The sequence below is a fragment of the Marmota flaviventris genome, chromosome 9 (assembly GCF_047511675.1).
Source record: "Marmota flaviventris isolate mMarFla1 chromosome 9, mMarFla1.hap1, whole genome shotgun sequence".
Lineage (NCBI taxonomy): Eukaryota > Metazoa > Chordata > Mammalia > Rodentia > Sciuridae > Marmota > Marmota flaviventris.
This window is the reverse complement of record NC_092506.1, coordinates 108,190,353-108,262,441: the sequence shown is the minus strand read 5'-3', so window position 1 is coordinate 108,262,441 and position 72,089 is coordinate 108,190,353. Positions and strand designations below refer to the sequence as shown.

The 72,089-nt window shown below is 39.0% G+C and overlaps 2 protein-coding genes and 3 pseudogenes across 4 annotated transcripts; 4 read left to right on the top strand and 1 right to left on the bottom strand.

The window, feature by feature from the left end:
• Positions 1 to 2,533: 2,533 nt before the first annotated feature.
• Positions 2,534 to 3,905, top strand: LOC114088991 (von Willebrand factor A domain-containing protein 5A-like; annotated as a pseudogene).
• Positions 3,906 to 22,228: 18,323 nt separating this feature from the next.
• On the bottom strand, positions 22,229 to 23,161 carry LOC114084118 (putative olfactory receptor 10D4). The gene has a single exon (XM_027925425.2). It carries the CDS (start codon positions 23,159 to 23,161, stop codon positions 22,229 to 22,231), a length of 933 nt encoding a protein of 310 aa, XP_027781226.2.
• Positions 23,162 to 39,830: 16,669 nt separating this feature from the next.
• LOC114088931 (von Willebrand factor A domain-containing protein 5A-like) lies at positions 39,831 to 51,599 on the top strand (annotated as a pseudogene).
• On the top strand, positions 51,594 to 71,336 carry LOC114088932 (olfactory receptor 8G50-like). Of its 3 annotated transcripts, XM_071616802.1 has the most exons (6): positions 51,594 to 51,708; positions 52,219 to 52,934; positions 53,891 to 53,982; positions 55,319 to 55,419; positions 55,694 to 55,946; positions 70,065 to 71,336. In XM_071616802.1, the coding sequence occupies exons 5-6, from the start codon at positions 55,911 to 55,913 to the stop codon at positions 71,040 to 71,042; spliced, it is 1,014 nt and encodes a 337-aa protein (XP_071472903.1). In that variant the 5' UTR covers positions 51,594 to 51,708; positions 52,219 to 52,934; positions 53,891 to 53,982; positions 55,319 to 55,419; positions 55,694 to 55,910; the 3' UTR covers positions 71,043 to 71,336. The 3 variants fall into 3 exon arrangements, with proteins under 3 accessions (XP_071472903.1, XP_027786488.2, XP_027786489.1); XM_027930687.2 differs by lacking the exons at positions 51,594 to 51,708; positions 52,219 to 52,934 and adding an exon at positions 52,974 to 53,722; XM_027930688.2 differs by lacking the exons at positions 51,594 to 51,708; positions 52,219 to 52,934; positions 53,891 to 53,982; positions 55,319 to 55,419; positions 55,694 to 55,946 and adding an exon at positions 62,555 to 62,622.
• LOC114088933 (olfactory receptor 10D1B-like) lies at positions 60,399 to 61,306 on the top strand (annotated as a pseudogene).
• Positions 71,337 to 72,089: the final 753 nt, after the last annotated feature.

Genomic DNA, 72,089 nt, shown 5'->3' with positions numbered 1-72,089 from the left:
GGTGTCAAAAAACACCATATGAGACCTGTCCTTTTAATTATGTAAATCAGGCATTGAAATTATGTATTTCTAATTGGTTTATTAAGCTTAGAGCTTGAAGAGTTTGACTGGTCCCTGCCAGCAACACTTATCCCACCAATCACCTTCACTGGGCCATCAAATATGCCTTTAAAAGCCCCTAGACAACAGTCACCCATTAACATTCCTCTCTTGGGGCCCCTCCCCTTCAGGAACTCTGCTTTCTTTCTATTACTCTGACAAATTCTATTACTTTGCTCTCATCCTTGTGTTCGTGGATTTCATTCCTCAAATTCATGAGAACCCAACTTCCTAACTCCGTATTACATTAGCAGGGCCAGCACACACCAAGCCTTTGGTAAAGTCTGTTACAGATGTATATATATATATATAGTTACATGTTATATATATAAATATATATAGCTATATATATTTTTACACTATATATATTTTATATGTTATTACTGATGTTACTGTTGCACCATTTTCACCTAAAAAACAAGCCCCTTCCCTGTGCCTGTCCTCTTAACAGTTCCTTTGGAGAGATCAGGCAGAGGTAAGTCAACATTCTCAATTCTCAGACTTTTCTCTGGATCCAGAGGAAAGAAGTTCAAACCTTTAAGAATTTCCCACTGATCCCTTAGTGATATGGTCCCCACTTGATAACTGGTCCCTAGAAGGGGGCAGGGCTCCAGGGAAATTTAGCCACAGTTGCTTTCACTTTGCATCAGCTCAGAGCCCTGGGAACCTCAGGAGGAGGTAGCTGACCCTGCTGCCTGCCCTGGGGGACTCCCAGCCCTGCACCTCAGGCCTGAGGGCCTCCCATTCTGCCTTCCTTTCCCCTGCCCCTGATCTGTTGGTGCCTACCGTAGTCGCAAGTGCCAGAGGTGTGGGACTTAGCCCTGGTGTGTGTCCCCAGGGATTTCTGCAGGTTTGGCTGTTTAGGGGAACCTTGGGGGGATGCCTGGAGGGGGCATGTAGCTACTTTCTGATAATCCCCATGGCTCTCTTTCCCTCTCCTTTACTTCCTCTCTGTTTCTCTCCATCACTTTTTATTTCCCTCCCTCTCTCTTTCTCTGAGATAAGTGATGTTTTCTCAATTTTATGTAAGTTTGTGTTTTGGAAATGTCTCCATGCAACTGAATCATTGCAGCCTATAAGCCCATCTATGTAGAAATTGAAGAGACTGCTGCTGCCCATTTTGTTAATATCTGAGAACTAAAAATCTAAGACTAAAAATGTAAAGATAAATCACTCTCTGTTTCTGTGCAGGCCCCACTCTGCAGCCCACATCTCCTGGCTGCAGCTCAGGCTCTCTACTTCTGCCTGCAACAGGTGGTCCACTGGGCTCACTTGCTCCTCCCCTTCCCTGCCTGCTTTTGACTTGTTTTATGCCAGAGTCTTGCATATCCAGTGTCCAACACAGACAAAGCTACCTGGCACAGAGCGAAGCCCTCTGTCCTCCCAGCTGCCTAACACTCAAGGCTTTGGCCTTGGTCAGCCGTTGTGGCCAGTCTTTACCCTAGGTATTGCTAACCACATTTCTGAAGTACATTAGTATAGGAAGTTCACACATAATTCATATGTGATATGCAGGTTTTATTGTTCTTATTTTAGAAAAAGAGTACTAAGGTTCAGGAGGGTTAAGGTTATGACACCTATGCTATCTTCTAAGGAGTATTGTGGGAGCCTCCCCTGAGCTATTTAAGGTTCTTCACTGGGCCTTGGAGCCAAGGAGATTTTGGTTTGGCATTGCAAGCTATTTTGTCACTCCTCCTACTTCATGGGTTGCACAATGCTCATGACCTCTGTCTTCACTTGGCTAAGAAGACTGATCTTTAGCTCTGGAGTTGGGCGTAACCCACTGGGAACTGGACATTCCACCTCCTACCTTAATTGGCTAAGAACAGTCTTTAAAATGCTTTTGAATTTCCGCCATATAAATGTGTGGAAGCCCGACCCCCTAGCCCTCGCTCTTTAAAACTATTTTCTGTGTTGTGTGATTTTTCACCATATTTCTCAGCCAGCCCACTCCATGTAGGGGAACCCAGCTTCTGTCACCTGCGGGGGCTGCGGGTGAGAGAGTATTGAACACACTTCTGAATACATGGCACTGCTGTTTAAAGCAGCCACAAGGTGTTGTAAAGATTTCCTCTTTAGTGGGCACTTGGTGAATCTTACCGCCTGCCCACCTGTGGTTGGCATTCAGAAGGAGGCTAAGTATCCATATCTTCTTGCCTTTCTCTCTACCTACCTACTTTCTAGCTCCAACATTAACCCTCTGAATGTATTTTTTTTTTATTTTTTGCCAGAGAAAAGCATGCCATACCCCTGTGACCAGCTGTTCTCCACAGCCAAGTTGTATCAGCATCTTGTGACCTAATCAGTCTCCAAAAGGAGCCAGGTAAACCCAAATAGTGATTCTTACTAACCAGTATATCCTTGGAACATAGCCCAATTCCTGGCCTGCAGGAAGCCTTCTACCACAGCTTCTTGAACTCTTTAATACTGAACAATGAAGAGCATCTCTGTGACCTTGTCCCTCCTCAAGTTTGTGGCTCGTGTGTCTGCAACCTAAAACTATGAGAATGAGGAGAAAGTCCCTTTGAATCCCCCCTTTGTGTTCCCCATGAATGAGGACTCTGCTGTCTACAGCTTTAAGACCATGGAGGATGGGAAAAAAATTGTGGCAGATTTGCAAGACAAATTGGAGGTACAATGATGAATACTGTATTTTCTCTTTTTTTCATTCTGCAGTCTTTATAATTGCTACAAAAAAACACCTTCACAGAAAATGCTGGTTTTGAATGCTGTTTCTTGCACTTTTTTCTAACTGCTAATGTTTGAAAATCATTTTGGGGGAAATCAATTTGAGGCATTCAAACTGTAGCTGGGAACATGTCAAAATCCATAGACTGCCATTCCAACAGTCTTTGTTTTCTGTGCCCCTAGTCTCTTCATATTATGTTTCTTTTTTTCATCCCTCATTACATTATTTTTAGGCCCAAAAGACCTGTGAAGAAGCAATGTCCTGGATCTCCATGCCTACATATTGGATGAAGACAGGTACTCTGGGGATGACTTCTGTTGGAATGTGGGGAATATCCAACCTGGGTTGAAAGTGGAGCTCACCCTGAAGTATGCACAGGAGTTGCCCCAAGAAGCACATGGAGCCATGTGCTACCTGTACCTAGCCATTCTGAATCCTAGATACTATCTTTCTGGTAAGTATTTGTCCTCTTTAAAGAATAGTGGTGGCATAACTGGGAAATTTCCCTTACATTTATAGGGATGCTAAAAGTAATCGCAAGGGAAACAGTACTAAGATAATTATTTGTAGGATAGCTTGGGGACATGACTTGATATGAAAACACCTGTAGATGCCTTGAAGGAACTGCCCTACACACTCAGCATGGTTGCAACCATCAGCTCCCAGCATGGCATCCAGAGAGTCCACTCCAACTATCCCTTAAATCCTGTTGAGTTCCTTGCAGATGATAAGACTTCTACTCAGGTAATCAATAAGAGAGGACTGGTGTTTCCAGGACCCTATTCCTTGGGTCTTGACTTTGTCCAACCCTTCCCAGGTGGTCCATTCTTTTCCCTGTTAACCCAGATGGAGCTGCACTGTGCTTCCTCCTCACCCAAGTTTAATGTGCTGAGTCTTCTCTTAATTCCCTCTCTGTTCCTGGTCGTGCTCACTGGTGGAGGAAACCTGTCTCTGACCTCAATTCCAGGTAGCAAAGAGTGCCTAACCTAGCTCCCTTGCCGGTCCTCAACTCAGATTTCCATGGGTTGAAGGACACAAGTTTGACAGGGATGTAGAACTTCTGATTTATTACAATAAGGTGCACAGCCCTCCCTCGCCCCAGCAGCTGTGGAGATAGGGATGCCTAAGAAGCCAGTTATTTTCTTTCTTCCTTTTTGGTCACCTCCTGGGAGGTAACTCTCTATCTTGGAATCATCTTCAAATATTCTCACTTCCATTCCCTCTGTGTAGCAGCAGGAGAACATATCAACGTGAAATACTGAAAGAGCTTCACTTCAGCATGCAAAGTGTCCAGGCCTGGGATTATCCTGTGCTATTGTCTTCATGCAGATTTATAGAAAGTAGTAAGTAATTGGGTACAGGATGTGAATAATTCACAACAGAAAACACAGTATTTATATGCATGTGACAATGATGAGTCATGTCAGAAATGCAAATAAAAATAATATAATAATAATGCCTAATGCTTCAATAATGCCTAATGCTTTATACAAAATAATTTGATAAGAAACTTTTCAGAATTTTGTCTATATATGTCAAAATAAATGCTTATTTTGGTAATTCTAATTTGGGGCTTTTACCTAAGGGAAAAAATCATAATATAAGTACAAATATACACTGCATGTTTCCTGTCATCTCAATTATTAGTAAACAATGAAAATGACACTGCCTAACTATATGTACTATGCCATGTGCAACCTATGAGTTATTATGCAGTACTTAATGTAAATAGATAGATGGGAATGATTTGGACAAAAGGCCCCTAAAGGATAAGAAATAAGAGAAAAGGAAGTTATAAAGACAAATTCTCACTACAAAATAACTTTACAGCCAAGCACAGTGGTGCAAGCCTGTAATTCCAGTAAGTTGGGAGGCTGAGGCAGGAGGATCATGAGTTCAAAACCAGTCTCAGTAACTTAGGCCCTTAAGCAACTAAGCAAGACCCTCTCTGAAATGAAAAAAGAAAAAGGGGCTGGGGGTGTGGCTCAGCAGTTAGGTGCCCCTGGGTTCAATTCCTGGTACCAAAAATAATAACAATGACAACAGATTTACGTAAGGAAAAAAAAATTGGAAAAAAACGTACTTTACAAATAGTAATTCTGATTAGATGAGCGCTGAATTTAGTTTCTTAATTTCCTTTTTAACTTAATAAGTGTTTTTGAAAGATTCATCAGATCAGCATGTATGCCAAAACATATTTACATGTTAGTCACGTTTTTGCACACACATCAGTGGCCTAAGTACCTTCATCTTGTTATATCACCTCACCATCATTCCTCTCAGAACTCTTTCTTCTTGCCTTAGATTCTTGATTTTTAAGGCTCAGCTTAACTTCTAAATTTGTTTGGACTCAGATTTTTTTTCTTTTTAATGTCTCTTATTTCCTAAGTCTTCCTCAATACATATGGAGTTTTCCTTAGAATTAAAGTAGAATAACCCCTGTCAGTGTGTTGCTCTCCTGGGCTTTCCTGCCTGCACCAGGTGGTAGGACCATAAAACCGGACAGGATAAGCACTGCCACTCAGCAGCATTTTCCACATGGATGGAATGGAGGCATCCTTGGGGACAGTCATGTTCACAGTGACATTACCAGGATGAGCTTCTTTCTCCATCCTAAGCTATATCCTCATAAAACAGCTATAAGGACAGTTCCCTGGAGTTGGTTCCACAGGCCATTCCAGGCTCATTACTGATGTGTGGCCAAGGTGGCTTCATGTATGATCTCTCAATTTAGTACTCTTTGGGTGGCCTCATGTATTCAAAGATTAATCCTTAGGGCCAACTGCCTATGCTAAGGTCATTGAGGGTCTCCAGGGTCAAGCACATTTGCTGTAACCAGCTCCCCTCCTATGAAACTCTATGCTTGTCTGGTATTTTGGTCACACAAGTGCAAAAAACTAACTAAAACAATGTTGAATCTCAAAAGTTATGCATTGAGATCTGAGTGCTGCCTTCTAAAATGTTCACTTTCGCCCATTCAGATGCTCTCATCTTCCTTGTGACCAGTTCTGCAAGTCACAGTGGGGCATCAAGGGCAGCACTTCCTCATCTTGCAAATCCCTTTCAGCAGGGACACTCAGTGGTTGTTCCCTAGTGGTTCCTAGTGGTTAATCTAGTTGACTTGCTGTTCCCCTACAAACAAAGAAACAAATGACAACCTTGAGTGGCAGCTTGGTTCAGTAAAAAAAATTTAATGTTGTGCCCTATGTAGCATGCCAGTACAGGGGAAAGCAAAATACATTATATATATTAATTTAGAATAAATTTGCTTACTGTATATTCAGAACATGATGCCTTTTTAACTTTAAATTTATGTTTTAATAAAATAATGTATAAAAAATTAGAAATATTTTTTTAAATTATAGCTAACAATATAACCTGAGTCCTAGACTGAATTTCCTAAGTTTATTGTATCACTTTAGTCCTAAAATGATATTGAGGTAGGTATTACTGTCTTGATTTCTCAGATAAGGAAATGAGACTAGCAAGTGAAGGAGCAAAAGTTTAAAATGCTTAGTTAAAAAAAAAAGTTAAGATTTGTGCCATGCACAAGTGCTGCAAACTTGTAATCCCAGCATTTTGGTTGGCTGATGCAGTAAACTCACAAGTTCAAAGCCAGCTTCAGCAACTTAGTGAAGACCAAAGCAGCATAGCAAGACCCCACCTCAAATTAAAAAACAAAAAAGTCTGGGGATGGGGCTCAGTGGTTAAGTGCCTCTGGGTTCAATCCTAGAATTCACCCCCACCAGCACCAAAATAGAGAGAGACTTGAGAGACTTTGTGGAGAGAAGGGAAATATTATTTGAATCAGACTTAAAGAGTCATAGTACACAACACACATATGATGCTCACTATGTATCTGGTGATGTTCTAAACAGTTTAGATCCATTAACTCCTTTCATTCTTATTGCAACCTTCCCGACTGCTGTCTTTCAGCATGGAAAGGATTCTATCCCTTAAAAAACAAACAAGCAAACAAACACTAGTCTTACATTATATATCCAGAGATGTGGATTGTGTAAACATTACTCATCAACGAGTATTCTGTCAAATATGTTTGGGAAACACACCCTTTACACTTTTTTGAATAGCCTGCTTGGTTATTGAAGTATCCAATGGATAAAAGATTAAACTGAGCCTGGTTATGTTCTCATGCTGAATGCCAGGGTGATTGAGAATTTAAATAAGTAATCTTGAAGCCATTTCTTTGTGAAAACAAGACACTGAGATTTAACTTTGTATCCTCTCTGAGCTATAAAATTAGAGCTGATATAACCCTGCCATAGTCATTTCATTTACATCTAAAAACTAGTGTTTTATTTCTTGCATCAATTTTGCTTGCTCCTCTAGTAAAATCACATCCATGACTGTAACAACTTATCCACTCATGGTGGTCTCCCCTGGTCTCGCTCACATCATTGCTTGAGTGAGGCTATTAAGGTTCAGCATGAATTCAGGGCTTCCCTTTCTTCTGCAAATCATGGGTGAGTGCTTCATGCCCTACTATATGGAATTAAACTAGTGTGTATATTGCTTATCAATGCTCTTGTAATTTGTCAGCTTAAGAATTATGCACATGAGTATCATTCTTTCAAGCTGCAACTAAAGATGAAACTATAACCCATGTGATAAAATTTCTATTCATTTGAATTAAAGAGAAAGTTTATGTCTGCAGATGACCTTGTGTGATTCTCTTGGAAAAGGATGGAAAATGTTAGCCTCGTGTGTCTTACTTATTTGCTGAGCTGCCAGAAAATTAGCCTCCAGTGACACTTGTAACTATTGCTTTTGCCTTCCACATTCTTCTTTTCTGTATCTGTTCTACTTCTGACTCTTTTATATATTTATAAATCAATTCAAGCCTTTTGCAAGAAGAGTGCCTAAGGACCAAATACAGGAATTTAGATTTGAGATTTCTAGCTCTCTATTGAGTTCACTACACTTGATTCTGTACTTAAGTTCTCTTTTTTCTTACAGTGTCTTCATGTATTCTGTATAGAAAATTTGATGGGTGGTTCATGTGTAATGGTGAATTTCTCTCTGAATATCCCAGAAGTTGAGGCATTAATGCCTCATGGAGAATTTATGTTTCTCGTTGACTGTTCACAGAAAATATGGTTTCCAATGAATGGGGAGGACGGATCTCAGCCACACATGAGAAAGCTAAGGTAAAATAAGTTTTTTTTTTTTTTTTTCTGAGTCACATGTTCAAGTGAGGATGAAAACAAAGAGCTAAATTAGGGTTCATTTGGAGCTATTGGTCTGCTTGAGAAACAGCTGGCACAAACACTCTGAGGATACGGAATGTAAAGTGGCATAAATCAGGGTGATGATCTAGACTCTCAAGAGTTAGCTTGGCAGGGTCTGTGTGCCTCCACATCCTGGCACTCAGTCTCCCCATCCTCTCTCACCTTCAGAAAGCACTGCTGCTGAAGAGTTTGCCTAAAATAGGCTGCTATTTTAACATCTATGGATTTGGATCTTCCTATCAGACATACTTTCGGTAATTTTCTGGAAAGGCCATAGAGTCCAAAAAAACAAAAATTATTAGGAAGAAAGAAGACTGGGAAAGAAGATAATGTGTAATTGACTTGGACATTGGGACTGTCAGTAGGATTTTTATCGGATGGGGTTTCTCAGCTTCAGCTGGCATCATGCCACCAAGTACTGATGTACAATCAGTTGACCATGGAAAAGGCAATAGAAAGAGTTAGTTTATTAAGAGTTAGTTTATGGAAATCCTGAAACCAATCAACATTCACAGGAGACCTTCCATCCCAGATCACCCCTGCCACCACAGGTAGGAATTGGAGCAGAAGTCATGGAAGGGCAGAGACTGAAAACTGTTCAAGAATCTCTGCCCCTGACCTTCACTACAGTATTGTTGAAATATGGTGCATAATGCAGTTGTCTATCACATAGTAAAGAGGTAAAATATCCAGAGGCATTTTTCTCCTTCATTAGCCTCATGCGGTGGATCTGCTTTTGTGGAGTGACCCACAGGTCTTCCATTAAACTTTAACCGGAGGAATTACAAATTCCCAGTGTTCTGAACAGACCCTGTGAGGACACCTTGAGAGTGACAGTGGAACACTAGGTAGCTTGGGCCTGTTCAAGAAGGCATCACAGCCTCTGGAATGAAACAGTGTGGGTAGAGAATTCTGGCATGTTAAAATGAGTTTGACCGAGGCTTGATGGAAGTTTTCTTTCTCTTTACACCTTTTTGTCTTTACACATGGAGAAGTTACTGATATCTTGAGGGTAATTAAAGAAGCTCAGGGTAACAGCAAGGAACACAGGTATGAAAGGAATGTGATTTGTGTTGTGGTTACAGGACCCACGCAGTGCCATGTGAATTGCAGTGCCCCCTGAGACCACTGCTGAGACTGTGTGCAGAGAAAAGCCGGACTCAAGAATTTTACTTACCAACGCACAATTTTTTTCCTCTACAAAATTGGAAAGCAATTTTCTATAAAACATCAATAAAAAGCAAACCTAGTATCCATCTTTCGAAAGCATTGTGAAAAGAAAAATTAAATAGTAAATTATTAATTTATAAATATTTTAAACAGAATTCACATCTAGAGAATGACACAAAACTTAGAGAGCTATAGTCATTGTGATGGCCAGTCTATTTCTAATATTCCTCTACCTCTCAGGTGTAATCCTTTAGGGTTCTTTTCAAAAACCTGAGGTTAGGATGCTTCTGCTTTGAAAGTCTCAGTCCCTGATGTTTCTCTCACCTCTGTGAAACAGCTCAGGTTTCAGCCATCCATTTGTCACTTGCCACTTGCCTCAAAGTGTAGACAGACACCAAAGGCCAGGCTCATTGCACTGGGTTTCCCTCTCTTCCAAGTCTTGTTAGTTTCTCATTGTATTTGGAGACAGTTGATTCAATTGTCTCAATGTATTTGATATTTTCAAACAAATTATTAAATACGTTGGTTATGGCTTCCCTGTTTATCTACTGGATTGAAATATCACACTCTAGCATCACTGAGACCAAAAGTCACACAGGACGATTTATTTTGGTCATATTTGACTGCTATAAAATCATAATGTGTTAAGAAACCATATATGTAATTTGTACTTTTTCTACTTGCTGTAACTTTGGAAAAAATCTACTAACCTCTATAAGATGTTTCTTTTCCTGAAAATGGTGATACTAATATTACTTATATGTTTATTATGAGAGTTAAATGAATAAAACTATGCAAAGCATTAGGAAATATCCTTCACACAAATATTTTAGTGTTTAAATTTTTCTGTTACTCTGTTATTTTTATTATCATCCACATGAAAAACTTTTGTGAATTATAGTAAGACAGCTATCAATAAAAACTCTTCAATTTTGGTTTATATATTAAAAAAAACCATTTAAAACTATACACAGAAGCATTCAATAAGCCAAGCTTCAGTTCAAAGATCATGTTGTTAATGTGAAAGTGACATGATCAAGGTTCTGGCAAGCTTTAAACTTTCATGAGAAGGACCCCAGTTACATCACTACAATTAGAAGCCTGGTCCTGACAAGTTAAGAGCATTATTCCTAAGTGTAAGCTCACTCAATTTGGGGATGATGACTCATCAACCCAAAACAAGAGATATTGATACAGAAGCCATATTTAGAGCATATTAATATACAGTGAAAAATATTTCTTTCATGTGTTCTAAAAATACTTGTATTAGTATTACCATTGTATCTCTGTTTATAGACAATTCTGTGACGGAAACAAAATTGTGGTCTAGGACAGGATGAGAATTTTCTAGTAAGAGGAACAGGAGGCAAACTTCCACATCTCAGGAAAGGCCATGTCAGGCAGATACAGTGCCTTAGGCTAGAAATGGTGATGATTTCTATCTATTTCTTAATCTGCCATGGGAATCTTGTGGTCAGTCCAGAACTCCCGTGCCACCACCCTTCTATTTAATAAGGATGTGGTCTTGGACAGATTTATTAAATACGCTGGGACCCATTGCCTTATCCATGAAAAGAAACAGAAGCTAGCCTATAAGAAGAATAATGTTGATTAAATTGTATCATTAATTTAAAACATTTAATATGGTCTCCAAATTATAGAATATGCTCAACCAATGGTAACTATTATAATTTTGGTAAAAAAAAAAAATAGACTGTCTCATTGTGTGTTTTTGAGCATCTGTGCTAATTTTATAAGTGGATTCTTGAGTGCCTGTGTCTAACCTCCATTTGTTTACAATTGCAGATGTTTCTCATTTGGCACTGGAGAAGGTGCCTCCACCAGCTTAATAAAAAGCATTGCCTTAGCCAGGTGTGATGGTGCATTACTGTAATTCCAGAAGCTCAGGAGGCTGAGGCAGGAGGATCATGAGTTCAAAGTCAGCCTCAGCAAAAGCAAGGCACTAAGCAACTCAGTGAGACCCTGTCTCTAAATAAAATATAAAATAGGGCTGGGGATGTGGCTCAGTGGTCAAGTGCCTCTGAGTTCAATCCCTGGTAACAAAAAATAGCATTGCTAGGGTGACAGAGGGCACTTCTGAGTTCATCACAGGCAAGAAAAGGATACAGTTCAAGGTGAGGGATAAGCCATGTGTCCAGAGGTGGGCATTCCAGATCAAGTATGCAAAATGGTAGGGGACACTGGTATCAGGACAGGAGCCCAGCTTGCCTCCAGCATGCATTTTTCCAAATTCCCAAAGCTTAGGCTATGTCCTTAGTGTGGCTGCTTTGGGCCTTTTAGTAAATTTGTCCACTATGGTTTCTGGAGGATGTCACTTAGCCCTATTAACTGGAAGCCCAGAGATGAGAGCCTGAAAGAGGGTGAAGCTTTTTTCTTTTAATATTTATTTTTTAGTTGTAGTTGGACCCAATACCTTTACTTTATTTATTTGTTTTTTAATGTGGTACTGAGGATCGAACCCAGGGCCTTGCAAGTGCTAGGTGAGCACTCTACCACTGAGCCACAACCCCACCCCTGAGTTTGAAGCTTTTGTATTGACAGCAGACAGAAAAAAACAAAGAGTTTTGGCTCTTATATTTGAGACCCCACGTCTGTGTTCCAGGACCTCTTTTAGTACTATAGCCTATCTTTCACACAAAGGATACAGACCAGAGGAGAAAGAACAAATGTAATATGTGTAATGGATAGTGGAACAGTGACAAATTGATATTCTGTTATCAGCATGCAAAAGGAGATGATGTCTCTTGCTCTATTTCTAAGTCCCTATATCCCAGTTGGTGCCATCCCTTTTCTAATTCCATTCTTCAAGGGTCTCATTTCTCTAAAATTTCCTTCATTCACATTTATATTGTGAAACCTCTTAGTCTTAGATTCCTCATGTGTAAAGAAAGAGAAATAATTTCCATATTCTAGAACAGGATTAACGTTTAGGCATCACATGTGCTATGTCACATACCACCTGATGCATAATTAACATTCAATTAATTGTAGCTATCCTTTTCATCCTTATTCTCTTTCCTTTTTTCCATCAGGTTCTTAAGTCCCTGAAGCACTTGCTACAGTCTGCAGTAGAGAAGGCCTTTAAGAATTGCAATTTGCATCCTGGTGTGTCTGCTAACATGCTTTCTCAAGAATTTACTGTCATCTCTAAGGGTCAGCAGTTCAATGTTTATGCCCAACCGTTTGGGATGATATGGGTGAGTCCCTGATCTTTGTTGTTCCTCTGGTCAGAGTAGCTACTACCCTGACAGTTTCACTGACGCTGGTTGATATATATTAGGGTTTCAGCAAGAGATTGCACTTGCCAGATAGAGCCTGCCCACCATCTTCCCAATATATGTGATGTTTGCTATGAGATGGACTTTGTGTTAGATGATTTTTTTTTCAGTATTCAGAAAATACAGTAATTCCAACAAGGGACATTTGACATAATGAATTCTTTTTTTTTTTTTAATTTTTTATTGTTGGCTGTTCAAAACATTACATAGTTCTTGATATATCATATTTCACAATTTGATTCAAGTGGGTTATGAGCTCCCATTTTTACCCCATATACAGATTGCAGAATCACATCAGTTACACATCCATTGATTTACATATTGCCATACTAGTGTCTGTTGTATTCTGCTGCCTTTCCTATCCTCTACTATCCCCCCTCCCCTCCCCTCCCCTCCCCTCTTCTCTCTCTGCCCCCTCTACTGACATTCGTTTGTCCCCCTTGTATTATTTTTCCCCTTCCCCTCACTTCCTCTTGTATGTACTTTTGTATAACTCTGAGGGTCTCCTTCCATTTCCATGCATTTTCCCTTCTCTCTCCCTTTCCCTCCCACCTCTCATCCCTGTTTAATGTTAATCTTCTTCTCATGCTCTTCGACCCTACTCTGTTCTTAGTTACTCTCCTTATATCAAAGAAGACATTTATGTAGGCTACTGTGAGTGTTCTGAGCACATTTGTGGCAAGTGAGGCAAAGCTATGATGTTCAATGAGGTAGGTATGTTAAGTGTCATTAGTCAGCTTTGTGTTTCTGTGATCAAAGAGGAAAAGCTTATTTTGACTTACAGTCTCAGAGGTTTCCATCCATGCTTATCTGGCTCTATTGTTCTGGGCCTGACATAAGGCAGCACATCATGAGAGAAGAGGGTGGCAAAGGTAAGCTGCTGTGCGGAGTCACAATGAATGACCACACTCTTCCTGTCCTGGTGCCTCAGATTCTGATCAACTACTGCTTTCGCTCTGGTTAGGGTGGGGTCTATCACGGATAGGAAGAAGGTCTTCTTTGTGATGTGCCCCCAGGATTGAGTTACACTCACCTGTCTCTTGTAACCCTGCCCCTCCTGGCCTTTTTTGGATAGAACTTTTTAAAGAACAAGTGTCCCTGAACGTGAGTGCACTCGTGCTAGCGCTCCCGCTCTTGCGCTCTCTCTCTCTCTCTCTCTCTCATCAGCCTCTAGTGACTTTCTCTTGCTCTCCCTCTTGGGGAGCCTGAGGCCAAGAGTGGAAAAGCCATAAGCGGAAAAGCTTAAGTAAAAATAAATTGTGTCTGTGTATTATTTGGTGTCCCTACAAATTCACATGAGCGATCTTAAGTTCAGCAACTGGCACAGGTCTGGTCAGCAGCTGCTCAGTTCATGGCAGCTAGAAATGAAAGAGAAAGAGACAGAGACAAAGAGAGAGGGAGAGAGATAAGAAGGACCTGAAGGAAGATAAACCCTTTCAGGGCACACCAGTGTTCAGTTTCCTACAACTGAGTTCCACCTCCCATTCAGCCATCAATGAATTAATCCACTGATGTGGTCAGAGGCCTCATGATGTAATTATTGCCTAAAAGCCCCACCTCTATACACATGAGACTTTGGGGGACACTCTACAAAGAAACCAAAACAAGTGCATTTTTTAATTTTAAATATTTTCAACTTAACCTGGGTCTGTTGGGACAGATCCCCATTATAAATTGAGGAGCATGTATCATTGATTCAGGCAAAACTCACACATGAATGATAAAACTAACAGGCAAGATTTTTGAGTGGTGACTGGATCCCTACATAACTGAAAAATATTCCTACTTTCTGGAAAACATATGCTCTTAAATGAAAATAACCCGAAGAGAAATGACTTTACACAATATGTGATCCTGGCCTTTGTTGTTTGTTTGTTTTGACTTAAAAGACATTATTGAAATAAGTAAAATCGAAAGCATGTCTATAGATTAGACAGACATATATTAGAAAAGGAGCACATGTCTATAAATCATCTCTACAATTTACCTTGGTTCAGAAACAAATACCTATACAAACATGTTCACATATACAAAAGAAAGAAAACAAGAAGGAAATAAAGCTAATTTAATTCAAGATGGCATGTAATGAATCTGAGGAAAGGGTGCACATGGATTCTTTGTATTACTTTTACCATTTTTCCATAAGTCTGAAATTGTCTAAATTTTTGCAAGTCAATCTAATTAAGTTTCTATAGGTATTTCATCAGAATAGAAATGCTAAAAATTTATTATTTTGTATTAAACTTTTTATGTTTGGAAAGGTTTAATTTGCTTGAGGTTAGAAAAAATATCTAAATCAGCAGAGATGCTCCCTTACAACAAAATGAAGAATAATTTCTTATTTAGTATTTTTATGGTTGTGATAGCTTGTCCTGAGGTTAATCAAAATCATGTAGCACTAAGATAATCCATAAATCTTTCTGTTGGCATTATAAACTTGTGAAGCAAGAGAACTGGATTATACATTGGAAGATCTGGATTCTAGAGTTTGTTATGTTATTACCTAAAATTTCAAAATGTAGGCTTTTTACTGGTACTTATTATTTCTAATATTGCCGTCTGTTACTTTATAGTGATAAGTGGTAAACAGTTTTTAAAAATTATTTGTGTGTGTGTTTCTGTATTTAAAAAACAGAAAAGGGGAGCTTGTAAAAAACAATGTCTACTTCAACATTCTTTGTGGGGACAAGTGCATGGAGTACCACATATATGGCATATGTTAAGGGCATCTGAGTGGTAAACCACTCGCCTTGTGCTAGGCTTATGAACGGCAGACCGCTTACCCTGCAGGCACAGCCCTCGGTGTGAGGCCATGTGTTGCAGTCCCTGCGCTTACTCCATGGCCCCGCTCCTCAATTGGCCCCTGCAAAGATAGTTAGCAAGACATTGTCTTGGTGGCTGCCTATAATCTGTTTAGCTACTGCCTGAGTATATATATGTGGTAACTGTGCAATAAAAGCAGACCTGGTTCCTGCTTGGTCTCTGGAGGTCTTGATTAGTGACTTGGCAGCCACACTCTCCTCTACCCTGTTCTGTGGACCTTCTCACTGGACACAAGAGAGCCCACACAGCTCGGGCCCAAACAGGGACCTGAGATAAGCCTATAGGACAGGGTATGGCCCTCACAGAGCCATGAGGAAGGGGAAATGGGGAACCTACCAAGTTCCACCAAATACTTGCAGCTGCAAATGCTGCACACTCTCTTAGATACTAGAGGTTTAACCATGAATAAGAGAGAAGCCCAGAAGTTCTGGGATGTAGTAATAAACACTAGCCTGTGGATCAATGCTGCTAATGTTTTTGATTCTACAAAATGGGAGAAGATAATGGCAAATGCACGGCAAGCTGAAGTGAGGCAAGGGCATACTTTACCACTATATATATATATTTTCCTATTGTGACAGCCATTGGGCAAAGTTTAGGGTGCTCTGCAGCAGACCCTTGTCATATAATGATGGCCCTGGGGGAAGATGAGGCTTTGAGAGACAGACAAGTGGAAAAAGCAGGGGCAAAAATATACCTCAAAGCAAGGAACTGCAGCAGTTAGAGGAAAGCAGGGGCGAGAATCTACTTCAAACCAGTAACCACAACAAGTGCAGAAGTGCGAGAGGCGGGAAATGGTACTGCTAGCCTTCGTGGTGCAGGAAGAGGTGACCATAAATGTTGCAAGTGCACCTTCTACTTACAGGCAAAGATTATATCCTTTCCTAAGTCAATGGCAACTGCCTCCTTATGAGGCAATGCCAAAGCCAACAAGGGACTATGAGAGCTTAGAAATGACCAGGCCACCAGACAGGCCCAAGGCATGGGGTCTTCCAGAATCCCATTCCAAGAGGCCAGAGATCCTTTTGAAGATCTATGTAAGATAGAAAATGAAAAGTGGGGTAAGGGAATACAAGCCTTCCCAGTCAACAAGGCCCTCACACCACAGTGCCCTGCCACTTGGTATCCACACACATTGGGTATCCGGAAGGAGTTAAAGAAGTCAGTAAAAGAGGGTGGGTCCTGGGTGCTATTTGCAGAGCAAATGCTCAAATCACTCAGTTTTGAACTTAATTCCCCTCAAGACTGGAAAGACCTAGCCAGAACCTCTCTTGAGCTGGCATCATTTTTGAAGTGGAAGGCATTTTTCTATGATAACTGTGAACAGCAGGGGGATCATAATCACACCACAAATGTTAACCTCCCAGCTGAATGTTTGCAGGGAGAAAGAATCTACAGTTCCCCTGCAGTAGAAGCCACAGGCCCACCAAATTATTTTGATCAGGTGGGGCTCTGTGCTCTGAGAGCTTGGAGGAAGTTACCAGCTGGGGGAGGGACAGTTTCTAAACAGGGCTTAAGGCAGAAAGTCACTGAAGACTTGCCACAATTTATTGACAGAGTAAACAAGGTGGTAGAAGGAAAGGTGTCTCATGAAGAAGCTAGGGCAGCCTTAGCCAAGGAGTTGATATGGGGGTTATTAAATAAGGAACATAGTACAGCAGTGGTGCCAGTACACAATGGCACACTGGATGACTGGATTTTTGCCATTCAAGATATAGGGTCACAAGCAGCTCAAGCCTCTCTGCTGCCCTCAGCCATGGCAGTTGCATAAAGTCAAGATTAAGGGGGTTTGCAAACAGCTAGTCAGAGACAGCAAAAAAAAGTCCACTCATTTTTCCAATTGGTCCTTTACAACCTGCTGGAGTGAATCCCCGAGAGTTAAAAATCTAATGCTTTATGGCAAATGGATATCACTCATTATGCTCCTTTTGGAAATTTAAAATATATTAATATAGTTATTGATATCTATTCAGGCTGTGTAATGGCCACAGCCTCCACTGGAGAAACCACAAAAATGGTCATCTCCCATCTCTTAAATGTTTTGGTTATGAATGTTCCCATGTCTATTAAAACTGACAATGGGCCAGCCTATACTAGCAAGACATTTCAAGCAATTTGTAATGATTGGCATATACAGCACTTAACTGGGATCCCCTATAACCCTTAGACTCAAGGCATTATAAACACACACACACACACACACACACACACACACGCACGGAATTAAAGACCATGCTACAAAACAGAGGGGGGAAACTATACCAATTGTCCCCTTGCAATGCCTTGAACAAAGCCTTACTTGCTTTAAATTTTCTTTCAATTTCAAAATTTTCTACAGAAACAGCAGCCCATAAGCATTGGGCCCCCCTCATGGGGACCTCTCATCTACTATGGTCTCATGAAAGGCTCCCATAACAAATGCATGGGATGGTCTGGGGCCCCTCCTAACCATGGGTTGAGGGTTTACATATGTTAACAGGAGCCTCACCCAAACTGGGTGCCTGCCAGAAAAGTCAAGCCCTGGACTCCCAAAATACCAACCAAGAAGATAAAGGAACTAACTCTGGAGGATAAACCTCACAAACAAAGGACTCAAGGATGCAAACAAACCTCATGTAAAGTAACCTGGGGTGATATTAAAGGTGCTGTTGACCAAGCCACCAGATTGTCTCCTTTGCCTGGTGGCAACTTCATTCCTGGGCCTATGATGATGGTTCTATTGTGTGCAATGCTCACTGCTAATAGTGAAGCCTCCCATCAGGTAAATTGGGCTTTGGTCACTAGGCAACCATCTTTAGCTGTTGTTAATTGGAAAGGGGCTTTATCTAAGTTCTTCTGTAATAATTCCAACCTTATTGATCCTCAGTTATCCATCCAGAAGGTGATAGTACCCTGAAATACCAGCATTTCTATGCCTACTCTGCTTATTTATTTCTCTAGAGTAGATAATGAAACCTATAATCCAGACAGTCCCCTCTGTTTTGCTCTTGCCAATGAAACTATTATTGATAACCATAATAAGTCATATGTTGGCCTGTCTCTCACTGACCTTAGAGTTATAGTTAATGCTACCTATAGCCATAGATTCCCCCATGGCAAATGCAAGAAACCCTTGCTGCCAACATGCTCAACAATGCTTTTTGGAAAGCTCCCCTTGGATAATGATAGCATCCCATGGAATCAATGTGTCACTGCCTTACCTTATCTCCTTGATAAGAGGAATTTCTCTGGGGAAGAACAACATCTATGCACCTGAGTGAGTGCAGCTCCCTGGAATGTAACTGATATTCCCCAAAGCTATATGAGCTACCACAGTAACTGCTACACGGGACAAGCCGTTACCAACCATTATGCAAGAAATCAGTATTGCATGATAGATATCACACCAATATTTCTGGCTGCTAGACCCATCAAATGAGCAGCAGCTGGCTGGAAGAACGGACTAATAATGAGTTCAGACCCTCACCATGGATTTGCTTTTATGACAAATTATACCCATACCCACTATACTCAAGCTTGTGTTATGCCACCCTTTGCCATGCTAATAATCAACGGTACTTTTGGCATAAATATCACTCACACAGAGATCCCTTGTGCAGTCAACACATCCTGCTGGCTCACAAATTGTCTAACCTTTGCTATGAAAGCTAAACATATATTTATCCTCAGAGTGCCCCCTGTGCAATCTGACTTCCTGTGAACCTGCCTAGAGAGTGGAAGAGTCCGGGGGACATGGAGATGAAGAATCTTCTGAAAGAGATCCTGCACAAGACAAAGCATGCAATTAGCCTCATCATGGCTGGGATTACTGCCCTGGTTGCCGCCATCACTGCCACAGCCACTGCGGCTGATTCACTCACTCAGAGTATTCAGACTGCTCAGACTGTAAACAAGTTGTCTACTGCCATGGCAGAAGCCTTTGCTGTTCAAAATGACTTGAATAAACTGTCCCAAGCTGCTATTTTAGTCATTCAACAAGAACAAGACCTCCACCAGGAACAACTAGATATTCTGTTTATGTTGCAAAGGCTTACTTGTGACCCTGAATATCATTGCATTTGTGTCACCCAATATCTGTTTCTGAAAATGTAACCTTACACTTCTCCAGTTTTTCTCAGTATATTAAGGGTGCTTGGGATGCTGACTATGTTATGATTATGCATAACCTTACCAAGGCAATTGTCAAAAAATCAATGAGACTAAGATCTATCTTGACAACCTGCTCTTTCTTCCAGGGATTAACTGAACATTGGAAAAACCTGACAGCCAAATTAACTAATTCTTATAGTGGAATTACTCTGGCCTTGATGTTTATGACAGTGATAAATTTTTCTTGTGTTGTTGTGAGATGCTTGTATAACCATATAAAGGCCATTGAACAAAAAACAGCAATGCTGGCTGAAGTCCTTGCAGCACAGTCAGAGGGGTGAGATGTGGGGACAAGCGCATGGAGTACTGCATACATGGCTTATGTTAAGGGCGTCTGAGTGGCAAACCACTCCCCCCCCCCATAGGCACATGAGTGGCAAACCACTTACCCTGTAGGCACAGCCCTGGGCGTGAGGCCATGTGTTATAGTCCCTGTGCTTGCTCCAGGGTCCACTTCTCGACTGGTTGCTGCAAGGACAGTTAGCAAGACATTGTATTGGTGGCTGCCTATAATATGCTTAGCTACTGCCTGAGTTTATATACATGGTAAATGTGCAATAAAATCAGACCTGCTTGCACCTTCATTTCCAGAGGTCTTGATTAGTGACTCCTCAGCCACTCTCTTCTCTACCCTGTTCCGTGGACCTCCTCACTGGATGAGAGAGAGCCCAGGCAATTTGTCTCCCAAAAGGCAGGTGAAGGAAAAAGAAAGAAACATATAAGTGTTTAAAACTAGAGGGGCTGTTGGGGTTTTCTGATTAGCAGAATATTTAGAGTCATAACAACCTTACTCTAACAGATGAATATGTTTTTTTAAAAAAAAATTTAGATTACACATATAGGAGAAAATGGAGCCACTGTTTACATTGTATTAGTTAACATTAGATATGTTTCATATTTAAATCCAATTGTTGCTTTTTGAAAGGAACATTTGTGTATCAATGGTTTTGAAATTTGCAATATTGTCCATTTGATTTCTATCAAGAGTGGAACCTAACTTCTTGTGAAAAACAATCACAGTGACTGTTATAATTTGAATCTTGAATGTCCTTCCAAAGGCTTGCATGTTAAATAGAACTAGGGGCACTACTGGAAAGTGATGGAGACTCTAGAAGTTGGACCAGATTGGAAGAGGTGGGTAGTCTGGGCCACGTCTTTGAAGGCAACGTCTTGTTCCAGACCCCTTCCCAATCTCTTTCTCTTTCTCTATCTCTCTGAGTTCCCAGAAACCAGCAGAGGAGCAGCTTTCCACTGCCATGCCCTTTTGCCCTGATGTTTCTACCTTGAAGCCAGCAGATGGCCAGAAACTGAAACCTCTGAAACACTGAGCCAAATTTTTCTTTACTCCCTGAAATTGATTATCTGAGAATTTTGTCATAGCACTGAAAAACTAATGAATACATTCTTTCTTTAGAAATTCTTATACACCACATTGCAATTCCCTGGTTACTGGCATGAGCTGCCACTGAACCTTTTAATAGTTTCTAATAGTGCATCCCACACTCTGTGATGACTTATAGATTCTTCTTGGAGAACTGATTTTTAGTCAACTGTTGATAGGCAGAAATTGAAGAAAAGAAGAAAGCAAAAACCATTTCATTACAAAGCACTATTCTATTTTACTTCTAAAACACAAATTACTTCCTCCCTCTCCTACTTTTTTCTCTTTCTCTCTCTCTCTTTCCTTCCTTCCCTCTTTCTTTCTCTGTAATATTTATTTCATTCATCTGTCCAAGGGGAGTTATTGTGCCTTATAAGAAAAGTCATAAATAACTAGTAGATAAAATATAAATAGATGAAATAATATAGAAAAAGAGGAAGAGAATTATATTTATTACACAATTTAGTATAGTTTCTAGTAACAAAACTTACCTGTTTTACCCTCAGCATTATGGAACACAGAGATTAGAGGAAGAAAAATAACTTATATTGTTTGTTTTATGAGAAAGGAAGAAACTTCCCGTGGGAGGGAAATTTATTATTCCTATTTGAATTTAAATAATTTTAGTTTGATTTTTCTTTATAGACACAGAAATAAATCAACATCTTTTTTTAAAAGCCAAACAGCAAACTATTTACTTTCAATGGGAGTTTTTTATTTTTTCATCACATTTTATAAAACAAAAATTCTTACTTTGTGTATCTAATGAGAAACAATATAGACTCATATCTTTCCAGAGGTCTAATAATGCAATGAAAATATCTAGGTCCAAAGGAATCCGCACAATAAAAAACTCTCAAAATCACACAAGACTTTATTCCAAGAAGATATTACCTTAAATATTAGTTAACTTAGTTTGAATTTTGATGTTGCTTGCTGGAAATTGGAGTTCACTCTCTAAAAGAAGAGACAGAATTCTGATGTTATGTATTAGCCTTTCTTCATTTTTTTTCTCTCACTCTCTTTTTCCTCACGATGTATAAGAGTACACTTTTAACCAAGACCATGAGGAGACAGATGTGTTTTAATTCTTTCAACTATTTAAACAACTAAGAAATGTTTTGGGGTACAATTGTGCTGAGACAGAATTCATACAGCATGAGTACAATGTCAAATAGCAACATTATCAGTTCTATTTCATTATAAACATGGGGGGAAAAGATGGACATGTATATTAAAATACTGAGAATAAGAGGTAGATTGATTCAGAGTATATTTTATTTCAATATGATTTGAGAACCTCAGATGATAATTTGTCCTATGATATGGAAAATCAGACTTCATTCTAAAAAGCTTTAGAGTCTTTTATTTATTTTTCCACAGCAAGACTTCTCTTAGGAAATACATTTCTCAGGGCTGATTTTACGTCTTTATTCCTCAGGCTGTATATAAGCGGGTTCAGCATGGGAGTCACAAGGTTATTCAAGATCTGAACAACAGCACTCAGCAGGGGCCTGGGGTTGGGCTGTAGGTAGACAATGATGACTGGCCCATAGGCACAAAGAATTGCAGCCAGGTGAGCACTGCAGGTGGAGAATGCTCGTTGCCTGCCCTCTGTTGAACGAATTTTGGATATGGAGATCCCAATGCAAGTGTAGGAAACAAGGATGAGAAAAAAGCAAATGAGAGACAAAATACCAACATTTGTAAAACCTACTCTCTGAGCCAGAGATGTGTCCTCACAGGCTAGAGGTAGCACTGCAGGTATATCACAGAAGTAATAGCCCACCTCATTGGATCCACAGTAGGGTAACTGGAAGGTGACGGAGGTTAGGATAATGGCATGGACGCAGCCACCCATCCAGGTCCCTGTGGCCAAGACAGAGCACACTCTGTGGTTCATGATGATCATGTATCTCAAGGGAAAGCATATGGCAACAAAGCGGTCATAGGCCATCACTGTGTACAGGAAACACTCAGTGCAGCCCAGGAAATGGTAGAAGTAGAGCTGGGCAGCACAGCCCTGGAAAGAGATGCCATGTTCCTGCCCTGAGAGGTACAACAACATCTTGGGAGCAGTTGTGGAAGAGAAACCCAGGTCAAAGATGGAGAGGTTTCCCAAGAAAAAGTACATGGGAGTGTGAAGCCGAGAGGAGGAGATGACAGCAGTGAGAATGAGCACATTTCCCAGGAGGGTACACAAATAAAATAATGAGAACACAAAGAAAAGGGCCGTCTCTAGGCCCTCTGTCTCAGGGATTCCCAGCAGGATGAATTCGCTCACCATGGTTTGATTTCTCATTTTTATAGAAGAATCAATTCTTGGTTGTCTGTAGAAAGAAAGCTGTGGTTAAATTTAATATGTATGTAAATTTGTTCTGTTTAGATCAGTGCAATGAAATGGAGAAGAAAATATCTAGATATTTAGAGAGTGATGCTTTCTGAAAAAAATTGTCTTTATCTGCCCACATCTCCCAGGATGGGTATACCCTTCCACAGTGTAGTTTCCAATAGCAGGTGGCACTCATGAACAATCCCACTCAGCCTCATTGGTCTATTCTCCTATCTTCCATTCTGCATACACACTGTTAAATTGCATTAATTGAAATGTTCCCTTGTGACACTTGTGGAAGTCACACGTGCAAAAGATACAGTATTTTTTCAGTGGTCTCATCCTCTGGAGTCCCTGAAATTAGTGCAGATGAGTGACTGGTAGCCTCCACCTCAGGCTCCAAAGTCTGTAATTCTTTAAGCAGGTCCAAGTTAAACAACACTAGTTTTGCACCAGTAGGAGACACAGGGGAGAGGGTAGTAAAAACACCTTTACAAGTTTTATGAATTGAAAACCTCGAATTTTTTATTGTTTTATGTTTTCCAACACAGTATGATCTTTAAATTATAGATCACTCCATGGATTCTAAAAAACAACGCCTACGACCCTATCAATATCTGTTATCGCTCTCTTCTCTCTCTCTCTCTCTCTCTCTCTCTCTCTCTCTCTCTCTCTCTCTCTCTCTCTCTCTCTCTCTCTCATACACACACATACACAAATCTATAAATGATTGTGAGGAAAGCCAAGAAAAAAAATAAAGGTAAATTGGGCATGGTGTCCCAGCCCTGTAATCTCAGAAGCCCAGCATGCTGAGGCAGGAGGATCATAAGTTCAAAGCCAGCCTCAGAATTTTAGCAAGGTGGTAAGCAGTGAGACTCTTTCTTTAAATAAAATAAAAAAAACAGGGCTGAGGAGGTGGCTCAGTGGTTAAATGCCCCTGTGTTCAATCCCTGTACCAAAATATAAGTAAATAAATAATAAACAAAGGCAAAACTTCAGGTACTCACATAGCAAACACTGTGCATAACTGGCTGGATCCCTTAAATGTTGTTTTTGTTTCCTCCCTACTAGAAGAAAGAAGCTTCCCCTGCCTCAATTACCAGCAGCCTACAGGTTGCTAATAAGGATCCTGAATTACTCTGCTTTTTAGCTACTTTCATGTAGAATGCCACATATCTAAGGGCACTCCAGTTCCCTTACAGTCATTTCCTGTCTGACTCCAGGAACTGCAACAATTCATAAACACAGGAGATTTTAATAACCTTGGTTTTCCTTTGGGCATTAATCCTTCAAGTCAGGAGCCTCATTTTGCAAGAGTGCAATTAAGTACTTGGTATAATTGGAGCTCAGAAATGAGAAAGTGAGATGAAGAGAAAGAGAGAGAGATTATTATAATTTCCTTTGTAAAATATACTTTGTGGAATAAAAGGTTGATCTGATACCTATATAGCACATACTTACGTATACATGTTTTTATTTAGTGCTTTTTTATGTGCTAATGTTTTTAATAGATCATTTATACATTATCTTACTCCACAATACTGCCAGAATTGACCTATTGCAATAGCAACTGCAGTAGCTGAGAGAATTAAAGAAATTGATGAAAAGCTAGGCCCAGTAAGTGTGGGAACAAGGCAGCTCCAGGGCCCTTAGAGTTTTATGAAGCAGCTTTACAGCAAGGCTGTGCAATGACTCAGGTTCACAGCCCTCTGCTTTTGTGGAACTCAACTTAAAATTCAGTACAATGTCCTTGGTTAAGTCATACGCTTGCCCTGTGTTCAGGGTCCAGGGTCCAGGGGAACAAATATGGGCAGTGCTCAATGGTATGGAGAGGGGCTACTGCCTAGACAGACGAGTAGAAAATATGCTGAAGGGCCATTATGGGTTTGAAGCTATTACTTGAAATGTCTGCCTTGTGTACTGAGTGGCATATATTGTGTCTTCCATGTTAATGTTATGAATATTCAATAAATATTGGGTAGAGGGTACCAGACCTAATGCTTCAATGAATACAATTATTCATTTGTTTATTTACATGTACATGAATTCCACTTATTCCAACAAATATCTAGAGTCCAAATTATGCCATATATTAATCACTTGCTAAGAGAGATAGCAAGTGAACTGTAAAATGGGTTAGACATATTCCCTTGGCTCAAGAAATGTAAACTATCTCTGGGAGAAAAATATTGTACAGTCTTATTTAGATTTCAAAATTCTGATGAAATCTACAGAGATAGGAAAAAGTAAGTAATAAAGAGAGTTTTTGTTGTTGTTGTTGATGCCGCTGTTGTTTATAAATGCCCCAAATCATGGAAGGAGCTGGCATTTGGCTTGTTTTTCAGGACTTTTGTCTGTGAAGTTTCTGATCAAGTTTTAGTGCATATAGTACCTTAGATAGCTACACCACTCTGAAAACATCTGGAATCTGGAATCATTATTAAAAATTAATAATGTTTTTCTTACATACTAAACAAATGATAAAATGATGTAAAACTAGATAATTCTACTATCCTATTTATCTTTCTTTTTTTTTTTTTTTTTTTTTTCCTTTTCAGTATGAGAGAGGAAACTCAGGGCCTGGCATATGCTGGGCAGAAACCTTACCTGTGAGCCACACCCCCAGTCCAATCCTTGATTATCTTTAAATTTTGGAGCACCATGACTGGCATGAAGAATTATTTTCTTATCAAAAAAGAGACGATTCATTTTAATTAGGTAACTATTAATGTTTTATTATCTTATGAAATGACTAAATCAAGCTAATTAATATATGGATTACCTTTTTTTGTAGTGAAAACATTTAAAATCTACTCTCAAAAATTTTAAAGGCTACAGTACAATTTTATTAATTCTAATCATATTATTGTGCAATAGATCTCTTGAACATGTTTCCCCTGTTTAACTGAAATTTAGCGTCCTTTGATCAATATTCCCTTTTAGCAAGCCCCAGTCCTTGATAAACCCCTTTCTACTCTCCACTTCTATTAGTTCAAATTTTTAATAATTCCTATACCAGAGAAAATGCACAGTACTTTTCTTCCTCTTTATGGCTTATAAATAAGATCCCTGAACTATAGAATTTTGAGATAATTGTTCAGGAAAAAAGGAGAAAAATAGACACAAAATAAAAAAAAAATGCAATTGGCAAAGGGCAAAAGCCTGGCATTAGCTTCATATGATAGCATCAGAGCAGATGTTTATTTACTTAAGTTTCTATGTATGACAGTACACTAAAATCAGATTTCAATTCTCTTATCTGGATGGGCCTCCCACAGACGCCCTCTAGGAATGCTTACAAGGTAGGAACCAACAGAGGAGAGCAACAAATGGGTAGGAGAATAATAAACCCCACTCTGTGGCTTTAGAACATTTTCTTGTAAATGAGTTTAGGCATAATGTAGAACCAACATAATTACTACTACACCACTGGGTTTCAAAATGACTCTGCTTTTCTTCCTCAGGAGTAATTACTCTGTATTTTTTTCCACTTCATTTTTTTAGATTTCCTTATCATTCTCATTTGACCCCAGTCTGAAATATTCTTTCCTTCTCTTGAAAACAGCTTTTTAAAAAGTAAATGTTGCAAACTCATTGCAAAACAGTAAAAAAAACACAAAAAATAAAATGAAAGTTATTCAAATCCCCACAAATAGGATTACATATTTTTTTTTTTAATTTTTTATTGTTGGCTGTTCAAAACATTACATAGTTCTTGATATATCATATTTCACAATTTGATTCAAGTGGGTTATGAGCTCCCATTTTTACCCCATATACAGATTGCAGAATCACATCAGTTACACATGCATTGATTTACATATTGCCATACTAGTGTCTGTTGTATTCTGCTGCCTTTCCTATCCTCTACTATCCCCCCTCCCCTCCCCTCCCCTCCCCTCTTCTCTCTCTGCCCCCTCTACTGACATTTGTTTGTCCCCCTTGTATTATTTTTCCCCTTCCCCTCACTTCCTCTTGTATGTACTTTTGTATAACTCTGAGGGTCTCCTTCCATTTCCATGCATTTTCCCTTCTCTCTCCCTTTCCCCCCCACCTCTCATCCCTGTTTAATGTTAATCTTCTTCTCATGCTCTTCGACCCTACTCTGTTCTTAGTTACTCTCCTTATATCAAAGAAGACATTTGGCATTTGTTTTTTAGGGATTGGCTAGCTTCACTTAGCATAATCTGCTCTAATGCCATCCATTTCCCTGTAAATTCTATGATTTTGTCATTTTTTAATGCAGAGTAATACTCCATTGTGTATAAATGCCACATTTTTTTATCCATTCATCTATTGAAGGGCATCTAGGTTGGTTCCACAGTCTTGCTATTGTGAATTGTGCTGCTATGAACATTGATGTAGCAGTGTCCCTGTAGCATGCTCTTTTTAGGTCTTTAGGGAATAGAATGAGAAGGGGAATAGCTGGGTCAAATGGTGGTTCCATTTCCAGCTTTCCAAGAAATCTCCATACTGCTTTCCAAATTGGCTGCACCAATTTGCAGTCCCACCAGCAATGTACAAGTGTACCCTTTTCCCCACATCCTCGCCAGCACTTGTTGCTGTTTGACTTCATAATGGCTGCCAATCTTACTGGAGTGAGATGGTATCTTAGGGTGGTTTTGATTTGCATTTCTCTGACTGCTAGAGATGGTGAGCATTTTTTCATGTACTTGTTGATTGATTGTATGTCCTCCTCTGAGAAGTGTCTGTTCAGGTCCATGGCCCATTTGTTGATTGGGTTATTTGTTATCTTATTGTCTAATTTTTTGAGTTCTTTGTATACTCAGGATATTAGGGCTCTATCTGAAGTGTGAGGAGTAAAGATTTGTTCCCAGGATGTAGGATCCCTATTTACCTCTCTTATTGTTTCTTTTGCTGAGAAAAAACTTTTTAGTTTGAGTAAGTCCCATTTGTTGATTCTAGTTATTAACTCTTGTGCTATGGGTGTCCTATTAAGGAATTTGGAGCCCGACCCCACAGTATGTAGATCGTAGCCAACTATTTCTTCTATCAGACGCCATGTCTCTGATTTGATATCAAGCTCCTTGATCCATTTTGAGTTAACTTTTGTGCATGGCGAGAGAAAGGGATTCAGTTTCATTTTGTTGCATATGGATTTCCAGTTTTCCCAGCACCATTTGTTGAAGATGCTATCCTTCCTCCATTGCATGCTTTTAGCCCCTTTATCAAATATAAGATAGTTGTAGTTTTGTGGATTGGTTTCTGTGTCCTCTATTCTGTACCATTGGTCCACCCGCCTGTTTTGGTACCAGTACCATGCTGTTTTTGTTACTATTGCTCTGTAGTATAGTTTGAAGTCTGGTATCGCTATACAGCCTGATTCACACTTCCTGCTTAGCATTGTTTTGCTATTCTGGGTCTTTTTTTTTCCATATGAATTTCATGATTGCTTTCTCTATTTCTACAATAAATGCCGTTGGGATTTTGATTGGCATTGCATTAAACCTATAGAGAACTTTTGGTAATATCGCCATTTTGATGATGTTAGTTCTGCCTATCCATGAACAGGGTATATTTTTCTATCTTCTAAGATGTTCTTCTATTTCTCTCTTTAGGGTTCTGTAGTTTTCATTGTATAAGTCTTTCACCTCTTTGTTAGGTTGATTCCCAAGTATTTTATTTTTTTTGAGGATATTGTGAATGGAGTGGTTGTCCTCATTTCCATTTCAGAGAATTTGTCGCTGATATACAGGAATGCCTTTGATTTATGCGTGTTGATTTTATATCCTGCCACTTTGCTGAATTCATTTATTAGCTCTAATAGTTTCTTTGTAGAGCCTTTTGGGTCTGCTAGGTATAGAATCATGTCACCTGCAAATAGTGATAATTTAAGTTCTTCTTTTCCTATTTTTATGCCTTTAATTTCTTTCGTCTGTCTAATTGCTCTGGCCAGTGTTTCGAGAACTATGTTGAACAGAAGTGGTGAGAGAGGGCATCCCTGTCTTGTTCCAGATTTTAGAGGGAATGCCTTCAATTTTTCTCCATTCAGAATGATGCTAGCCTGAGGCTTAGCATAGATTGCTTTTACAATATTGAGGTATGTTCCTGTTATCCCTAGTTTTTCTAGAGTTTTGAACATAAAGGGATGCTGTACTTTGTCGAATGCTTTTTCCGCATCTATCGAGATGATCATATGGTTCTTATTTTTAAGTCTATTGATGTGGTGAATAACATTTATTGATTTCCGTATATTGAACCAGCCTTGCATCCCAGGGATGAATCCTACTTGATCATGGTGCACAATTTTTTTGATATGTTTTTGTATCTGATTCGCCAGAATTTTATTGAGGATTTTTGCATCTAGGTTCATTAGAGATATTGGTCTGTAGTTTTCTTTCTTTGAAGTGTCTTTGTCTGGTTTAGGAATCAGGGTGATGTTGGCCTCGTAGAATGAATTTGGAAGTTCTCCCTCTTTTTCTATTTCCTGAAATAGCTTGAAAAGTATTGGTATTACTTCCTCTTTAAAGGTTTTGTAAAACTCTGCTGTATACCCATCCGGTCCTGGGCTTTTCTTAGTTGGTAGTCTTTGGATGGTTTCTTCTATTTCCTCAATTGATATTGGTCTGTTTAGGTTGTCTATATCCTCCTGACTCAATCTGGGCAGATCATATGACTTAAGAAATTTATCGATGCCTTCACTATCTTCTAATTTATTGGAGTATAAGGATTCAAAATAATTTCTGATTATCTTCTGTATTTCTGAAGTGTCTGTTGTGATATTGCCTTTTTCATCCCGTATGTTAGTAATTTGAGTTCTCTCTCTTCTTCTCTTCACTAGCATGGCTAAGGTTCTGTCGATTTTGTTTATTTTTTCAAAGAACCAACTTTTAGTTTTGTCAATTTTTTCAATTGTTTCTTTTGTTTCGATTTCATTAATTTCAGCTCTGATTTTAATTATTTCTTGCCTTCTACTTCTTTTGCTGTTGTTTTGCTATTCTTTTTCTAGGATTTTGAGATGAAGTATGAGATCATTTATTTGTTGGTTTTTTCTTTTTTTAAGGAATGAACTCCAAGCAATGAATTTTCCTCTTAGAACTGCTTTCAATGTGTCCCATAGAATCCGATATGTTGTGTCTGTGTTTTCATTAATCTCTAAGAATTTTTTAATTTCCTCCTTGATGTCTTCTATAACCCATTGATCATTCAGTAACCTATTGTTCATTCTCCAAGTGATGTATTCTTTTTCCTTCCTTCTTTTATCGTTGATTTTCAGTTCCATTCCATTATGATCAGATAGGATGCATGGTATTATCTCTACTCCTTTATATTGTCTAAGAGTTTCCCTGTGACATAATATATGATCTATTTTTGAGAAGGATCCATGTGCTGCTGAGAAAAAAGTGTAACTGCTTGATGTTGGGTGGTATATTCTATATATGTCAATTAAGTCTTGGTTATTAATTGTGTTATTGAGTTCTATAGTTTCCTTATTCAACTTTTGTTTGGAAGATCTGTCCAGTGGTGATAGAGGTGTGTTGAAGTCTCCCATGATTATTGTATGGTGGTCTATTAAACTCTTGAACTTGAGAAGAGTTTGTGTGATGAACATATCTGCACCATTGTTTGGGGCATATATATTTATGATTGTTATGTCTTGTTGGTGTATGGTTCCCTTGAGCAGTATGTAGTGTCCCTCTTTATCCCTTTTGATTAACTTTGGCTTGAAATCTATTTTATTTGATATGAGTATGGATACTCCTGCTTGTTTCCGAAGTCCATATGAGTGATATGATTTTTCCCAACCTTTCACCTTCAGCCTATGTATGTCTTTTCCTATCAAATGCGTCTCCTGTAGGCAGCATATTGTTGGGTCTTGTTTTGTGATCCATTCTACTAGCCTGTGTCTCTTGATTGGTGAGTTTAAGCCATTAACATTTAGGGTTATTATTGAGATATGGGTTGTTCTTCCAGCCATATTTGTTTATTTATGTTACTAAACATGGTTTGTTTTCCACTTTGATTATTTTCCCCCCTTTAGTGTCCTACCTCCCACTGTTGGTTTTCATTGTTATTTTCCATTTCCTCTTCCTGTAATGTTTTGCCAAGGATGTTTTGAAGAGATGGTTTTCTAGCTGCAAATTCTTTTAACTTTTGTTTATCGTGGAAGGTTTTAATTTCATCTTCCATCCTGAAGCTTAATTTCGCTGGAAACACAATTCTTGGTTGGAACCCATTTTCTTTCAGTGTTTGAAATATGTTATTCCAGGATCTTCTAGCTTTCAGAGTCTGTGTTGAAAGATCAGCTGTTATCCTGATTGGCTTACCCCTAAATGTGATCTGCTTCCTTTCTCTTGTAGCTTTTAAAATTCTCTCCTTATTCTGTATGTTGGGCATCTTCATTATAATGTGTCTAGGTGTGGGTCTCTTATGATTTTGCACATTCGGCGTCCTGTAGGCTTCTAGGATTTGGGGTTCTGTCTCATTCTTCAAGTCCTGGAAGTTTTCTCGAATTATTTCATTGAATAGATTGCTCATTCCTTTGGTTTGAAACTCTGTCCCTTCCTGTATCCCAATGACTCTTAAATTTGGTCTCTTGATGTTATCCCATATTTCTTGGATGTTCTGCTCATGGTTTCTTAACAGTCTTGCTGAGCTGTCTATGTTCTTTTCAAGTTGAAATACTTTATCTTCATTGTCTGATGTTCTGTCTTCTAAGTGTTCTACTCTGCTGGTAGTATTCTCAATTGAGTTTTTAAGTTGGCTTATTGCTTCCTGCATTTCTAGGATTTCTGTTTGTTTGTTTTTTATAACCTCTATTTCCCTGTATAGTTGATCTTTTGCTTCTTGGATTTGTTTATGTAATTCATTGTTGAAGTGATCTTTCATTGTCTGATTTTGCTGTCTGATGTCTTCCTTGAGACTCCAGATCATCTGAAGCATGTATATCCTGAATTCTTTATCTGACATTCCATCTGCTGCAGCTATTACCTCTTCTAACATTGAGTTGACCTGCAATGCTTGTGGTCCTTTCTTTCCTTGTCTCTTCATACTGTTCGCGTTCCTTTCTACTTGGTGAAACTGTTGTGCTATTGAATTTTCCCCCTATATATTTATATTGGTCTTGTATAGTTGCAAAGTCTCCTTCGCAGGCACGGGCGGCGGCTCTGCCCCTCCTCCAATTGGGGCAATGTGCCTACCACGCCTGCAGGCCGCTGGGCCTGCTCTGCCGGTTGGTAGCAGGTCCGCCGACCTTTCAGGCACAGGCGGCGGCTCTGTCCCTCTGCGGGCCGCTAGGCTTGTTCTGTCGGTGGTCGCAGTTCTGCCTACTTTGCAGGCGCAGGCAGCGGCACTGCCCCTCTGCAGGCCTCTGGGGCTGTACTGCCAGTGGGTCGCAGGTCCGCCTACCTTGCAGGCGCGGGGGGGGGGGGCGGCTCTACCCTTCCTCAGGCCACTGGGCCTGTTCTGTCTCTCGGTTGCAGGTCTGACCTGTTCTGATGGTGGTCACAGTTCCATCTACCTTGCAGGCGCGGGGGGGAGGGGGCGGCTCTGCCTCTCAGCAGGCCGCTGCTCCTCTTCTGCCGGTGGGTCGCAGGCCCGCCTACCTTGCAGGAGTGATTGGAAGCTCTGTCCCGCCGCGGGCCACTGGGCCTTTTCTGTCGGTGGTCACAGTTCCCCTACCTGGCAGGCGAGGGGGGTGTGGGGCGGCTCTGCCCCTCAGCAGGCCGCTGGGCCTGCTCTGTGCGTGGTCACAGTTCCCTCTACTTTGCCGGCGCAGGGGGAGGGGGCGGCTCAGCCTCTCAGCAGGCCGCTGCTCCTCTTCTGCCGGTGGGTCGCAGGCCTGCCTACCTTGCAGGAGTGATTGGAAGCTCTGTCCCGCCGCGGGCCACTGGGCCTTTTCTGTCGGTGGTCACAGTTCCCCTACCCTGCAGGCGCGGGCGGTGGGGGGTGGCTCTGCCCCTCAGCAGGCCGCTGGGCCTGCTCTGTGCGTGGTCACAGTTCCCTCTACTTTTCAGGATTACATATTTTAACATTTAGGTGGACATTGTTTCCAATGTCCATTTATACATGGACAATTGTATTGGGGTAAAATAATGTGCAAGTATTCACAACTTCTGTAAGAGATGGTGTGGCTCAGGCCAGGGAGATAAAATACATCCTATTTGTTACAGATGGGAACAACATGTCAAAAATAGAAATCCCAAGAATAAATACATGGAACTTTCAATAGTTGAAGAAGAAAGGAATGCTATAAAGATCAATCATCTCCAAGCAGGGTGAAGATGACAAAGAAGATATCTTAGAGAAAAGTCTTCATTCCCCCCATCTGAGGTATTCCCGGTGGGGTTAACTCATTGAGTACAATGTGATTTGGTGACAAAGAGTGTTCTGGTATTGTGTCTGTCACAATCACACTCCACCTTCCTATTTCTGTGTTCTTTGGAAAGTCACATCTTATATAAAGATGTATATATAGTATATTTAAACATTTCTAACTATGCAATTCATGAAACCTTAGAGTCACAAAACTAAAATCTTTAAATATAACATTTTTGTGTTTTCTGCATTGTAAAAATTTGTATTCAAAAAGAGTATTTGTGGTAAGAATATTTAAAATTGATCTACCTTAACAGATTTGTAAGTATACTATACAGATACAGAAGAATATGTTCATAGTTGTATCTCTAGAATACCAAATTTATTATGATTTATTATCATAATCAAATTTTCAAATGCTCTGAAATGATTGCTTTTGACCAAAACCAAATTTAAACCTTTTTTAATAACCCAAGAGAGACTCCAGGCCAAATGAAAAGAATTTAGATATTCATTAAAATATCATGTGGTCTACTTCTTCATGTAGGATAGATAGGTTGGGTATTGAACATCCTCACACTTGCTTGCAACTGATCATCTTCTATTGTTGGAGTTAAAAACTGTACCTCCTGCCTTTTCATGATCCCTCTGAAGCCTTATTCATAATATATGCTGAAGCAGGAACCCTCTGAGCATAAGCAATTTAATACTGAATGTTCAGGGAGTTTGGGTATTACAGAATAGTGCACAGTCATCAAGTTTCTTTTCAAGATATTGGATATCAAAAAGCTTTGGAATCCTTCCTGACCATCCCATTTTTCTGTGTTGGGTTCATATCTCATGGACACCCTTTGTTCTCTATAGATGTCAGGATTTGGCCTGTCCTGTGATTATTTTCAATTTCTACTTATTTCCTTACTTCTTGTGGTTCTCGTTTCCCATGGGCCAGAACTTAATCATAAGGTGACACTGGATTTAAGAAAGATGGGAAAATGTTTTATTTTGGAATAGCCATAGACTTGGCTTCACTTAGGATACCTACTAATATGAAAAGAAGGTGAGGATCAATGTTCAAAAATACCTAGCAAGGCCAAAGCACAAGAACAGACTTTCATGTGGAGATTCCTCATCTGAAGTAGCCTCTATTTGTTCTGTAATGTACTACACTCATGTATTGCATAAAAGGGTTTCTGTCCACAGGCAATAGCACATCTTTAATGGTGTCCCATAAAATAATTATAAAGCTGAAAGATTTCTATTTCTCTGTGGTGTCATACCCATCCTAATGTCATAGAAGGATGCATCATATGTAATGCTGTATAAATGAACCTATTGTGCTGTCAGTCACATACAAGAAGGGCACAATAAATTATGGAAGCTACATAGTATTTGTCAGAGATGATAAATGACTATGTTATTGATTTATACATTTACCATATTATATTCTTTACCATTGTTTATAGTGTACAACTATAAAAACCATTTAGGAAAAGAAAACCTTACTATATACCAGCAGGAGCCTCATACATCTTATGTTTGATGCGTATCTTGATTACATCAAGGGCCCATGTCCTGTAATTGACATGGACTTTTGGGTCTGTGTTAGTACACTTTTGATAAATAATAAAGAAATTGCCCAATGAAATATGTTTCAGAACATGTTCATTAGCTGAGCCATGCATGCTGGTTTCAGTTTCTTGAAGCACTTCTACCATCAGATATTTACTTTATGCTCATTTGTTTGTTTATTGATTTTTCCCTCCATTTATAATATAAGCTCCAAATGGAGAAGAATTTGTCTTTTTTTTTTTTGCCAAATTCCAATGTGCAGAATAGTATCTTCTGTTTTGTATAGAAGCCCAGTAAATACATGTTGACTAAAAGAATGAATTATATGTTTCTCTAATAAAAGTTTGATCATTGGACTCATTAAATATTTTATCTGAAAAGTGTGAAACTATTGACTGTATTTGAACAAATGTGAATAAACTCAAAATATAATGCACCCATGATTTAATAAATATAAAGGTCTGTTTACTTGTTATTGTGCCAGGTTCAGGGTCATTTGACCTATTTCTCTTTACAATAACCAGCAACATATATGTATCCCCTGATTCTGTCCTTCCAAGCAGATTCTGTGTCTGGTCTGCAGCAGACTTCTTTTTCTAAGCTTGTGACTCAGCTAGATCAGAGGATGAATGCTGCTCATTTTTCCAGCTTTTTTCTCCTGTTGCCAGAAACTTCAGAAAATAAAGTGAAGATGTAGCTGAGGGAAAAAATATATATACATAAACATATGAAATATATAATATATATAAAATATATAAATATTATATACATATGATTTCTATCCAGAGAAATAGACCATCCTTTCTCATAATTAGTCATATATATATATATATATATATATATATATATATATATATATATTATTGTTTACTACTGATAAAATCAAATTTGTTCTTGTTCTTATGCATTGCTTTACTCTTTATGTATATGTATGTGTGTGTGTGTGTGTGTTTACTTTCACATGCACTAAGATCAATTAGATCTTAAAAACAACCCAGGGAATTAGCTACACCACTATCCTCATTTCACAGATGCAAGAAGAAAAAAATTGCCATGACAAATACATCACAAAGACCAAATCAAACTGAGTCTTTCATATACATATATATGCTACATAGATTTTTTTATATTGATATGAACTTCTTTGATCCAGATTTAATTGGTCAATATGATATATAGAGAAGATAGAGGGAATTTAATCACAGCTAGTGTTCTTTAGCCAGGAAAATGAGCACAGATATTCTCAGCTATTTAAACTGTTACACCAGACATATGATTTACCATCCTGAAAAGACACACAAATCACCATGCCTGGAAAATGCAGACCTTAGAAAATGGATGCTATCTTAACAAAGCAGAAGTGTGTACCCAGCCCTAGCACTGGGTATCGTGCAGAGACAGAGAATTGAAGTTAGAGGTGGGGAATCAATGACACATGCCCACAATGTTTCTATTAGCAGGGCCAGCACAGCAGCAAGCCCTTGGTAAAGTGTGTTACAGAGATATTTAGCGTCTGATATCATTGCTAATGTTACTCTTGCAGCATTTTCACCAGAAAAAAACAGCCCCTTCTTTGTGTATCTCTCTTACAGTTCCTTTGTAGACACCAGGCAGATGAAAAAAGCAAATATTCTCATGTTGGGGACTTTTACATGATCCAAAGAAGAGCAGAAGTTCAAGTATTTGTTTAGTAAATATCAGTAGGTCCCTTAGTGATATAGTTGCTACTTTATAACTGGTCCCTAGAAGGGGGAAGAACTTCCTGAGAAAATATAACTGCAGTTGCTTTCACTTTTCATCAGCTCAGAGCTCTGGGGACTTCAGGAGGAGGTAGGTAACCCTGCTGCCTGCACTGAGACAGAATCCTACCCCTGCACCTGAAGCCTGAGCCTCCCATTTTACCTCCCTTTCCCCTGTCCTTACATTTATTGGTGCCTGTCTTCTAGTTGCAAACCCCAGGGTGTGGAACTTAGTACTGGTGTGTTTCCCGAGGATTTCTGCAAGTTTAGTTGTTTAGGGGAATCTTGGGGGAAGGCCTGGAGGGAAAATTTGCCCATCTTCTGATAATCCCCACCTTTCCCATTTTACTATTGCTTTTCTTTCTCTCCATCCCTCTACTTCTCCCTTCCTCATGCTTTTCTCTGGGATAAGTGATGTTTTCTCTGTTTTGTGTATGTTTGTGCTGTCGAAATTTGGCTTTAAGTCTCCACCCAACTCAATCATTGCAGCTCCCAAGCCTATCTATGTCAAAACTGAGATTGCTGCTGTCCTTTTTTTGTAAATACCCGGGAAATGAGAATCTAGGACTGAAAATTTAAAGATTGAATCACTCTCTGATTCTGGGCAAGCCCCCCGCTGCAGCCCAAATCACTTCCTGGCTGACCCAGGTTTTCCACTTCTCATAACAGGCTGTTAGGGTGTGGTCTACTGGATTCTCTTGCTCTTCCCCTCCCTGCCTGCCTGTGACTGCTTCTGTCAGACTCTTACATCTCTGATATCCTGTCCAGACAGAGCTCCCAGGCTGAGAGAGAAGCTCTCTCTCCTGGGTAGCTGAGAGCTTGGATTTTTGTCAGTCTTTGGTTTGCTTTGGTCCTGTGTGAATCTACTGCCTTAAGTTTCCTGTGGGTGTTATTAGATGTTCTTTCTCTGACTTAGCCCAGACTCTTCTACCTGTCCCACTAGGGATCATCCTGGAAGCCCTTTTCCTCAGCATGTTCTCCTCTTCTCTAACCTGCTACTTTCCTCTTGTGTTGCTTTAAAATGTGGGGTGTTTTACAATGCACTGTTTTTACTCAATTGCCTGTAATAACAGATTTGGAATGAGGAGGCTGGTTATGCTGTGGATAACAGGCTTGTTGCCTGTTATACAAGTGATATCACATGGATAATCAGCATGGGCATGATTTCAAATTTTGTTAAATTGGAGATTTTGTTTGTTTGTTGTTCTGGGTGTGGGCATGGGTGTCGGTGGGTATGTGTGCATGTTTGTGATTCTGTGGATCTAACTCTAGGTCTTATTTGTTGTAGACAAGTATTTCATCACTAGCAAAATCATCACCCTAATATGTGCTTTAAATAATGATTTGGATCAGTATAGTGAGTTTACAAATATTTTTACCCAATGCTTCAGAAAGCTTGGGCAGGGATCGTTCCAGAAGGAAAGCTGTTCCTCGAAAGAGCCCCTGTTTTCGTGCCTACAGGTCCCTTAGGTAAGCATGGCATTCTCTATATTCTGTCCAGGGCTCTGGATAAGCACATGTGTGCTATTGTTCTCCAGCATGCTCTGAGCTCCAGTTGGTGCCATTTTAACTCTTTAAGTCTTATTTTTAGTTAAAGACCCTGTTGGTCCTGGAGATGGCAGGCCAAGTCACACTGTGTCAGATCAGGGAGAGGCAAACTAGCACATGATCCAGTGCAGAATGGACTCAAAATGACTCCCAGGAGCATGAGGATTCAGCATTAGGATCAAACCCACCTGTGGGCCCCCTGGATAAAAGAATTGCCATTAAATCATGCTTTTGGTACATAAGATGTATCTCTGTTGATATGTATCAAATTACATGGAATGTACCTCCAAAATGATTATAAAATTTGATAGGAATGTTTAGGATAGTCTGATTTAAAATGTGGGACATGTTGCATGTACACTACTTGAATACTAGAATAATTAGGATATAGCAATTAAAAAAAGAACTGTGGCATGTAAAAGAAAAGTCACAAGGCATACGGTACAAGGTCTAGGAGACTTAAGATGTTTCTTACATGGGGGTCTGAATAGAATGATTCATAATGATTAACAATAAATATTTATTGAATAATAGTAAAATGACAACAGCAACAATCCTGGTATCTGTTCCAGTTTAAAAATACTAATGTAGGAACTTTGCATATATTAATCCAAGTGTGAAATGAAGGTCTGATGGTTATTATTTTGGAAAGATAATACCAAATTTCAAGGGAGATTAAGGTTATGATAGTATAGTGGGAAATGAGGGTCAGAATACGAAGATCTGGAAGCAATAATTTATTAGTAGCACCACAGCTCAGAGGGATAATTGCCAATGTCTAAGCCCCAAGCATAATAGGGCTTATACTTTTATACTTAAGCAAATTTGGGGTACATCAAGGTAAGGGAGTTGGTGCAATTCTATTGGAAGGTGCATTCTACATTTCTTATATAGGTATAAGTTTGTCAACAATCTAGGGACTCAGCTCACATAGCGTAGGGATTTTTATGGTACTAAGCCTAAAGGGGGATTGTTCTATTCCCACTACTTTTTTCCAGCTTCTGTTACTGCAGTTATCTGTTACAGCTAATTGTTAGCCGCTTCAAATCTCTATGGTTAAATGTCAGTAAGCAGAGATGCTATGTGTTAGTGTGCAAAACCACAGCCTGTCTGCTCTTAAACTGCTAAAATTCTCATTTTGTTCTACCATGGGATCTATTCAATATTCCCAAGGGAACAGTGTATTAAACGCACTTTGAGCTTTTGAAAAAGTGGAATTGCTGTTTTAAGTAGCCTCAAGGGTTTTAAAATTTCCTGTTTAGTGAACCTTGTTGAATCATACAGCATCACCCACCCCCACTCCTGGGGAGGGTTGTCATTTATAAGGAGCCAAACTATCAGACTCTGTCCCCTTTCCCTCCTCCTTTTGTTCTAGATCCAACCATAACTTCCTGAATGTATTCTTGTGCAAGAGGGAGGCTCATAATGTACTAATATTTGGATGCATATCTCCCAATATGTCACTCTGCTCATGATGTGTCTTTTCCTCAGATCACCGTGTCAACATGGAGGGCTCCTGCGGCCTAATCACTCTCCAACAGGAGCCAGGTAAGCCTGATGTCCAACCCTTGTGTACCAGTGCTAGCCCAATCCCTGACCTGCAAGAGGTCTTCTATTATAGCTTGTGGAACTCTTGAAACCTGACCTATCCCCAGCGGCACTGAAGAACTTCTCTGTAACATTGTCCATCCATGAGTTTGTGGCCAGTGTGTCTGCAAACTTAAACTGTGAGAATGAGGAGAAAGTCCCTTTGGAAGCCTCCTTTATGTACCCAATGGATGAAGACTTTGATGTCTTTAGCTTCGAGGACTTGGTGGATGGGAAGAAAATTGTGGCAGAATTACAGGACAAGATGGAGGTACAGGAGATGGGTTCTTTGTCTTCTCCCTTCCTTTAACCTTAATGATTAATGTGAATTCTTTAAGATCTCATTCAAATGCACGTTCACAAAAATTGCTGGTGTTGGATTCTTTTCCCTCCACTCACATCTAAATGCTGATTTTCCTGAAATCATTTAGGGATAAATCAATTAGAGGCATTCAAACTCCAGCTGTGTAATTGAGAAGACCCATTAATTTCTTTCTCTAACAGTCTTTATTTTCTGCAGTCCTGTCTTCTCATTCGTTGTTACCTTTCTTTCCCATCCCTCCTATTTTCCTTAGGCCCAACACAGCTATGAGGATGCCATATCCCAGGGTCAGGAGGCCTACTTATTGGAGGAGGACTCATACTCCAGATCTGTTGCAATGTGGGGAACCTCCAGCCTGGGTCAAAGGTGGAGTTCACCCTGAGGTATGTTCATGACCTGCCCTTGGACGTTGATGGGGCCCTACGCTATGTGCTCCCAGCCATCCTAAATCCTAGATACCATCTCCCTGGTGAGACCTTCTCCCCTTTGAATACTGGGGTGGCATAATAGGGTTTTTTTTTTCTTCATTTTGGGGTGTGCCAAAACTATTAGACAGGAAAACAGAATGAAAGTAATTTTTTGTAGAACATCTTAAAGACAGTTGCCTTTATATGAAAACTCCTCTAGTCCCCTTGGAGGAACTGCCCTACACAATCAGCATGGTTGCCACCATCCGCTCCCAGCATGGCATCCAGAGGGTCCACTCCAACTGCCCCTTGAGTGCTGTTGAGTTCCTTGCAGATGATAAGACTTCTGCTCAGGTAATCAGTAAGAGAGGACTGTTGTTGCCAGGACCCTATTCCTTGGGTCTTGACTTTGTCCAGCCCTTCCCAGGTGGTCCTTACTTTTCCCTATTAACCCAGAGGGGATGCACTGTGCTCCCTCCTCACCCAGGTTTAATGTGCTGAGTCTTCTCCTGATTCTCCCTCTGCTCCTGGTCATGCTCACTGGTGGAGGAAGCTTGTGGCCCTCAGCTCTGACCTCAGATCCAGGCAGCAGAGAGTGGGTTATAACCTGATTCCCTTGATAGTCCCCAACTCAGGTTTCCTTGGCTGAAGGACACAAGTTTAACAGGGATGTGGAACTCCTGATTTACTACAGAGAAGTACACAGCCCCCGAGTATCTGAGGAGATGGGGATGCCTGAGAAGAAGCCAGGTATTTTTTTTTCTCCCTTTGTCTCACTTTTTGGCAGATGACTGTCTTAGAATCACTCTCAAATATCCTCACTTCCATTTTCTATCCAATAGCAGCTAAACCTACTCAAGTGAAATATTGAAAGTGCTTCACTGCAGCATGCAAAGAGATTGGCTTGGGAGTACGCTGTGGCATTGTCTTATAGGCAAGTTTAAGTAGTAGTTAGATGAATAATGTGAACAAATAATTCATAACAGAAAATACAGGCATTTATATACATGCAACAGTGATCAGTCCAGATATAAATGCAAATAAAAATGAGCATATGACATCTTTATATTTTAAAATCTCAAAGATTTGCAAGTATAATGCTTCATGTTTCAAAAGGTATAGTGAGATTACTGTGAACAAAATGTTCTGTGTCTATCTTTTCAAGACAAATTTTGCCATATATATCTAAATAAATGCTCAATTTGGTAACTGCAATTTTTGGAATGTTACCTAAGAAAATAAATCTAAATACAAATAAAAATATGCACTGGATACACTTTAATAACAATTTTAATAACATCAAGTGTTAAATGATTTAAATTATTTCATTCACTATGCTGTGCCCTCATTAATGTGATAAGTTAATATGTAGCTACTGAAATATTATACATTGGCATTTTGGAATAATTTGGAAGAAAGGCCTCCATGTAACTGGAAGTAATAAATAAGTCTCACAAGCAGGTTACCACTATAAAATAACATATGCCATAGGAAAAAAACATTTTTTAAAAAAGGAAGTATGAACATAGTCATTGGGATTAGATTAAGACAATGTTTGGTTTCTTAATTTTTTTTTTAACCCAGTGAATGACCATTATTGATAGATTCTTCATACCTACATGTAATATTCCTGAAATTCTTTCTTTTTTTAAATTGTGACAAATAATAAAATTTAACACCTTAAATATTTCAAGTGGACAGTTCTGTGACCTTAATTAATTTATCTTTCACCACAATCACCAGTATTCATCTCTAAAATTTTATAAAGCCCTAATTATTATTTGTTTTTAATTTTTTATTGTGGGTTGTTCAAAACATTACAAATTTCTTGACATATCATATTCCACACTTTGATTCAAGTGGGTTATGAACTCCCACCTTCACCCCATACACAGATTGCAGAATCACATCAGTTACACATCCATTGATTTACAAATTGCCATACTAGTGTCTGTTGTGCTCCGCTGCCTTTCCCATCCTCCACCCTCCCCCCTCCCCACCTCTCCCCTCCCCTCCCCTCCTCTCTCTCTACCTCCTCCACTGTATAACCCTGAGGGTCTCCTTCCATTACCATGCAATTTCCCTTCTCTCTCCCTTTCCCTCCCACCTCTCATCCCTGTTAAATGTTAATCTTCTTCTCCTGTTCTTCGTCCCTACACTGTTCTTAGTTACTCTCCTTATATCAAAGAAGACATTTGGCATTTGTTTTTTAGGGATTGGCTAGCTTCACTTAGCATAATCTGCTCTAATACCATCCATTTCCCTGTAAATTCTATGATTTTGTCATTTTTTAATGCAGAGTAATACTCCATTGTGTATAAATGCCACATTTTTTTTATCCATTCGTCTATTGAAGGGCATCTAGGTTGGTTCCACAGTCTTGCTATTGTGAACTGTGCTGCTATGAACATCGATGTAGCAGTGTCCCTGTAGCATGCTCTTTTTAGGTCTTTAGGGAATAGACCAAGAAGGGGAATAGCTGGGTCAAATGGTGGCTCCATTCCCAGCTTTCCAAGAAATCTCCATACTGCTTTCCAAATTGGCTGCACCAATCTGCAGTCCCACCAGCAATGTACAAGTGTACCCTTTTCCCCACATCCTCGCCAGCACTTGTTGTTGTTTGACTTCCTAATGGCTGACAATCTTACTGGAGTGAGATGGTATCTTAGGGTGGTTTTGATTTGCATTTCTCTGACAGCTAGAGATGTTGAGCATTTTTTCATGTACTTGTTGATTGACTGTGTGTCCTCCTCTGAGAAGTGTCTGTTCAGGTCCTTGGCCCATTTGTTGATTGGGTTGTTTGTTTTCTTATTGTCTAATTTTTTGAGTTCTTTGTATACTCTGGATATTAGGGCTCTATCTGAAGTGTGAGGAGTAAAGATTTGTTCCCAGGGTGTAGGCTCCCTATTTACCTCTCTTATTGTTTCTTTTGCTGAGAAAAAACTTTTTAGTTTGAGTAAGTCCCATTTGTTGATTCTAGTTATTAACTTTTGTGCTATGGGTGTCCTATTGAGGAATTTGGAGCCCGACCCCACCGACTGTAGATCGTAGCCAACTTTTTCTTCTATCAGACGGCGCGTCTCTGATTTGATATCAAGCTCCTTGATCCATTTTGAATTCACTTTTGTGCATGGCGAGAGAAAGGGATTCAGTTTCATTTTGTTGCATATGGATTTCCAGTTTTCCCAGCACCATTTGTTGAAGATGCTATCCTTCCTCCATTGCATGCTTTTAGCCCCTTTATCAAATATAAGATAGTTGTAGTTTTGTGGATTGGTTTCTGTGTCCTCTATTCTGTACCATTGGTCCACCCGCCTGTTTTGGTACCAGTACCATGCTGTTTTTGTTACTATTGCTCTGTAGTATAGTTTGAAGTCTGGTATCGCTATACCGCCTGATTCACACTTCCTGCTTAGCATTGTTTTTGCTATTCTGGGTCTTTTATTTTTCCATATGAATTTCATGATTGCTTTCTCTATTTCTATAAGAAATGCCGATGGGATTTTGATTGGCATTGCATTAAACCTATAGAGAACTTTTGGTAATATCCCCATTTTGATGATGTTAGTTCTGCCTATCCATGAACAGGGTATATTTTTCCATCTTCTAAGATCTTCTTCTATTTCTCTCTTTAGGGTTCTGTAGTTTTCATTGTATAAGTCTTTCACCTCTTTTGTTAGGTTGATTCCCAAGTATTTTATTTTTTTTGAAGATATTTTGAATGGAGTGGTTGTCCTCATTTCCAATTCAGAGGATTTGTCGCTGATATACAGGAATGCCTTTGATTTATGTGTGTTGATTTTATATCCTGCCACTTTGCTGAATTCATTTATTAGCTCTAATAGTTTCTTTGTAGAGCCTTTTGGGTCTGCTAGGTATAGAATCATATCATCTGCAAATAGTGATAATTTAAGTTCTTCTTTTCCTATTTTTATGCCTTTAATTTCTTTCGTCTGTCTAATTGCTCTGGCCAATGTTTCGAGAACTATGTTGAACAGAAGTGGAGAGAGAGGGCATCCCTGTCTAGTTCCAGATTTTAGAGGGAATGCCTTCAGTTTTTCTCCATTCAGAATGATGCTAGCCTGAGGCTTAGCATAGATTGCTTTTACAATATTGAGGTATGTTCCTGTTATCCCTAGTTTTTCTAGAGTTTTGAACATAAAGGGATGCTGTACTTTGTCAAATGCTTTTTCCGCATCTATCGAGATGATCATATGGTTCTTATTTTTAAGTCTATTGATGTGGTGAATAACATTTATTGATTTCCGTATATTGAACCAGCCTTGCATCCCAGGGATGAATCCTACTTGATCATGGTGTACAATTTTTTTGATATGTTTTTGTATCCGATTCGCCAGAATTTTATTGAGGATTTTTGCATCTAGGTTCATTAGAGATATTGGTCTGTAGTTTTCTTTCTTTGAAGTGTCTTTGTCTGGTTTAGGTATCAGGGTGATGTTGGCCTCATAGAATGAATTTGGAAGTTCTCCCTCCTTTTCTATTTCCTGAAGTAGCTTGAAAAGTATTGGTATTAGTTCTTCTTTAAAGGTTTTGTAAAATTCTGCTGTATACCCATCTGGACCTGGGCTTTTCTTAGTTGGTAGTCTTTTTATGGTTTCTTCTATTTCCTCAATTGATATTGGTCTGTTTAGGTTTTCTATATCCTCCTGACTCAATCTGGGCAGAGCATATGACTTAAGAAATTTATCTATGCCTTCACTATCTTCTAATTTGTTGGAGTATAAGGATTCAAAATAGTTTTTGATTATCTTCTGTATTTCTGAAGTGTCTGTTGTGATATTGCCTTTTTCATCCCGTATGCTAGTAATTTGAGTTCTCTCTCTTCTTCTCTTCGCTAGCATGGCTAAGGTTCTGTCGATTTTGTTTATTTTTTCAAAGAACCAACTTTTAGTTTTGTCAATTTTTTCAATTGTTTCTTTTGTTTCGATTTCATTAATTTCAGCTCTGATTTTAATTATTTCTTGCCTTCTACTTCTTTTGCTGTTGTTTTGCTCTTCTTTTTCAAGGATTTTGAGATGAAGTATGAGATCATTTATTTGTTGGTTTTTTCTTTTTTTAAGGAATGAACTCCAAGCAATGAATTTTCCTCTTAGAACTGCTTTCAATGTGTCCCATAGATTCCGATATGTTGTGTCTGTGTTTTCATTTATCTCTAAGAATTTTTTAATTTCCTTCTTGATGTCTTCTATAACCCATTGATCATTCAGTAACCTATTGTTCATTCTCCAAGTGATGTATGCTTTTTCCTTCCTTCTTTTATCGTTGATTTTCAGTTTCATTCCATTATGATCAGATAAGATGCATGGTATTATCTCTACTCCTTTATATTGTCTAAGAGTTGCCCTGTGACATAACATATGATCTATTTTTGAGAAGGATCCATGTGCTGCTGAGAAAAAAGTGTAACTGCTTGATGTTGGGTGGTATATTCTATATATGTCAATTAGGTCTAGGTTATTAATAGTGTTATTGAGTTCTATAGTTTCCTTATTCAACTTTTGTTTGGAAGATCTGTCCAGTGGCGAGAGAGGTGTGTTGAAGTCTCCCATGATTATGGTATGGTGATCTATTAGACTCTTGAACTTGAGAAGAGTTTGTTTGACGAACATAGCTGCACCATTGTTTGGGGCATAAATATTGATGATTGTTATGTCTTGTTGGTGTATGGTTCCCTTAAGCAGTATGTAGTGTCCCTCTTTATCTCTTTTGATTAACTTTGGCTTGAAATCTATTTTATTTGATATGAGTATGGACACTCCTGCTTGTTTCCGAAGTCCATATGAGTGATATGATTTTTCCCAACCTTTCACCTTCAGCATATGTATGTCTTTTCCTATCAAATGCGTCTCCTGTAGGCAGCATATTGTTGGGTCTTGTTTTGTGATCCATTCTACTAGCCTATGTCTCTTAATTGGTGAGTTTAAGCCATTAACATTTAGGGTTATTATTGAGATATGGGTTGTTCTTCCAGCCATATTTGTTTATTTCTGTTACTAAACATGGTTTGTTTTCCTCTTTGATTATTCCCCCCCCCTTTATTGTCCTACCTCCCACTGTTGGTTTTCATTGTTATTTTCCATTTCCTCTTCCTGTAATGCTTTGGCGAGGATGTTTTGAAGAGATGGTTTTCTAGCTGCGAATTCTTTAAACTTTTGTTTATTGTGGAAGGTTTTAATTTCATCCTCCATCCTGAAGCTTAATTTCGCTGGATACACAATTCTTGGTTGGAACCCATTTTCTTTCAGTGTTTGAAATATGTTATTCCAGGATCTTCTAGCTTTCAGAGTCTGTGTTGACAGATCAGCTGTTATCCTGATTGGCTTACCCCTAAATGTAATCTGCTTCCTTTCTCTTGTAGCTTTTAAAATTCTTTCCTTATTCTGTATGTTGGGCATCTTCATTATAATGTGTCTAGGTGTGGATCTCTTATGATTTTGCACATTCGGCGTCCTGTAGGCTTCTAGGATTTGGGGTTCTGTCTCATTCTTCAAGTCTGGGAAGTTTTCTTGTATTATTTCATTGAATAGACTTCTCATTCCTTTGGTTTGGAGCTCTGTACCTTCCTGTATCCCAATGACTCTTAAGTTTGGTCTCTTAATGTTATCCCATATTTCTTGGATGTTCTGCTCATGGTTTCTTAACAGTCTTGCTGAGCTGTCTATGTTCTTTTCCAGTTGAAATACTTTGTCTTCATTGTCTGATGTTCTATCTTCTAAGTGTTCTACTCTGCTGGTAGTATTCTCCATTGAGTTTTTAAGTTGGTTTATTGCTTCCTGCATTTCTAGGATTTCTGTTTGTTTGTTTTTTATAACCTCTATCTCCCTGTATAGTTGATCCTTTGCTTCCTGGATTTGTTTGCGTAATTCGTCGTCGAAGTGATCTTTCATTGTCTGATTTTGCTGTTTAATGTCTTCCTTGATACTCCAGATCATCTGAAGCATGTATATCCTGAATTCTTTATCTGACATTCCATCTGCTGCAGCTGTTACCTCTTCTAAAGTTGTGTTGACCTGCATTGCTTGTGGTCCTTTCTTTCCTTGTCTTTTCATACTGCTTGCGTATCTTTCCTGCAGGTGCGGGCGGCGGCTCTGCTCTCTCCTTATTCCAATTGGGGTGTCGTGGCTACCACGCCGGCAGGTCACTGGGCCTGTTCTGGGAGCTGGCGGCGGCTCTGTTCTGCCCCTACTCCAATTGGGGTGACGAGTGTACCACGCCGGCAGGCCACCGGGCCTGATCCGCCGGTCAGTTGCAGGTTTGCCTACCCTGCAGGCGCGGGTGGCGGCTCTACTCTGCCCCTACTGCAAATGGGGTGACGTGTCTGTCGTACCGGCAGGCCACTGGGCCTGTCCCGCTGGTCGGTCGCAGATCTGCCCACCTTTCGGGCACGGGTGGAGGCTCTGCTCTGCCCCTACTCCAATTAGGGTGTCGTGGCTACCCCGCCTGCAGGACGCTGGGCCTGTTCCTGGCACGGGCGGCGACTCTGCTCTGCCACTACTCCAATTAGGGTGGTGTTTGTACCACGCCGGCAGGCTCCTGGGCCTGATCCGCCGGTCTGTTGTAGGTCTGCCTACCTTGGAGGCGCAGGCGGTGGATCTGCCCTGCCCCTCCTACCACGCCTGCGGACCCCTTGGCCTGATGTGCAGGTTGATCACTGGTCTGCTTACCCTGTGGGCACCGGTGGCGGTTCCGCTCCGCCCCCACTCCAATTGGGGTCACGTGACCACCACACCGGCAGGGCCTGATCCGGGCGTGGGAGAAGGATCTGCTCTGCCCCTACTCCAGTTGGGGTGACGTGTGTACCACACTGGCAGGCCACTGGGCCTGACCCGCCAGGCTGACACAGGTCTGTTTACCTTGCAAGCGCGAACCACGGCTCTGCCCTGCCCCTCCTACCACGCCCATGTACCACTGGGTGGCGGGTCTGCCCACCTTGCGGTTGCGGGTGGCGGCTCCGCTCCGCCCCCTCTCCAATTGGGGTCACGCGGTCACCACGCTGGCGAGCCGCTGGGTCTGCTCCGGGCGCTGGTGGCGGCCCGGCTCCTTCCCTCTGTCTCGACGACAAATTGAGGAGACTCGGGTGACTGTGCCTCACCCCCCCTACCAGGAGACCAACTGCTTATGTCACCACTGGTATTGATGAAGTTTCCTCCTCCGCCGCTTTCTGCATACGTCAGATCTCTGCCATGTTGGTATCCTATGCGAATGGCAGCATTTCGTTCCCCTTGCCGGGCAACCAAAGCACCGGGTGAGTCCTGACCGGCCCTCAGCAGGACCCGGACCGAGAAGCAGTTTCCGCGGGCTCCTAGCCCCGGGCCAGGGAAGTTCCAGGAGCCGGAACTCGGCCACTCCGTGCTCGGTGTAAGCTCCTATAAATGTAAGCTCCAAGAAGCAGTCCCCGCGGTAAAGCCCTAATTATTAATTTCTAATGCTGTTTAGTGTCTTAGTAAGTTCAGTTTCTTACTTTTCCCTAATTTTTCTTATTATCTAAATCTTCCTGAACACATATGTGCTTTTCCTAATAACAAAAATTGGTACAACCAAGTCAATCTATTGTTCTCTTGGGCCTTCCTGGCTGCCTGTATTGGGGTGCAGGGACCATAAAGTATTACTGGAAAGATACCTCCACTCAGCAGCATTTTCCACATGGTTAGAATGGAGGTATTGTTGGGGACAGTCACATTCACAGTGACATGGTTGGGACAAGACTCATGCTTATACAACTACAACCGCTGTGAAGACAGTTCTCTGGAGTCAGTTTCCACAAGCCATCCCAGGCTCTCATTACTGATGTGTGGCCAAGGTAATTTCATACACTTGAGCTTGCAAAGTGGCATTCTTTGGGTGGCCTCACTTGGCAACCATAATTCCTTAGGGCCAGCTGTCCATGATGAGGTCCCAACCTCAAAAATGTTTGCTATAACCAGTTCATCTCCTATGAAGCTGCACTCTCTGCCTTGTACATTAGTTATCTGTGTTTGATTCCTATTGCTGAGCTCTTCATGCCTGTGAAATACATTATGAGTGATTGGTTCTCAGAACATTATTTCATAGTGTTCAATTTTGGAAGATAAGGATTGAGATTTCTCTCTCTTTTCTTGTCTGATATTTTTCTAGGCCCCATGCAGATGTTCTTATCTACTCCCATGGCCAGTTCTATAGCCCACAGAGGGACATCAAGGACATACTTATCAGTCTCATGAATCTCTTCCAGCAGTGATATTCAGGTGCAGCTTTGCAGCTCACATATTTGGTTGATTTGATTTGCTGTACACTTAACCACAAGGAAGCAAATGAAATCTTGGAATGGCAACCTGGCTCAATAAAAACATTTTATTGTTGTGCCTCATGAAGCATACCAGTATAGAGGGGAAAGCACAACATTATTTTTTAAAAATTTAGAAGAATTTACTATATTACGGGAATGATGTCTTTTTAAAATTAAAATTTAATTAAAAAATAACTGTATAAAAATAACTTTTAGAAATAATTTTATAAAATTATTAAGAGTTAAATATGAGTTGAGTCCTCAGCTAAGTTTCATAAGGGTATTGTATCACTTAACCAACAAAACAATCATATTAAGTAGATATTATATACCTTGATTTTTCAGATGAGGAAACTGGGGATAGCAAGGGGTAGGGTTAAGGTTTGAAAAAACTTGTTTGAAAACAAGGAAGCCAAGATTGGGGAAGTTAAAGATAATTTGAAGGAGGCTGAAAGAATTATAGTAGACAATACACATGCAGTACTCACCATGTATCTTGTGGTATTCTGAACAGTTCATATGTACTAACTCCCATCATTCTTATTCAACCTTTCTGACGTCTCAGGACAGTGGCAGCCCAACAAAACCCTTGTCACAGAAAGGAATCTACCTTACTCATCAAAACAATGCTGCATTGTATAACCAGATGTCTGGATTGTATATACATCATTTTTTCAATTAGTCTTTTTCAAATATTTTGTGAATGATACCTACTATATTCAGTAGCCTGTTTGATTAGTAGAGTATCCCATGAATAAAGGATTAAACTGAAACAGGTTCCATAGTCATATTGAATCTCAGGCTTCTAAGGATTTAATTCTACCATTCTAGATTCAGTTTATAAAAATACAATAATGGTACCTCATTCCATATCCTCTTATATTCTCTGAACTATAAAAGTGGAGTTAATATAATCTAGTCATTCTCATTTCATTTCCATCTCAATAATGATGTTTCAATTCCAGCATCAATTTTCATTCACACCTAAACATAAAATCAGATATAGCTTTAAAAGTTTATCCACTCAGAGTGATCTCCTCTGTTTTCCTTCATCCCATGGTTTATGTGAAGCTATTTGAATTCAACATGAACCCCAGAACTTTCTTTTCTTAGAGAGAATATCAGTGAGTCCTTCATACTAAATCATGCAGAATTTCATTGGTGTGTATATTGCTTATAAATACTCTTGTAATTTATGAGCTTCAAAATTATGCATATGAGCATCAACCTTTCAAAGCTGCAATTAAAGACTTAAACAATGACTTTTGTGATAAGATTACCATTGGATTGATATGAAGAAGGTATGACTCTGCAGATAAACTTATCCGCTGCTTCTTTTGGCAAATGCTGGAAAATGTTCATCTCATGTGTCTCACTCATTTGCTAAGCTTCCAGGAAAATAGCTTCCAGGGACACTGTTTAAAGGGTTGATTATTCTTCCCTTACTTTTTTATGCCTCACATGCCAAAGCCCTTTATTAGCTAATACTGCATAAGAATCAAACACAGAAATTTAGATTTGAGATTTTTCTGTTCATTATTGAGTTCACTATAATTGATTCCTGGATGCTTTAAGATTCTTGCCCTTTTTTCTCACAGGATCTTTATCCATTTTGTATAGGGAGATCCTTCTGTCATGGTGAGTTTCTATCCAGACATTCCTGAAGATGAGGCATCTGTGTGACCTGTGGAGAATTTGTCTTCCTTATAGACTGCTCAGGAAGGATGTGGTGCCCCATGAATAACCAGAACCAGTCTCAGTCACGCATAGAGGCAGCCCAAGTAAATCTAGTTTCTTCTTCTGAGTCAGGTAGACAAGTGAGGATGAATCTGAGGAGTTAAAGTGGGGTGCATTTGGAGGTGTAGGTCTATTCTCCACCTGAGCAGCAGCTGGTATGACCACTCTGAGGCCTTGGAAGGTAATGTGGCATGAAACCAAGGCGACAGGCTACAGCCCCAAGAGTTGGCTCGGCAGGGTCTGAGAAGGTCCTCTCACTCTATCCTTATCCTCTCTACCCTTCAGGAAACACTGATTCTGCTGCTCAACAGTTTGCCTATAGGCTGCTATTTCAACAACTATCAATTTGGATCTTCCTATGAGAAATTCTTTCCATAAGTTTCTGTAAAGATCAGAAAATTAATCCTTTAAAGAAAGCGATTAGATTGTTAAAGATATTACTGGAGAATTCATCTATGCTTTGGGGATTTCAGGTGGGATTACTATTTGATTTGGATTTCTCAACTATGTGCAAAGTCCAACTGCTGTTCTATCCCTGTATTTGTCTCTTTCAGGAAGAGTGTGAACTCTACTCAGAAAACAATGGAGGAGGTGGTGAAGAGAATTAAGCTCATGAGCAAGGACCTAGGGGGCACTGAAATCTTGGCACCACCTCAGAACATTTACAGGAAGCCCTCCATCACTGGTCACCCCCTACGGGTAGGAATTGGAACAGACTTAACAGAAGGACACAGGGAAATGAAAAAATCAATCCCTGAGCTTCACTGCAGGAGTTTTAAAATGTGATGTATAATTGGAAGACTCTATTTTATAATACTTAACTCAGTCTGATGGACAGGGGAATACTGCCTTTGTGGATTGCCCAAAAGCCTCTGACAAAGTCAGTGTGTGGAGGAGCTGAAAATCCCCAGAGTTGCAAACAGACCTGTGAGGACGCTGTGCAGTGCCAGGGGAAGTGCATGCCTGTTTGAAGAGCCCTGGAGTCTCTGGAATGAAACAATTAGAGTTTTCAAGAGCAAATTCTGATACCTTACGATGAATTTAAAGTTTAATGTGTATTTTCTTTCTTTATACAGCTTTTTGTCTTCACAGATGGAGAAGTTGCTGAAACATTTAGTGTAATTTAAAAAGTTCAGTTTAACCACGAGAAACATAGGAACAATCTGAATGTGATTTTTGCTGGGGTGACCAGACCCTAATGGTGCCACTTGCAACCTACAGCCTCATAATACCAGTGTTTACATCAGGAATTGTCCTCAACACAAAATATGTATTGTATAAATTTTTACTATTACTATAATTATTATCTTATATTCATCTACACAGAAAATTTTAGTGAGTTCTAGGTAGAGATTTCTGATCAATAAAAACATTTCAGTTTTTATTTCATACATGCAAATAATGTAAAACTATGCATGTAAGCACTATATATATAGCATAGGGGACAGTTCAAAGTTCATGTTGGAAAAGTAGCAGTGAGGACATCAAGACGCTGGCAGAATTTGGCCTTCAGAGAGAATGATACCAAATTAATTGCATTCAACCTAATGTGATGTCACTAGATTTGAGGATGATGACTCACACTGACCAAAATGAAAATAGACTTGTTATGCAAATCTAAATCCATAGTATTAATTTACAATGGAAACTATTTTTTCCTGCTGTTTATATTAGTATTACCAAGGCATTCTCTGTTCATAGATACATTTATTTGGGAAATCAGACAGGTTCAGTTTGTTTTGGTGCACACAAACTAGGACACAGTAAGATCTTTTCCACTGAAAATCAGAAGGCCACATATTAAGAATGGCCTTCCTGGACAGATCCAGTACCCTAATAGTACCAGGAAGGTACACAGAAAAAGTTTCTATATTTTCTTTCCCTTGTCAGAGTAATGTTCTGCTCAGCATAATGCTTAGTGCCATGTTGGCCATTTGGTAGGGAAATGAATGTGGATAGATTTGTTAAGTTTTCAGGTACCCAGTTCTTTATGTGGGAAATGGAAGAGAAACCTGATGCCAGAGATTCAGCATGATTAAATTCTACTACTAATTTCAGGTTATTTTAAAGTTCCCTGAATATACAACATGTTCAGTGAATGGCTTCTATTACAGTTCTCATCAGGGAAGTAGATTAACTTATCCTGTAGTTGTCACCATTCCTTGTTAATTGTGTAAATCCACTCTTTAGTGCCCATGTCTAACCTCCATTTATTTATAATTGCAGATGTTTCTCATTTGGCATTGGAGAAGGAATTTCCACCAGCTTAATAAAAAGCATTGCCCAGGTGACAGGGAGCACTTCAGAGTTCATCACAGGTAAGGACAGGATGCAGTTCAAACTGAGGGAAAAGCCCTGTGTCCAGAGATGGGCACTCCAGACCAAGTACACAGCAGGGTAGGGGACACTGCTGTAAGGGCAGGAGCCCAACGTGCCTGCAGTGTGCGTTTTCCCAAAGGCCTGGGCTTTGTCCTTAGCAGAGCTACATGTGGTCTCATATAAATGTATCCACTGTACATCTGGAATATGGCCTAATTAGTTGGAAGACCAGAAATAAGAATTTAAAAGAGGTTGAGTCTTTTGTATTTGAGAACAAATTCAGAGAAACTAAGAGCTTTGGCTCTCATGTTTGAGACTCCAGACCTGTGCTTCAGGACCTCTTTTAGTGGTAAATTGATGGTCCCTTATCAATGCACACAAGGAGATATCTCTGGTTCTATTTCTAAACTCCTCTTTTCTTTTTCTTTCTTTTTTTTTTTTTGTACTGGTGATTGAACTCAGTGTCTCTCAATCACTAAGCCACATACCCAGCTCTATTTTGTATTTTAGTTAGAGACAGGGTCTCACTGAGTTTCTCAGCACCTTGCTTTTTGCTGAATATGACTTTGAATTTGCAATCCTCCTGCCTAAGCCTCCTGAGCTCCTGGGATTACAGGTGTGCACCACTGCACCCAGCTCTAAACTCTTCTTTCCCTGTTTCTGCTCTGTCTTCTTTAGTTCCATTATCTGGATATCAACTTCCCCTAGTATATCTTCATTCACATTTATGCTATTAAATCTCTCAACCTTTGCTTTCTCATGTGTAAAGCAAAAGAGATAATACCCACATCCCAAGATAGTATTAAGAATTAGGCATAACATGTGTTATGTCACACAGCACATGATACATAATAAACATTCAGTTAATTGTGGGTATCCTTCTCATCCTTATTTGTTTCTGCCTATTTGGTTCCCTTTCCACCATCAGGCTCTTAGGTCCCTGAAGCACTCTCTACAGACTGCTACATGCAATATCTCTCTGAACTGGAATTTGCCTCTTGGTGTGCCTGCTACCATTCTTTCCCTGGAACCAACTGCCATGTTTAAAGATCAGAGGTTAATCATATATGTCCTGCTCATTGGTAAAATGCAGGTGAGGCAGATTAGCAACTGCCCTGACATTTTCAATAAAGTTGGTAGGTAGATTTACATTTCAGCAAGACTGCAAATCCCAGGGAGAGCCAGCCCACCATCTTCCTCATCGTTTCAAGTCTCTGACTTCCTGGGATATCTGATGGCTATTTAGAGATTTTAATGTGCTGAGCTGAGGAGGTGCCACTGTTCTAATCATTTGGTCATTTCTGCCTTCCATCACTTCTCTTCTCTAATTTTTAGGCAGTTGAGTCTACAGGAGAAGTATGCCTCAAGTACATGCTCCAGAACAAGAGTTTTAAGCATAAGCTGACATTTTCTCTACAACCCATGCCAGATGCCAAGTAAGAATTCAGTTTCCCTATTCTTTTCCCACATTTCTCTTCATTTTTCTTCCCTTTTTCTTTTTTCTGTCATCCTTGCTGTTTGGATTCCTTTTCTTGATTTTTGTCTTTAATTTTTTCCCTACATTTTCTTTTTTCTTTATAAAACATTCAGTCTTGTCTCTGCTCTTTTCTGACCTTTTCTTCCTTTTGCCATTCCTAACATTTAGAACCCAAAGTAACTGTGGGTGTTTTCTGTAAGTCTCAGAATGTTTTATTTCATTTTTTCTCTTAGATTCACCATTCACCATCTTGCTAAAAAGTCCTTGACCAGAGAAAAGACTTGGGTTTCAGTGAGACCCTAGTTAAAGATAAAGAAGTTGTGTTGAAGATCAGCATTGAATCTGGAGACATCAGCTCCTTTACAGAATTTATTGCTATAAACAAGGAGCTTAAACACCCAGTTCAGGGGCCCCTGGCTTACAGGCAGATTCCAAGGCCAATTCTGTACAATGATGCCTGTAGGAGGCCAAGAATGTGTTTTCCTGGTGAGTTTATCCCATTCAGACTCCCACAGACTAAGTGTCCTGGATATCTGAGTATACTATTTAAAGGAAAAGCTTGCAAAAACCTGAAATTGTCTCATTTTCCTTGTGCCTCCACATTCAAGGTTGTCTGGTGAATGTTAAACATTTTTTTCTGTGCTAAGGAGCTAAAATGTGGCCCACTGGCAGAGAGATTTAATATGGAAGGATATTAGAATATAGGAAGTACAGAGAAGCATCAAAAAACCAAATTATTGCCAGGCACAGTGGCACACGCCTATAATCCTAGAGACTCAGGAGGCTGAGACAGGAGGATCTTGAGTTCAAAGCCAACCTCAGCAAAAGTGAGGAGCTAAGCATCTCAGTGAGACCCTGTCTCTAAATGAAAGACAAAATAGAGCTAGGAATGTGGCTCAGTGTTCGAGTGCCCTGAGTTCAATCCCCAGTATCCCCTCCAAAATAAACCAGTTTAAATCTGAAGCTAATTTATCAATGATATGGTAAATGATCTCCCAGATGGCTGGTGTTTGTAATGACCTGATACTGGGAGTGGTAGAAGAGAGGACTCAAGCAAAAGAAAAATAGCCCCTGAAGTTAGTTGGAAAGTTTCTATTTCTCCCCCAGGGAGAAATAGAAACATTTGTGTAGAAGAGGGTCCAGTATCTCAATTTATGTAGTGGAACCAAACTACTAAAAAGAACCATAGTATATGTGAATCTTGTTAGCATTACTCAGCAGATTTGGCATAAGAATGGAGCAAGTAGAGAGTTGGGCTAATTTCAATGTTGGGAGTTTGCTAGATAGTTGTGATGAAAGCAAATTAACAATATGGAGTTGAAAATATCAGTAATGGAGTGGCAACTGTTGGAGTTGATATTTAGATTGCATACAGAATAAAGATGAAAGGAAGTTTATATATGGGAAAAAATAGAGAAATCAAGACTTATATGTTTTAGATGAGGTCAAAGTTCAGGTAAAATAAGAATGTTTATGTGAGAAACTGGAAAAATGAATATTTTAAAAGTAAGATTTTTTTAGTTTATTTTTTATAAATGGCACAATTATGCATGATAAAAGGCTTATAATGTCTGGGAGTGTAAAATTGAAGGATAAAATAGAGCCAAAGTCATTGAATTTGAGGAGGTTAAGAAGCTTTGCATCAGGAAACTGGGTAGGCTGTCTCCATGGGTGTGCTGAAAACCTTCAAGATGATGGCAGACCTTAGAATGAAGTAGAAGTCTACAATCTGGGTTTCAGAAGCCTTAATTCCTAAAAAGGATAATGCAAATCGATTGCAAATTTACCCACTAATTGTTTCATGACAAGAGAGCTCTCTTGAGAAATATATATTGAATGTTCTGGTGGATTGATCCTCATGAACAGACCATGAGCTAACACATTCCCTCCCCCGCTGCCGCCTTTTTCTCCATCTCTCCCCCATACTTTGTTCAGGGAAACACTAATTATTCTAAGGATATAGAGAACACTTATCCAAATCCCTAAAATGAATGGATTAATAATAATCCTCTCTCAAAGGGTCTGCTGCAGTCGTGCTAGGAAGCAGTAGTGATATGGTGGAAACTGAGCTAAGCTTGGGAATGCCTGGGCTCTTCTGTTGTTTAACCTTAGGAAAGAGCTCTAAGTTCCTGTGTTCATATTTGTAAAATTGGGTTAAGACAAACAATCTTACACACTTTTTGATAATCAATCCAAGCAACATGAAAATGCACTGGAAAACTACAACAACCACAAATGTTAGATGAAATTGCTTATGAATGAGTGTTTAAAATTACAATTAATGATGAATTTGTTTTTCTTTATAACTCAAAGAAAGAGTCATACTGTTTTTGATTTGAGATACAGCTTTATCTTTAACCAACTTACTTTAACCCAGTTACTTTGATTAAACACTTAGAGACTAAATTGTATACCTTAAAATATCGGGGAGATACTACCTGTCTAATAAATTTACGGTATTAAGTTAAAGAGATTGTGTTTACAGATCACACAAGACAATGCCAGAACATAGCAAATGAACAATAAGCCTTAGCTATTATTAAAACTATTGTCTAGCTGGGCTCAGTGGTTCATGCCTGTAATCCCAGTGGCTCAGGAGGTCGAGGCAGGAGGATCTTTGCACTTTAGGCAGCTTCATTAATGTTTCTGAGTTTCAGTTTCTTATCTGTAGATCTGAATAGTAATAATAATGGTAACTTATTCTTATTAGTACACTTAAAAAATAAATCACACTTTTAAAAGTTTGATCCCATTCTTGGAACATAATAAGCATTCATTATATGGGTGAGTGTATGTGTGTGTGTGTATGTATGTTCTATTATTATTACCATTATCATTACATATGTATTCAAGTATTATTACATTATCTTTATGTATATTCAATTATTATTAATAGTATTATCATTACTAAGTGAATAATGAGAAGAAGAGAAACCAGTAGGGGTTCTGTTTTTGGGATTGAGGTCTCTGATAGCTTCATGACTGTGGCATGCTTGGTGGCTAGGAAGTTTCTGTGCAAAGACACAGAATGCCTGGCTGCTGGGAAATCTTCTGTGCAAAGACACAGGATGCCTGGCTGCTGTATCTTCATGTTCTTCATGAGGAGGCTCTGTGTTAGTCTTATCAGCCTCAACCTTGATCCCAGGCACACAACTCTGGGAATAAAGGAACTCTCTTGTTAGACAACCATAATGTATCACTGAGCCTAAACCTGCACACATAACAGTAACTTTATACAATGAACTTTCTTGAGAGCTATACAAAGCTCCTAACACATTGCAACTTAGTGTATAACTGAGGAATACCTTGCATAATGTTGCTGAGTCTGTAACCTGCCTAGTAATACAATGAACACTATGTACTAATGATGCCAATGACCTAAAGTAACCTATTGATGTAAATAAGGCTTGGCAGCTTGACCTCTCTGCCATTCTGCCATCTTTCTTTCCTGCCTCTGCATTTTGTCTCTGTGTCACTTTCATTTTCCTTACAGGAACTTACATGTCCCAGGCACCACACCACACTTCACTTGTATAACCTTCCTGATTAGCGGTGTTCTTTGCTTTTATTCTACATGAGACACCGTATTTCCCACTTCGTCAGTAACATGAATTTGACACTTTCCTTGCTGCTGCTATATTTTGCTAATATTTTCAAGTTGCTATAGTCCATGTAGAATAGATTAAAGGGATAGAAAGAGCCAGAGCACTTTCTTGAGATAGAATTGTGGATCTTAGCATTATCAAATCTAGAGGAATGTAATCTGAAGAGGATGTGATATAAGTCTACTCAATAGTGTTAACAAGACATTTACTTGAAAATAATTACAAAATACAAGCATTAATGGAAGGTGCTTAACGAACTATGTTTCAGATGTATAAAATAAAGAAAGAATTTTTCTTAGGATTTAGGGGATTTTTTTAAAAGAATTTTTAGTTGTACATTGTAATCATATATAGAGAGATTTATTAGTCATAATCTAACATGAAAATTACAGGATTTGATGAGTGTCATTTGCCAGTATCTTCTCTTTCTCTCCTCTCCTGCTTTCCTTGATCTACTTGTTCTACTCATTTCATATCCCTTCTACTATTATAATTATGGCAATTATTAGTATTACTTTAATTAATGGATTATTATAATATAACTTGTATATATAATATACATAATCATACAAATATGATTATATATATATATATATATATATATATATATATATATATATATATATATATTTAAAAATAAAACATTTTTAAAATGCTGAACCATTGCTTGGAACATAGTAAGCATTCATTATTTTTATATTAATATATAAAATTGAGATACATGTACATCATGTACATATGATTCATTGTGGTATATTTGTACATGGGCATAGCATAATTTGGTAGACTCTGTTTCCCCACACTTCCCCATGTCTTCTGTTTTCTCCCTCACTCTTGGTCCCCTTCCTCCACTCTGTGTGACTCCCTTCTATTTTTATGAGATTCTTTTGTAAGGCGAATAACAGGTAAAGCCATTATTCATATTGAGTGCCTAGTTTCCTAACACTATTTTTTTCTGCTATTTGCAGAGTCTAATGGATAATTGGAGTTTGTTACTTAAAGATATGAGAATTCAAAATATAAGTGTGATCAAAAAGATTATATCTATGGGAAAAAGTCTCCTAACTTGGGGATATTTTGAATATTTATGTAAATTTCTCCTCTTGTCATAGTAAACAATCATTTCTCTTAAAAATAGTTTTTCCAAGATTGGATTGACTGACTCTGAAATAGCCACATCTTTTTACCTGAAATTTTTACATAGATTTTGCTCTTGACTTTCATATGTCAAGTTGCTTCTTTTTAAAAACATAGTCAAAGCTTAATAATGTTACATTGTTGTACAGATTTTGGTGTTTCAGACTCCTTCTCAGGGTTAGATTTTCTTACAGCTATGAAGATTCCCTTCGTGGTAACTGAGTTTGTCCTGCTAATAGTCCCAAACCAAAGGGTCTGGAGACCATGCTCTTCATCTTGTTTTTGTCCTTTTATGTCTTCACCCTCATGGGGAACCTGCTAATCTTGCTGGCAATTATCTCCTCCACTTGGCTTCATACCCACATGTACTCCTTCCTTTGCAAACTGTCTATTTTTGACATATTTTTCCCTTCTGTGAGTTCTCCCAAGATGCTGTTCTATCTGTCAGAGAACAGCAGAGCCATCTCCTACGTGGACTTCGGGTCCCAGCTCTTCTACCATTTTCTGGGCTGCACTGAGGGTTTTCTGTACACAGTGATGGCCTCTGAGTGCTTTGTTGCCATATGTTTCCCTCTACACTACACCATAATCATGAGCCACAGAGTGTGCGCCATCTTGGCTGCAGGGACCTCATTTGGGGGCTGCATTCAGACCACCTTTCTGACCACTCTCACCTTCCAGCTGCCCTACTGTTATCCCAATGAGGTGGACTACTACTTCTGTGACATCCCAGTGATGCTGAAGCTGGCTTGTGCAGACACTTCAGCCCTGGAGATGGTGGGGTTCATCAGTGTTGGCCTCATGCCCCTCAGCTGCTTCCTCCTCATCCTCACCTCCTACAGCTGCATCCTCTGCTCCATCCTGCAGATCTGCTCTGCAAAGTGCTGCCGCTGTGCCTTCTCCACCTGCAGTGCCCACCTCACGGCCATCCTGCTTTTCTACATGCCAGTGGTCCTCATCTATCTAAAGCCAACCCCAAGCCCCTGGCTGGATGCAACTGTGTGGGTCCTGAATAATCTGGTCACCCCCATGCTGAACCCCTTGATTTACATTCTCAGAAATAAGGATGAGGAAGGTCCTCCACCTGCTGGGCTTCCTTCCTGAATAATTGTAGAGAGAGATCAGTAGCCAACACTTCAGCCACACATCACAGCTGATGAAATACTTTTATTTGGATTGCATAAGGTATTATTATTATCTCCATTTTACAACCTGGGGGACTGAGATGCTGAGAGTTAAAGTGACTTGTCTCAGGGTGTGTGAAGAACAAATAGCAAAATGAAGACTCCAGGGTTGGTCTTCTGACACTGGGTTCCATGTTTTCTTGTGGACATTACAGGGTTCATAAAGAGAAAGGGAACTTTTCCCAGTAGGCAGAAATAAAATGGACCTTCTGCTTCTCAGTCTTAATTGTCTTCATCCTTTTTCATTCCTATACCTCATATTCTTCTCACAGTGATGTTTTTTCATGTTAGCTACAGTGTTTGTCTCCCCAAACCATTAGACAAGCCATTATTTTATTGGCTAAAGAGTTGTTAGGGAAGTGAGAGAGATGTATTCTCATGGCTTCCAATAGCATCCTATTACTTCAGAACCACAAAGAATGTGTATAAAGAAAATGCTTCTTGCTAGGACCTTGGGCAGGTTTCTCAGTGAAGCAGAAATGCCAGTCTTCAATACCACTTACAAACCCTGACTTTTGGGCTTAGACCTGGAAATAGGCATTGGTGGTAGACATGCAACTTGTGAATGGGAAGACAGAGGAGATAAAGGGATCCGTGGAGAGGGGATTGGGCTCTGATTCCATGTTAGAAAATCTGGACTTGTCTTTGCCTCGTTCAGTACAACCAATGGGCAATGCTGAGTATTGCTGGGTTCCAGCTATTGTTTGCTGTGTTTTGGGCTTCTTTGTTTTACTAAAAGGGTTTTGCTCTGATTTATCTTCCTCTATTTATTGATTTTTTTTGGTTCAGCTAGGCTATGAATGAGAAATATTTCATTTCAATCAGTTCAGGTATAATTTTCATGATCGAATTTTAAAAGTATACTATCATGCTTGGGAAACACTGATGCTGTAACGTTTGTTGTGGAATGAATTTGATTAAATTATATAATTTCATTATATATGAATATATCACAGTGAAACCCCCTATTGTGTATAATTAATATGCAACCATAAAAATATTGTTTTAAAAGCAGATGTATCTGCAAATTAAATGGAAATTATTTGAAAAAAATTATAGAGAAGAAAAGATCCTGGTAAAAGGGTGATAGAAAAGGAGTGGGTAGAGACAGAAGAAAGGCTTTTCTTTTATCTTCTCTTCTCATAATTAGAAAGCAGCCAAGGAACCTGCCAGGCCCAACCAGCAGTATGTGTCTGCCTGTAACCACCAGGGTGAACTGGCACATGGTCCAGGAAGGTAGGCAAACTTTTGCCTGATATTACTGTGAACCTCCTAAAATCCTTCTATTGCCGCTGTTTACCTTTTCCTTTTCAGTAAACAAAAGCCTAAAAGGGAAATGGAAATACATCTCAGGTTATTTGAATTTTACTGTATCACAAACCCTTCTCATTCCTCTTAGGATCCACTCTAATGATTCCCTTCCTCAGTTTCCTGTCTACATATGCTCATTCAAAACAGAACAATCTATAGGAATAAATATGGGCTCCTGCTTCTTTTCCAATTTTGCTCATTATATATCATTCAATGAGTAATCCCAAGCTAGGATTGGGGATTTCAGAGACACTAAGAAAGTCAGAGTCTGCTGAGGAAAAGAAGCAGATGGGCAACTGACCAGAACATCCAGGGTTCACACTAAGACCAAGGTAGAAATTGAAATCAGAATTAGAAAGCAGCCAAGGAACCTGCCAGACCCAACCAATAGAGGAGTATTATCCAGGAAGAAACAGCATAGTTCTCAGTTTTCTCTTAAGGGATTGGGGAGGAGAATGAGAGAAAATTTCTTGGGCTGGTACCTTTTAACCACGAGCCATTGTGAGGAGATGTCTTTGCAGGAAGGTCAAATTTATTATAGCTTCTGATTTCAGGGTTTGTCTCCAGCTCAGCACATTGTTCTTGGATTGGGGGAGAATCCTGAACAAAAAAACTCCATCCATATCTCCTTAAGCAAATTAACTTCTCTGTCCCAGCAGCTTAGAGAGATTCTGATAGCTCTTGGATCTCTGGGTAGAACCTGAACACTGTCCTCCCAATCAGGAGGCAGAAGTGCCAGGCCCAGTCTGGGGCTGTGGAGGCCCAGGTTGGCTTTCATGGTAGGATAAGATTTTTATAGGTTTTATCACATAAGTGGCAGTAAACAAAAGCATTTGAGAAAAAGTTCCAGTCAAAGAAACCTTAATTCAGGTAGCCCAACCCTCAGACTAATCCACAGGGGCAGATGAAATTGAAGAATCAAATTTTAAGACAAGGGAGGCCAGAGAAGAGGAATATGGGAATAGAGGTTCAGAGGATATTTTGAGCAGGTAGTGCTGTAGGGCAGCACTTCCTGAGATACTCACAAGCTTCAAGCATGGCTCAGGGGCATCCAGCACCTCCAACCCAGATTCTAGATTCTTTAAAGGCTTCTACATTTATTCCAACCATTTCTGTAAGATACCATAATTTGTTATAAAGCCAAATCCTGTTCTGAATTTGACCTGTGTTTTGATTTATCTGCGGACTCTGTGTAAAACTAGGACATAGACACTAAAAGTGAAGCCCAGATGATGGTACTGACAAGGACAGGAACACCCTGGAGAGAGGTTTTCAAGGGAATATCCACAGGGGTCAGGCCCTGCACCAGTCATTCCCTGCTCTCCCTAGTGACTTGTTCCCAATGAAGTTGACTCAAATTAATGAATAACCAATCAGAAGTTATGTTCTCAGTCACCCACACTGCAAGTTTTTGGTCAAAAATCCTAATTTTACCTTTACCAGAATAATCAGTCAAGAGAATAGCATTATTATATTTCTACATGGTGTACTGGTTGACGGGGGTTGAAGGGTAACAATGCCTGTCATTATTGGAATGCTTGATTGGTGAGAAACAATCTTGCATATTACTTATCATTCCTTTGTTTTATATTCCAGGGCTTAGACAATTAATTTAATTCTCATTTCAATGATATCCTAAAATGATGTCATGAATCACCTGTCATTGTCCTTTTTAAAATGTGTTTTATCAAGTATTAAAAAATCAGAAGATAATATTAGTGGGAAAATATGTAAAATATTTTTTACCATGATACATTAAGCACACATGTGTTTATTTCCTCTACCCACTAAAGGAAAAGAGCAATGCCAGTGAAAATTCCAAGTAGTTTCTGGCCTGATCCCACTCACTTTACTCCTTCTACATGCCATAATTTTCCTGAATTCTATGTTTTCTTTGAGTTTTCCCTCATATTTTTTTAAAGAGAGAGAGAGAGAAAAGAGAGAGGGAGAGAGAGAGAGAGAGAAATTTTTAATATTTATTTTTCAGTTTTCGGTGGACACAACATCTTTATTTTTATGTGGTGCTGAGGATGGAACCCAGTGCCCCGCGAATGCCAGGAGAGCGCATTAGCACTTGAGCCACATCCCCAGCCCCTCCCTCATATGTTTTTGTTTCTAAACATTATATAACAAGGTTTTGAACCTTATATCAATGATGTTTGCTGTTAATATTTGCTTTTTTCATATAAATGTTGTTTGGATACTTATATATTTGCATGTCTGAGATTAATTTATTGATTATTTTCAAAGTGTAGTAGCCCATTTTATAAATATATCAACTTTGCATAGCACAAAGGTAACATTATCAACCTCTCCTCAAGATTTCCTTTCATAAAAAAAAAGAAGGAGGAGGAGGAGAAATGGGAAGAGGGAGGAGGAGGAGGAAAAAAACAGGAAATCTACTCAGGATTTTCCCAAAGGTTGGGATATAAGCTCATTTGGAAGATACTCCCAGGAAGCATGGTAAGGGATTAGTGAGAAAAGAAAGAACAGCCAATCAAGCATATATTTATGGTTCACCACTATGAAGAACTGTGGCTTAATCCCATTGGGAATCCTCTGAAAAATGGTGGAGGAAGATCTCCATTATTCTACCTGGGCACAAAGGAAGCTGGGGTATTTTTGTATCAACTATTGCCCAAAATTTATTAGTGGATGTTCTTGGGAGCATTAAAGAAAGTTGGAAAATCTTCTTTGGCCAGAGACAGCCCTAAGGCAGAGGACATGGGGATCCCTCAGGCCACAAAGACACTCTAAAGGTGATCTCTGGAGTAGCTTGAAGAATGTGGACAGACATCTTAAGATGGGTTATGATCATAATTAATTTAATTTCTAAAGTACTATCTTTCCACAATGCAAACTACATGATGCTGCTCTAATTCTTTGATAATTGTTTGTCACTTAAAATTAAATTAAAATAACTTAGTAGTTTAGTATAATATCTGTGGATTAATAACTAGAATCAATTATCTCTGTAGTCTCCTCAAAGCCATATAGTACTCCAGCACTTCATCCATCTCTCTTCTTGTCTTTTACTCAAGATCCACTTTGCAATTTTTTATTCATCCACTTACTTTTGCTATTTTTTGTTTGTTTTTGTACTGGGAATGGAATACAAGGGCACAATACCTCAGAGGTATGTCCCCAGTTCTTTTTAATTTTTATTTTGAGATAGGCTCTGGCTAAGTTGCTGAGTCTGGACTTGAACTTGTAATCCTCCTGCATTTGCGTCCTGAGTGCTTGGGGTTAGAGGTGTGCCACTGTGCCTGGCCTACTTGTTTGATAATGAACTATTATATCTTAATTACTTGTATGATAAGTACTGGAATTATAAAGGTCTCTGAATCTTAAGAGGCTCATAGCTAAGCATGGTTGGCAGACACAGAAATAATTAAAATATAAAATATAGTAAATATTTAATGAAAATACATAAAATATTGACTAGACCAATAAATACAGAAATGATTAATCCTATACAGATGTTGGAGGTGATTTCAGAAAACATTTAAATTCAATCATTCTCTTTTGTATCTTTAGCTCCACTCCCCCCCTCCTTGGGTTACCTTTTCCTAATTCCTTTGTGGGACAAACTTCTATTTATCTTTCAAGACTCAAGCTGGAAAGTCATTTACTTTGTATAATTTCCCTATTTAAAACATTAAGTTCTGACTTCTCTGCATCAGTTTTATATCATGACATAAACCTACTTGCCATTATTCACCAATGTGCTTTTTTTGTTTTTGTTTTTGTTTTTATTTTAAGTATACAACTATGATGATTTTTAGAATGGTCTACCTGTAACTTTATGAAAACTACCTTTATAAATTACAATTGGAGTGGAGACTACACAATTTATTTTGTGTCTCTGTTGCAAACTCTACTCATTTCCTAAGTTCCTTAGGTCAACACCTTTTACCCTCCAATCCCTTCTCTGAGGTGATGCCATAAGTGCCTTGAAAACTACAGAGACCTATACAGAGCAACTTTCACTAATAATTACAAATAATTAAATATTGCTCCAAGCCTTCAGTAAACAACAAGGATTGAAATCATGGTTTTAAACATTTCAGTTATCATTTTCAGATAGGAAGTTGTTATCATGAAGTCCTCCTAGAACTGTATCTAGGAGGCTTTAATTTCTGGTCCTTTACCTAATAAACTACTACTTTTTCGGCCCAGAGACATTATTATACACAAGGGAGCTAATGACAGTTTCATACGAATGATGAAAAAAACAAAATTAAACTGCTCTTACATCGTAACAGCTCATCCCTGGTGAAAGAAAATCTTGGGGGAGCTTCTACCAATATATTTTTATGACATCTATTATGGATCAGAACTGTAGACAAAATGAAATCATTTTAATGAGTTTCTTGGGTAGCATTTGAGGAATCTACAAAGAGGAATTGTGGCATTTGATTTATAATATGTAAGTGAGCTCCTCGTATATTGAAATCTGCACTTTAATTCCATACGGAAATGGGAGCCCAGGAGTCTATGATGAACTGCCACCACCAAAATCATCCAGAGGCTTTTGGTCTAAAGCTAATGTATAACCTGCATTTCTGTTTCCAAGTAGAGAAAGATTAACTGAATTCCAATTATTCTATACCTTTTTACTCTCAGAAGGTAAGAGGACTTTCATAAACTTGAGTCTCCTTATAATATAACAGTGATTCCATAGATCTACCTGAAAATGATTATTCATTCTTTTTGCAACAAATATGAAGGCAGAAAATTATCTTTTTTCATAATTCAACTCATACAGCTTCCAGGTACGTTTAATGGTAAAGATATAAAGATAAAACGTATCTTTATGGCTATAGATCCTCCCTTTGAGGTTTCATACAATAGATCCTGTTTGTTGTTACTGTCATATAGATAATAGGTGTAAATTATTTTAATCTAAATATTAAATTTTTCTGAATAATTGCAATCTATATACCACCGTCATAAAATATAGCCTCCCAGAATTAAGCACAATTCACCAGATACAGTTTCTCTTGGGTATCTACCACTTCCCTCATTTTGAATACTCTCTTTCTTATAAAGAAATTACTGGTATTTATAGGTGTTTCTTCTCTGGATCCAGGGACTTTGATATGGGGAACTGTCAGGTCATTGCTTCTCCAATTTGAATGTTGTGCAGAGCTTAATCATTTCTACTTATATGTCTACACTCAGGTTCCCTTAAAAAGCCTTCTTTGACCCCACTCTGGGCTAGCACCATAATGACCATGTTCCTACAGGACCCCACAGTCATGTTCAGCACAGTAAATTAGTGTTGGCCTCCGGTCCCCTTCAAGATGGTATCATTCTGAAGATGAGGAATTCTATAGCATTTGTCTCCTCATGCTGAATGCCCACAACAAACATTTGGCTTATCCTTGTCAAATTTGTTTTTAGTTCACATTCATAGCCCAATACTATCAACTTGAATCATTACAATTATATAATTTTCCACCACTATTTTCTACTTGGGAATTCTCTTCAACCATACTGATTTCAGTCCTCCTTAGTTATATTCATTTTTTCACTTTTGTTCTAGTTGATTTTTATCTCTGAAAAAAGTCATAGAATAAAATGTTTGGATTGAAGACATGCCTGCCTTATGTCTGTAACTTCCTCTCTTCTTTTTTTTTCTTTTCTTTTTTCCTCTTTCTTTTTCTTTTATTATTTATTATTAATTGTGCTGCTGTAAACATTGTGATGCATCCAATACTATAGTATATTGACCTTAATTTTTTGGATAAATACCAGAGAGTGCTATAGCTGGATCATATGATGTTGACATTTCTAGCCTTTTGAGGAACCTCCATGCTGATTTCCATACTGATTCTACTAATTCATATTTCTACCAACCGTGTAGAAAAGTTCTTTTCCCCTCATTCTTATTATGTTCAACTTACTATTTTTTTTTCTGTGTTAGCCTCTGGTTTGGGGATCTTATCTAAAGCCCTTACCATCAAATCCAAGGTCATAAGGATTTAGGTTTGTGTTTCTTTCCCTAATATTCTTAGAGTAATAGATCTTACATTTAGCTCTATGGCACATTTTTAATTGCTTTTGGTGAACTGTATAAAAAAGCAATCCAAATTAATTGCTTTACATGTCCCAATTTAATTGACCTAGTATCATTTGTTGAAAAAAAAAAAAAGGTTTTCCTCATGGAATTGTCAATAAAAACTTATAATAACTTAATTCTTCATAGGTGTGAGTTTATTTTTGTATTTCCAATTCTATTTTATTGAACTGTGCATCTGAACTTATGACAATACCATACTATATTGATTATAGTTACATTGTAGTAACTTCTCAAGTGGGAAATGTGAGAACTCCAAGTTTATTCTCCTTTCATCAGTTTGCTTTGATTTCTTATGACCCTTGAATTATTGTAGGGATTTTACAATCAGTTTGTAATTAACTGCTATAACATAGCCAGGATTTTAATAGAGATTACACTAAGCTTATGCATCAATTTGGGAAGTACTGCCATTTTGACAAAATTGAGTATTGTTGATTCAGGAATATGGTATGTATTGTCGTTTAAGTAGGGCTTTTATTCCTTGTAACAATGTTTTGTAATTTTAGGCAAATTGCCTTGCATTTATTTTATTTAACTTATCACAAAATATTTTATTCTTTTTCAAGTCATTTCAAATGCAATTTTTGATTGTTCGTTGCAACTGTAGAGAAATACAATTCAGTTTTTCTATTGATCTTGAATTCTCCATATTCGTGAACTTTAAAATTCATCCTCATAATTGTTTCCTAATGAGTCCTTAGTATTTTCCATAGACAAGCTTGTGCCATTTAAAAATAAAGATGGTTTTACATCTTGCTTTCAAATCTGTATGCCTTTTAATTTTGTTTTCTTGCCTGATTGCACTAGCTGGATCTTGTTGTATACTGTTGAACAAAAGTGCTGGGAGTGGACATCTTGACATGTTCATTACCTTCGGGAAAAGTTTTTCAAACTCTTTTCCTTTTGTGATATTGGCTGTATGATTTTTGTGTTGTTGTTATTTTAACATAGGCAAAATATTTGCTCTATAGAGCATTTGAAATTATTAGAAATAAGTCATGAAAAGTTCTCAAAACAGTCAACTATAGTTATCAGAAGAGTTCTTTGGATTATTAGGAACTAGTTACTAATAACCACTCTTTTGCCAAATAATACAGATTAGGAAAATGCTGCTATTTATTGACATGTCCCATATTTGGGGGATCTAAAGTTTTTTGGCTGCAAACACAGATGAACAGTGGCCAAAGAAGTAGAAATATGGCTGAAAAAGCTTGAATTATGGCTCACACTTCAGTGAGATAATAATTACTTATATTAAATTCATTTTTTCTTCCTCCAATAGGGTTTGAAGAAAAAAATGACACAAGGAAACCATTCCACCACAGTGACAGAATTTATCCTGGCTGGATTAACAAACAAACCAGAGCTCCAGCTGCCCCTCTCCCTCTTCTTCATAGGAATCTACATGTTCACTGTGGTAGGGAACCTGGGCATGATCATGCTGATTGGGCTCAGCTCTCACCTGCATACACCTATGTACTATTTCCTCAGCAGTCTGTCTTTCACTGACCTCTGCCAATCCACTGTCATTATCCCCAAAATGCTGGTAAACTTTGTGGTGCAGAAAAACATCATTTCCTACCCTGAGTGCATGACTCAGCTCTATTTCTTCCTAGTTTTTGGTATATCAGAATGCCACATGTTGGCTGCAATGGCATATGACCGCTATGTTGCCATCTGTAACCCTTTGCTTTACAATGTTACTATGTCTTCTCAAGTCTGTTTTTGGTTGGTAGTTGAAGTGTATAGCATGGGCTTGATTGGTGCCACAGTTCACACAGTCTGCATGCTAAGAGTGCTTTTCTGTAAAGCTGATATAATCAACCACTATTTTTGTGATGTACTTCCACTATTAGAGCTCTCCTGCTCAAGTACTTTTGTGAATGAATTACTAGTTCTGTGCTTTAGTGTGTTTAATGTCCTTGTCCCAACCCTGATCATCCTTAGCTCTTACGTCTTCATTATTGCCAGCATCCTGAGCATTCGCTCCACTGAGGGCAGAACCAAAGCCTTCAGCACATGCAGCTCCCACATCTCAGCTGTTGCTCTCTTCTTTGGTTCTGTTGCATTCATGTACCTGCAGCCAATGTCAGTTAGCTCCATGGACCAAGGGAAAGTGTCCTCTGTGTTTTATACTATTATTGTGCCCATGCTGAACCCTGTAATCTATAGCTTGAGGAATAAGGATGTGAAACTTGCCCTAAATAAGTTCCTTGGAAAAAAAAACAACTGCCCTGTAAAAAATAGTATTTTGTTTTAGTAAAAATTTACAATTTCTGGAGGTTTGATAAGGAAGCAGTCCAGAGATAGCAATATATATTTACAAGTCATGAGATTAATGCTAGTGTCTGATTTCTTGGAAGACAGGTGCCAAGGATAATACTGGATTATCCAGGATCAAATACGTAGAGAACAGCACCTCTTTGAGATGTGCCATGATCCATCTGTGCAAAATAACCTGATTATTCACATCTAAACACATTTATAAACCTTCAAAACACTCCTTAGGGTTGAATATACCTCATTTTAGGCAAGTTTTTTTTTTAAATCTTAATTCTGGGAATAAATATATTTGGTCAGTATCCTTTTATATTCTCAATATTTTGTATACCTGTTCTTTTTAACTAAGTTTATTGGCAAACATTTTAGAAAGTTTGAGCTCTTAAATAAATAACCAAGCATAACAATTTGTAATACCCAAAGTATAATGCCTAATTCTTACTAAGTTTGTAGAACACTATTAGGAAATATGGAAGCATGTGATGAGTGACCATTGTTCCAACTCACAACGAGATAGCACTATAATTGGAAAGATTGACAATAATATACATGATGAATAATACTAGGAATACTTTTACGTAAATTAAGCAATAATCCTTGCTCCTCAGTTTAGGGATGATGTTACTGCCTCTACTTTCTTCATAATTCTATACTCATTTTCCCTTAATCCAAAGAGATAATTTTTTCCAAACTTCATTATAGAATCTCATAGTTTGAAATGATCTTTTTGTTATTTACTTGTGCATATAATATTTATTCCATTGGAAAATTTAAATATACAAATTATTTTTTTTTACTAATGACAAATATAATTTCTAACCAAAGACTATTATTCACTCAAAAAATAATAATAATTATTTTTTTTAGGGTTGGGGGAGCAGGGACCAAGGAAGAAGACTTCCAAGAAGTAAATTTACTTCTTTCCCCCTTTCTCATATTGATGTCTTTTCAAACAGCAAAAGAAAACTTGAGTTATTTTCCTGGAGGCAATTTTCCCCCTTATTAAGTCTCTCTTGGTGGCATCTAT

Bases quoted from the DNA above. Each gene is read 5' to 3' on its own strand.
- LOC114084118 (XM_027925425.2), bottom strand. From the start codon at position 23,161: ATGAGAAATCAAACCATGGTGAGCGAATTCATCCTGCTGGGAATCCCT.
- LOC114088932 (XM_071616802.1), top strand. From the start codon at position 55,911: ATGATGCCTGTAGGAGGCCAAGAATGTGTTTTCCTG. The intron at 55,947-70,064 runs GTGAGTTTATCC...TTCCTCCAATAG, and splicing joins GCCAAGAATGTGTTTTCCTG to GGTTTGAAGAAAAAAATGAC.